This window comes from Echeneis naucrates, unplaced genomic scaffold (assembly GCF_900963305.1).
Source record: "Echeneis naucrates unplaced genomic scaffold, fEcheNa1.1, whole genome shotgun sequence".
Classification (NCBI taxonomy): domain Eukaryota; kingdom Metazoa; phylum Chordata; class Actinopteri; order Carangiformes; family Echeneidae; genus Echeneis; species Echeneis naucrates.
Window position 1 is genome coordinate 314,115 of NW_021780167.1, and position 72,089 is coordinate 386,203.

The 72,089-nt window shown below is 41.6% G+C and overlaps 1 protein-coding gene across 1 annotated transcript; it reads right to left on the reverse strand.

The window, feature by feature from the left end:
* Window positions 1–24,455: 24,455 nt before the first annotated feature.
* LOC115038352 (homeodomain-interacting protein kinase 1-like) lies at window positions 24,456–31,104 on the reverse strand. Its single transcript, XM_029497212.1, has 9 exons — window positions 30,973–31,104; window positions 30,600–30,692; window positions 29,140–29,189; window positions 27,901–28,051; window positions 27,577–27,768; window positions 27,293–27,474; window positions 27,003–27,126; window positions 26,848–26,852; window positions 24,456–24,636 (listed from the first exon to the last, which is right to left on the reverse strand). Exons 1-9 carry the CDS (start codon window positions 31,102–31,104, stop codon window positions 24,456–24,458), a joined length of 1,110 nt encoding a protein of 369 aa, XP_029353072.1.
* Between the last annotated feature and the right edge of the window lie 40,985 nt (window positions 31,105–72,089).

Below are 72,089 nucleotides of genomic sequence, written 5' to 3' on the forward strand. Positions count from 1 at the left end.
CATTCTGAAGGCTTTGCGAATTCCTCTGCTTCCCCAGCTCTCTTTCTCTCGAGACGTTCTGTTTTTCTTTTAAATCTTGGAGCATTTGTCTCATTATTTAGGGTTAGGGTATAGGGATGATTACCACGATTAGACATTTGAGGATTAGACATTCTTGAATAACTTTTGATAGGAGGGTGAGGTTGGGGAACTGAAGCTCTTCCCCAGTAGGGGAAGAAGGGTGCACGGTCCTTCCCCCCATAGGACCTCCCCCACCCCTGGTCCCAGTTGGGTTGGCGGGTGCGCTGGCGCCTCCTGCCACGCTGCACCACGGTCCAACCGTCCATTATGTGTTTGTTTTGTTTGTCTTTGTGTTTTGTACTTTTTTTTGTTTATTTTGTGTTTTGTACTTTTTATATTTTTTTTGTGTTTTATGCTTTTGGTCTTTGTTATTTGTTTATTTGTGTAAAATAAAAATATATATATATATATATATATATATATAAACAACTGAGGACGCTTTCCCAAAAGGTGGGGAAAGGAAAAAGCCTAAAAAGTAATTTTCTTAAATAAAATAAATTATTTTTTTAGAAAAAAATAAAAAAATAAAAAAAATGTTGTTGTATTTATCTATTTATTTATTAACTAATGTATTTATTTATTTCTGAATTTTTTAACCAAAAAAATGCGTGCCAACGACGTTTCGGTCCGTTCGGACCTTCTTCAGGTTAGGCACACGAAAAAAGAAAAAAACTGGCTTGTTAGGTCTGGCTGGAGAGAGTGATGTGAACTCATCCACAGTCTAAACGCAAATGAGCTCTGTGGATGAGTTCTCCCTTTTATAGCGTCTGTTTTTAGAAGGTTTTTGTTTTCACCGAATCTGTTTTTAGTTTCGTTCGCTTTTTTAACCAGATCTTGTTTTTAACCCTATAACAATCAATTAAATGAAATTCCCCTTAACTCTATTTTATATATTTATTTATTATTCCAAATTTTTAACCCCTTATATACCAAATTAATTTTAATCGCTTATTTATATATATATATATATATATATATATTTATTTATTTATTTATCTATATATCTATATATTTATTTTTATCAATATATGGAAAAGGCCAAGAGCTTGGACACGCCCCCCCACCCGACTGGATGAGAGGGCACGTCCAAATCCCAGCCCACACCAAATTTTTTAACCCTTTATAGTCCTTTTAAAATTTTGAAAATGTTATACTGTGTTTTAATTATTTTTAACCCGTTATATAAATTTTTTATCTTGTAGAATGTTAATTTTATATAGTCCTTATTTATTTATTTATCCACCCATGGAATAAGATAGAAAAGGGTTAGGGTTAGTTGATTACGATTAGGGTTAGGGTTGGAAACACAGTTTAGGGTTAGGAACACAGGTTAGGGTTAGAGGGTTAGGGTTAGGGGTTAGGTGCTTTGAAAAAATAAGATCTCCACCCCCCTTGGGAGGGGGTGGAATTGGCACCGTACGTCCACCTGGTGGCTCCTCCCCACTGGACCCGGTTAGGCTGTTGGCGGCGGCGACCATATCGGACTTCAGTCCAACCGCCTTGTCCCATTGTTATTGTCTTCTTTTTTTTCTTTTTTTGTTGTATTTGTTGTCTTTTTTTTTAAATAAATTCCAAAATGAAAAAACTGTGTCCTTTTATTTCCAAAATTTGTCTTTTTAATGAAAATCAAAAATGAAATTACAACTTTTTATATATTTTTTTATAAAAAAGAAAAAAGTATGCCTAAACGCGACGTTTCGACCCTCGCAGGGGTCTTCTTCAGGCGAGGCACACTTAAATTAAAAGATAATTAGCAAAAAAGCTAATAATTATCATAAAATAAGAAAAAAGAATGGCTGGTTTTAATTGCTGGAATGTTGTCCCTCCGAAAACCAACAGTGAAATGAGCTCTCTGTGGTTTGTCCTATTTATACTCTTCCGAGTTGGTTTCTTATTCGGTTATTTTTTAAAGTTCGTCAATCGTCTTTTTTAATGTTTTAACCTTTTTTAACCCTATAAACACCATTTTTTATATATTTTTTTAGGAAAATTATTAGGAATAAACCCATATATCATTTTTATTGTTTCATATTGAAAAATTCTTTTATTTATTTTTTTTATAATTTTTTTGTATATATACATTTTAATCAAATTTCTTGGGTATAAATTTGCATTTTAACAATTAAATGTAGTAATAGTATAATTCAATTAAATCATGTATTTATTTATATAATTATTTAATGAATTTTTTAATAAAATACTACCAATTAGGGTTAGATTTAGAGCCAAATTTTAAATCATGATTAGGGTTAGGGTCAGATTAAGATTATGGTTAAGATTAGGGCCAAATTAGGATTATGGTTAGGTTTAGGGTTAGGGGGTTAGGGTTAGGGGGTTAGGGTTGGGTTAGGGTTAGGGAACGGCCATAGAGAATGCATGAAAAGTGGAATGGGGTTTCGACATTAGATCTACTAGACAGGATGTTGAACTTGTGGAAGTGGGAATTGTGGAATTTCAGTAGGGGGCAGTGTTGCACCAGTTTTGCACCACCCAAAAAAGATGTAGATCAGAATTTGGATGATAAATGCTATTATGGACTTTTATACTTATAAAGCCCATAATGACATTTGATTGGGAATTTTAGCCTATATTGAGCTGTGTGATTTTATACCTAAATTAACAGATTTTTTCCTTTTTTTTTTTTTTTTTTCTTGATTTCAATCCTACATGCCAGGCAAGGTGAGGACGCGCCAGCCATCTGAGACAGGCCAGACACGGCGACCGTCCCAACACTGTGAGACAAAAAAAATTCACAACTACCTTGTTTCAACATTTATTTTTCCATGATCATGTAGAATTCTCATGTTGAAATAGTGTTGAATTGAATATTTGTTTGCACTTCTCATCCCAAAGATGTCCGTCCGGGACATGCCAGTCATCCTTCCGGGAAACGCCAGACATGCCAGCCTGCCGTCCGTCCGAGATACACTGGCCGTCCCAAAACTGAGACAACAAAAAATTCACAACTACATTGTTTCAACATTTATTTTTCCATGATCATGTTGAAATAGTGTTGAATTGAATATTTGTTTACATTTCTCATCCCAAAGCCATCCTTCCGGGACACGCCAGACATGCCAGCCATCCGTCCGGGACACGCTGGCCGTCCGGGACACGCCAGACATGCCGGCCGTCCCAAAACTGTGAGACAAAAACAATTCACAACTAGAAAATTCAAAGAAATTTTGAAGTGCCACGGGTCGGCGTCCCCTCGCCCGTTGCCCCGTCGTCCCCTCGCCCGTCGTCCCCTCGCCCGTCGCCCCCTCGCCTGGACGAGCAACCCACGTCCGTCATGCTGTCGAAAACCTTCCTGCTGAAATTTCCGTTCGGAGAACCGATTGAGATTGATTCAATGAGTGTGTCTTTATATCTGTCTCTTTGTATGTTTGTGTATATGTGTGAGTGCATCTGTCTATCTGACTGTGTGTCTGTGTACATGTGTGAGTGCTTCTGTCTATCTGACTGTGTGTCTGTGTATATGTGTGTGTACATCTGTCTATCTGACTGTGTGTGTATGTGTGTGTACATCTGTCTATCTGACTGTGTGTCTGTGTATATGTGTGTGTACATCTGTCTATCTGACTGTGTGTCTGTGTATATGTGTGTGTACATCTGTCTATCTGACTGTGTGTCTGTGTATATGTGTGTGTACATCTGTCTATCTGACTGTGTGTCTGTATATGTGTGAGTGCATCTGTCTATCTGACTGTGTGTCTGTGTATATGTGTGTGTACATCTGTCTATCTGACTGTGTGTCTGTGTATATGTGTGTGTACATCTGTCTATCTGACTGTGTGTCTGTATATGTGTGAGTACGTTTGATCTGCACCAACAGCTGCACACAGACCTGAGCTGAGGGACCTGCGGTTGTCATGGTGATTTGAGAATTCAGTCTGGTCAGAGCTCAGACTCTCCCCAAAACTCTCCCAAAAGTGGCTTTTGACCACCTCCTGAACTACTTCAAATTGCGAGCAAACCGTAGCTCCGGTCCGAAAAGCGAAAACACTGTGAGAGACAGAAGAGTCTGCAGATTCCGACAGTCTTTATTTGATTTGAAAAGTCCTTAAAATGAGCGTGTAGGGACAGTGCGAAGTCAGAGTGAAGTTGTTTTTAGGAAAACCTTAGGCCAAACCTCGGCCCTCTGTGCTTATAGCCCGTGGCACTAAATAATAAGTATGGACAAGATTAAGTAGTGCCTCGTGCTATGCTTATAGCCCGTGGCACTAAACTGAACATTGAACATTTATTTTTCCATGATCATGTAGAATTCTCATGTTGAAATAGTGTTGAATTGAATACTTGTTTACATTTCTCATCCCAAAGCCGGCCGTCCGGGACACGGCAGCCGTCCCAGAACTGTGATTGAATATTTTACATTTCTAATCCCAAAGCCACGTTAGTTTGAGGCACTCAGTTTTGCACGTTTACATTTTAAATGCATTTTCTGGAAATGTTGAAAGAAAAAATAAATAAACGTTTGCTTAAAATCATGTAATTTGGATGTCCTTCTTTGACACATCCAAGCACTCATTCATGTATATTATAACCAATAGAAGGCATGACTGTTTGGAATGTTCCAAACAGTCATGCCTTCTAAAATATGGGTTTTTCTCCAACTTCAAATCTATGGCAGAGTTAAGTTTAGTAGATTATAATATGGTATATCCAGCATTCTCACCTACATATAAGATTAGATTAGATTTCCTTTATTGTCCCACAATGGGGAAATTCACATTGTTACAGCAGCGAGATTTTTAACTTAAGAGATAGAGAGAACACCAAGCAAACAACAGAGACACACAACAGCAGGTAGTATATTACCCATAGCAGCAGTTGTAACTGGGCAGTTAGAAAAATATTGCACAGTATTATTTATTTTCACAGTATCATTCTTAGTTTGTGTGTGGTAGCAGCAGGAATGAAGGACCTTCACACACTTGGGGTGAAGGAGTCTGTGACTGAAGGAGCTGCACAGTGCTCGGATGGTGTCCAAGCCGAGTGTCCTGCATCGGGTGGGAGACATTGTCCATTATTGATTATAGCTTTGCTATCATCCTCCTCTCTCCCTCCACCTGCATTGACTCAATGGGGCAACCCAAGACAGAGCTGGCCTTGATCAGTTTATCGAGTCTCTTCCTGTCAGCTGTAGAGATGCTGCTGCTCCAGCAGACCACTCCAGAGAAGATGGCTGATGCCACAACAGAGTCAAAGAAGGTCTTCAGGAAGGCTCCCTGCACTCCAAAGGACCTGAGTTTCCCGTGTTTATCTGGAGGCGGTTCCACTGACACCAGTCCACAAAGTCCTTGATCGGGTCTCTGTATTCCCTGTTATCGTCGTCAGCGATCACGCCGACGATGGCAGAGTCGTCAGAGAGCTTCTGCATGTAGTGGTACAGCCTTCAGGCTTTTTGGCCAATGAGACCCTGAGGGGAGGGTTGTCCTCCTTGTCTCCCGCTGATCCTTGGCACCGAGCCCCTCCCACTTCCTGGTTGCAGTCTCCGCTCTCCATACAGGTAAGGTGCATGGCTGCAGGCTGCTGCTCATGTCTGGCTCTCGTTGGATGGTGCTAACTGCTTTTATTTGTTACTGTTTCCACTCCAGTGCGCACGCATCATTGGAGGAGTAAGCTTCTGGACTCTCATCCGTGGACCTCAGACGCTCCAGCTCTCTCAAGGCAGCACGTTCTCCCTCCTTTGGTCAGAAGGACGCCTACAAATCAGGGCCGACCACCGTCTGGACACATAAGATAAGTTGCTTGTGAGGCCACTGCTGCTTCGCCGGGCCGGAGTTGAGCCGGACTCCAGCCTGTGCTGTACACTGACTTTATGCTGATGCTGACAGAGCTCACTGCCGCTCTACATCTGCGCCCCTCGGCGCGTCTCCTACTCGGCGTCACGTCCTGGCGCATGGACTGTGGCACCTGTTCCAAAACGCTCCCTCTGCCGCGTCCTTGGTGGGCCGCGACGGGCAGAGCGGCCGAATCAGAGGGAGGGAGGGTGTGTGTGTGTGTGTGTGTGTGTGACTTCGGGGATTATGGGACCTTGAGACCATCCCTTATAGAATTTCTGTTATTCATTTATTTATTTTTTTGGTTTATTAATTGAGTAATTAAGTATGGTCTCTTTGGCCAGAGGTTATTTTCTTTGTTTTTTTTTTATTCTTGTTTGGTTCTTATCTAGAACCAATAATCTATTGATTGCGTGTAATTCTTTATTTTGTCTTCTAATTATCTACTTTGTCAAGTTAAGAATCAGTTATATTTAGTTTTTTTCCCCAAAAGAGCTTAATTGTTTATTTGGTTAATTTGTGTTTTTGTTTTTCTGAAACTGATATTTGTTATTTGATTGTGTTTATTGTGTGTGGTGGTTCCCTTATTAATTGTCCCTCTGTTTGGTTTCCCTTCTAGTGGCTGGGAGCCAGCGGTGGAGGTGGTGTCCCGGGTGACGGTTTCCCTCTGTGTGTTGTGTGCCCTTTTTTTTGGTTTGTTTTTCCTACACCATTTGACTTGAGTTTCACGTGTGAGTGGGGTGCCCTTTAACCCTCCTGCCCCTCCCTGCTGTGTGTCTTGTTATACAGGAACCAGTCATCCCCGCCTTTCCCCCGTAGATTTTAATTTGCCAGTTTTAATTATCTGCCGTGAAAATAAACATTATATTTTTGTACATCATTGAAACACGTCTCCTGCCAGTCCAATTACTCACCTGTGTGTCTTTTCTTTTCTTTTTGCTTTGGTTTGGTTATTGATTTTTTTATTTATTTTTTTTAAAGGTCCCGGGGTGAAACCCCCGGGTGGCGTTGTTGGTTTTCTTTGGTAACAATAACAAGGTTATTTCAAATTATCTCAAGTAATATACAACCCCTCATAACGCCACATGCAGATGGCAGTGTGCAGAACTGGGCCTGAAGTCTGCCGTGTACAGGGTGAACAGGAAAGGAGCCAAGGCTGTTCCCTGTGGAGCCCCCGCACTGCAGACCACCATGTCTGAGACACAGTCCTTATTCCTCACATACTGTGGGCGGTTGGTGAAGTAGTCTTTAATCCATGCTGTGAGGTGGTGATCCACGCCTGACAGCTCCAGCTTGTCCCTCAGAAGCAGAGGCTGGATGGTGATGAAAGCACGGGAGAAGTCGAAGAACGTGACTCTCGCAGTGCTTCCGGGCCTTTCAAGGTGGGAGAGGGCTCTGTGCATGAGGAAGATGACAGCGTCTTCCACACCGATGCTGGGCAGGTAGGCGAACTGCAGCGGATCCATTGATGGTCCCATCAGCGGGCGAAGATGGACGAGGACCAGCCGTTCCAGTCATCAGTCTTCATCAGGTGTGATGTCAGCGCCACTGGCCTGTAGCTGTTGAGCTCCTTCGGGTGCTGCATCTTTGGCACCGGCACCACGCAGGATGTTTTCCACAGTTGTGGAGCTCTCCCCAGCTGCAGGCTCGGGTCGAAGACGTGCTCCACAATCCGGGACACGCCGGCAGTCCGAGACACGGCAAACACACCAGCCGTCCCAGAAAATTCACAACTACCTTGTTTCAACATTTATTTTCCCATGATCATGTAGAATTCTCATGTTGAAAAGTGTTGGATTGAATATTTTACATTTCACATCCCAAAGCCACGTTAGTTTGAGCCACTCAGTTTTGCACGTTTACATTTTAAATGCATTTTCTCAAATTTTGAAAGAAAAAATAAATAAATGTTTGCTTAAAATCATGTAATTTGGATGTCCTTCTTTGACACATCCAAGCACTCATTCACTCAACATTTATTTATTTTTTCTTTCAACATTTCGAAAAAATGCATTTAAAATGTAAACGTGCAAAACTGAGTGCCTCAAACTAACGTGGCTTTGGGATTAGAAATGTAAAATATTCAATCACAGTTCTGGGACGGCTGCCGTGTCCCGGACGGCCGGCGTGTCTGCTGTGTCCCGGACGGCCGGCTTTGGGATGAGAAATGTAAACAAGTATTCAATTCAACACTATTTCAACATGAGAATTGTACATGATCATGGAAAAATAAATGTTCAATGTTCAGTTTAGTGCCACGGGCTATAAGCAGAGCACGAGGCACTACTTAATCTTGTCCATACTTATTATTTAGTGCCACGGGCTATAAGCATAGAGGGCCGAGGTTTGGCCTAAGGTTTTCCTAAAAACAACTTCACTCTGACTTCGCACTGTCCCTACACGCTCATTTTAAGGACTTTTCAAATCAAATAAAGACTGTCGGAATCTGCAGACTCTTCTGTCTCTCACGGTGTTTTCGCTTTTCGGACCGGAGCTACGGTTTGCTCGCAATTTGAAGTAGTTCGGGAGGTGGTCAAAAGCCACTTTTGGGAGAGTTTTGGGGAGAGTCTGAGCTCTGACCAGACTGAATTCTCAAATCACCATGACAACCGCAGGTCCCTCAGCTCAGGTCTGTGTGCAGCTGTTGGTGTAGATCAAACGTACTCACACATATACAGACACACAGTCAGATAGACAGATGTACACACACATATACACAGACACACAGTCAGATAGACAGACGTACACACACATATACACAGACACGCAGTCAGATAGACAGATGCACTCACACATATACACAGACACGCAGTCAGATAGACAGATGCACTCACACATATACACAGACACACAGTCAGATAGACAGATGTACACACACATATACACAGACACGCAGTCAGATAGACAGATGTACTCACACATATACACAGACACACAGTCAGATAGACAGATGCACTCACACATATACACAGACACACAGTCAGATAGACAGAAGCACTCACACATGTACACAGACAGAAATAGAGGCAGATGTTGACACGCACACACACACATATACACAGACATACAAAGAGACAGATATAAAGACACACTCATTGAATCAATCTCAATTGGTTCTCAGAACGGAAATTTCAGCAGGAAGGTTTTCGACAGCATGACGGTACGTGGGTTGCTCGTCCAGGCGAGGGGCAACGGGCGAGGGGACGCCGACCTGTGGCACTTCAAAATTTCTTTGAATTTTCTAGTGGTGAATTGTTTTTGTCTCACAGTTTTGGGACGGCCGGCATGTCTGGCGTGTCCCGGATGGCCAGCGTGTCCCGGACGGAAGGCTGGCATGTCTGGCGTGTCCCGGACGGACATCTTTGGGATGAGAAGTGCAAACAAATATTCAATTCAACACTATTTCAACATGAGAATTCTACATGATCATGGAAAAATAAATGTTGAAACAAGGTAGTTGTGAATTTTTTTTGTCTCACAGTGTTGGGACGGTCGCCGTGTCTGGCCTGTCTCGGATGGCTGGCGCGTCCTCACCTTGCCTGGCATGTAGGATTGAAATCAAGAAAAAAAAAAAAAAAAAAAAGTAAAACATCTGTTAATTTAGGTATAAAATCACACAGCTCAATATAGGCTAAAATTCCCAATCAAATGTCATTATGGGCTTTATAAGTATAAAAGTCCATAATAGCATTTATCATCCAAATTCTGATCTACAGCTTTTTTGGGTGGTGCAAAACTGGTGCAACACTGCCCCTTACTGAAATTCCACAATTCCCACTTCCACAAGTTCAACATCCTGTCTAGTAGATCTAATGTCGAAACCCCATTCCACTCTTCATGCATTCTCTATGGCCGTCCCCTAACCCAACCCAACCCTAACCCCCTAACCCTAACCCTAACCCGAAACAAAGTGGGAGGAGTCAGGGAGAGTATAAAAGGAGAAGCGCTCCAGCTCCCTCATTTCTTTTTTGTTTTCTGGGGAGAGCACACACCTGAAGCCTGAGGAAGACCTGAACCAGGTCAAAATGTTGCAGTGGTGTGTGTTGGGAAGGCCTATTATGGGGAATTATTTCTTTTTTGATTATTTTATTTGTTTTTTATTATGATTTAATTTAAGTTAAAATAAATATAATAAAAAAAACAAAAACAAAACACAACTCAGTATAGGGGACCAGGGGGTCCCTGGGAAGTGCGAGTGCACCAAGGGACCATCCCCTAGGGGATGATGCCCTTTTCCTTTCCCAAACCTAACCCTAACTCTAACCCTGCACCAACAGCACACTTTTTTGGAAAATGATCATCTGTACGAACCAGGGGAAGAGCTTCAGTCCCCCAACCTAACCCAGACTCCATGTCTTACCTCTTCGGTAACATCGGAGTGGATGACCCTAACCCTATGCTTCACGGGGCTGGATGGAGTGTGCACAGTTCATGCCACCGCCCCCTTGGTGGCATATCCTCTTTTCTTTCCCTGACCCTAACCCATCCTACTTCAATGCAAAGAAGAAGAACAACAAAAAGACAACAACGATGGGACAGGGCGGTTGGACTGAGGCGCAGTATGGATGCCGCTGCCAACAGTCCAACCAATGGAGGGTCCAGGGGGGAGGAACCACCAGGTGGATGGACAGCGCCATTTCCACCCCCTCACAAAGGGGGTGGAAATTTAATAATAATATAACCCTAACCGTAACCACATTCAAGAATGTCTAATCCTCAAATGTCTAATTGTGGTAATCATCCCTATTCCCTAACCCTAACCCTAATCCTAACCATAACCATGGCCCTAACCCTAACCCTAACCCTAATCTGGCCCTGATCCTAACCATAACCCTAATCTGGCCCTAACCCTAACCCTAACCCTAATCTGGCCCTAGCCCTAACCCTAATCTGGCCCTACTCCTAACCATAACCCTAATCTGGCCCTTGCCCTAACCCTAATCTGGCCCTAATCCTAACCATAATCCTAATTTGGCCCTAATCTTAACCATAATCTTAATCTGACCCTAACCCTAATCATGATTTAAAATTTGGCTCTAAATTCATTTCATAATTATATAAATAAATACATGATTTAATTGAATACATTTAATTGTTAAAATGCAAATTTATACCCAAGAAATTTGATTAAAATGTATATATATAAAAAAAATTATAAAAATAAAAAATATTTTTTCAATATGAAACAATAATTATATTAAAAATGATATATTGGTTAATTCCTAATAATTTTCCTAAAAAAATATATAAAAAATGGTGTTTATAGGGTTAAAAAAGGTTAAAACATTAAAAAAGACGATTGACGAACTTTAAAAAATAACCGAATAAGAAACCAACTGGAAGAGTATAAATAGGACAAACCACAGAGAGCTCATTTCACTGTTGGTTTTCGGAGGGACAACATTCCAGCAATTAAAACCAGCCATTCTTTTTTCTTATTTTATGATAATTATTAGCTTTTTTGCTAATTGTGAGGGTCGAAATGTCGCGTTTAGGCAAACTTTTTTCTTTTTCTTTTTCTTTTTTTAAAAAAAATATATAAAAAGTTGTAATTTCATTTTTGATTTTTTCATTAAAAAGACAATTTTTTAAAAAATAAAAAGGACAGTTTTTTTTTCAATTTGAATTTTATAAAAAAAAAAAAAAGACAACAAATACAACAAAAAAAGAAAAAAAAGAAGACAATAACAATGGGACAAGGCGGTTGGACTGAAGTCCGATATGGTCGCCGCCGCCAACAGCCCAACCGGGTCCAGTGGGGAGGAGCCACCAGGTGGACGGACGGTGCCACTTCCACCCCCTCCCAGGGGGGGTGGAGATCTCATTTCTTCAAAGCACCTAACCACTAACCCTAACCCTCTAACCCTAACCCTAACCCGAACGCGCTGGTCTTGGTCCCGTGTCTCTACGACCTTCCGTTCCCGAGATATGGACCCTAACCGTTAGTTAGTTAGCTAGCTGGGGAAGCACCAAGAAACGACAAGACCCGCCTTCATGCAACAGCACACTTTTTTGGAAAATGATCATCTGTACGAACCAGGGGAAGAACTTCAGTCCCCCAACCTAACCCAGACTCCATGTCTTACTTCTCCTGTAACATCGGAGTGGATGACTAAATAACCTGACAGACACAGACTCGAAACGTTACCCTGTTAATGAGTTTTATGTTGATTATTATTTCAGTTTTTATTTTTATTTAATTTAATTTTAAATATAAAAATAAAAACACTAAATATCTATTTGGGGAGGGGGTCCGGGGGCCCCTGGGAAGTGCGAGCGCCTCCCTACACAAAACCTAACCCTAACCCTTCCATGACCACGACATTGACTTAGTGTTCTGTCAGTTTGAGGACGTTTTAAGACATTGTGTCAGTGACAGACATGCCCCCTAAAGAAGACACCACGTGGTGGAGGGGAAAGCACGGCTTTCAGGTTGGCTTCTTTCCCAGCGAGTGCGTGGAACTCATAAACGATAAAGTGCCACAGTCCATGACCAACTCTGTGCCAAACCCAGCCTCCCCCTGCTCTGGCCTGCAGCCTGCTTCTTGGAGTCTCTTCCCCCCATACTAACAGTAACCTAACCCCTAACCCAACCGAGACCTGGCTGCCCGCAACATCCTAATCAACAGTAACCTGATCTGCAACCCTAACCCTTACCAACCTCACGGGGTTGTCTCTGCCGGCCTAAAACCCCCACCTAACCCTTACCCTAACCCCAGTTTGTGGTGTACCAGCTGAAAGTCAAGATTCACACTTCTAAACCCGCAACCACACGGTGGGAAGACAAATTGATGCTATTTGTCTTCCCAACCCAAAATCACGCTGCTGAGATTTGGGAAGTCCAGAAATGGAGGTATCAAGGAGAAGAATCCTACAAAAACATCTGGAGCAAGGTGGTGCATGATAAGGTCTATTATACATTTTTTTCATTTTAAGGGGAATCAGTTGATTTTTATGTTACTATTTATTTAATTATTTATTATTAACTATTATTATTTATGTATTTATTATTATTAATTATTTATGTATTATTATTAATTATTATTAACTTATTTATTATTTATTTATTATTTAATTTCAAATAAGAAATAGTAAAACCTCGCCAGGTTTCTTGCGGGGCTGCAGAGCTTCAGAGGGAGGTGGAGAGGCTTTGTTATTGAGAACGACGGACCCTCAGTATCCAGGCCACAGTTACAATTGTTACCTACAGCTGCAGAGGAGAGGAGCATCGGTCTCTGTTTTGGAGGGGTTAGAGCTCGGTTTCATGTCTCTACCACCTTCCTATCAGAAGTTATTCAAGAATGTCTAATCGTGGTAATCATCCCTATTCCCCTTAATCCTAAATCAGAGGGGTGCAGGTCTTCCATGACATGATCAGGACAGGGTTTGGGGTGGAGCAAAGCAAGATGAAGAGGAATGCAACATTTGGGATGCCTCTAATAAAGAAAAACCTCCTGTCCTCAACCGAGGACAGGCTCAGTTCTCCCGCCCTAACCCTATCCTCAAATGTCTAATCGTGGTAATCATCCCTATACCCTAACCCTAAATAAGGAGGCAAATGCTCCAAGATTTAAAAGAAAAACAGAACGTCTCGAGAGAAAGAGAGCTGGGGAAGCAGAGGAATTTGCAAAGCCTTCAGAATGACATCCTCCATCCATCCTGCAATTGTCAATAGATTGTAAAGATGCCCTTGAAATGATCCCTCATAACTTTTTTCAGTCTGTCCTTCTCTCCTTTCCCTCTCTCTTAAATTCCTGTTGATTAAAGTGGTAATTAACATGTTGTAATGTAGGCAACAATTATTTAGTTTTTTTCTTTTTCACTGCCAATTGCTAATAGGTTTTTTACTGCCAGTTATTTAAAAAAAATTACCTTGTCATGGTTGTAGTTTTGTTGTGGGTTTCTTTTTCTGTTCTCTCTTCCTACCCCTCCTCTTTCTGTTTTTCAGGCACAGTGAGTGTGCTGTGGAGGGCGTGGCTGGTTGTGTGGCTCTGCAATGAGGCTCACCGGTTGGTTGTGCAGCTCTGTGACGAGGCTCACCTGTTTCACATCCACTAATCAGTCCTGCCATAAAAGCCTGGTCAAGTCTCCGCTCCTGTGCCGGATTATTCCTGTTGGTAACGCTGAGCTTAGCTCCTAAACTATCTTTTGTGAGTTCTGAGGCAGACCTCCTTTTTCCTGTACTCCCCTGGTCCTCTGGTTTTTTGCAGTTCTCCTGGGGACCTCCAGTACTTCTGTGTCCTCCAGTGCAGCCTCTGTTTGCCAGCCATCTACAGCCACCACCAGCCCTGTTCTTCTTTTTTTGGTCTGCAATAAACCAACTTGGACTAAACTCCCTGTCTCTGCACCTTCTTGGGGTCCAATTTAAAACACCTTTGACGACTTGGGAAGAGTGTCGTGCTCTGTATTTTCTATTCTATTCAAGCTGATTCTTGAGTGTTAGAAGTTTAGGTTTCAGATCTGATTTACCCAAGTTCATAAGTATCTGTTGAAAAAGACCAAAGTGTTCTTCATGCACTTTGGGTAATTGAGATGCAGTGCATAGGTAAGTCCAAAGACAATGTATATGGCCTGGAGCAGACTGTCAACATCCATTACAATGTTTCCCTCCAAGATGATTCCCACTCAGGATGCTTTGTGGTGAAGGGACTGTGTGTGTGGAGTGATGTTTTCCTCCTAATCTGCTAAGGAAATGAACTTCTACTCTCTTTGGCTTCTTGATTCTCTTTTTAGGTGGCTCTCCACAAGGACAGTGCTTCCCATGTGTGTCATTGAATAATCAGACTATAACAGCCATTTATCCAGAGTGATGCTATTTTGAGTAATTATTGCTGTGAATAAATTCTGTTATGTTTTAAACCGTTGTTTGTGATTATTGTGGCCATAATTGTGACAATTGCTGGATTCATAAGTCAGTCGAGTTCGAGTTCACTCCATGTAGATTATGTGTTTATTATTTTAATTATAGATTTTATGTTGTTCCACTTTTCATTATTTTTATTATATTACATGATGTAGGTACCGCCTGCCTGATAATACAGACACCAGAGAGTTCTGGCTCTGCCCTCGTGCACGTTGCTTCGTCGGTGAACTTGACCTGTAAGTGAAGTAAAATAAAGTCTTCCTGTCCTGCCGTAACGGTGCATTTTTCATTGAAGAATTATTTACAACCTTGTAACCCGCAACACCGCAACACCCCTGGCGCTACCCATCCAGAAACCAGGGTTACACCTGGGAACAGGGTGGTGCCCCGAAGTGTACTACTGATAGTAAATATTTTTAGACATCAATAATCACTTTCATAATCATTCATATTGATTGCCAATCTCCAAATTACTCCCACTGGTGCCCGACAAAGTCGACTGTTGTTTTTACAGCAAATTAGCGTAAACAGGTTGACATTATTTGGTTTTATTTGGTATTATTAGTTTCATATTATTCATACATGTTATCATATTAGTTTATATTATTCTAGCGTAAATTGTACGGAATTAGTTTTACGGTGTAGGAGAGCTCGAGCTCAGGACAGGAGGCAAAGGTGGAGGGAGGGGTTGGGAGAGTGAGACGGAGAGAGAGGACGGACATAAAAATATTCAGACAAAGAAAAATACTTTTGGAGAGAAAGGTGAGTAATATTTGTCATGAATCTGTTTTAGTCCAAATAGGACTTTTAAAAGTCCTCGTGGCCATTTAACTGTGTAATTGTCCTTAATTGTATATATGAGATGATAAAGAATGGCTGTAGGCGGCAGTGTCCCCTTTATGAGTTTTCCCGTCAGCCGACTATCGCGTGCAGTCCTTTTCTATGTACAGCTTCACTTCCGGTTAACACGTTCAGCAGACACACATGAACACAAACAGACTCCAGTTGTCACAAACGAGTCCCAAGTTCTGTCCTGAAAAGCTGTGAAGGCGGGGAAGATAACCCCCATCCCCCTTTATGTGAAGCTACTGACTGAACCTCCGGTGAGTTAGCACATTGTTAGCCAGCTGTTCGCTAGCTGCTCAAAAGGAAAACATTATATATTTGGTTATTATCTTGATATAACCTGCTCCATGTTGCTCACCGGATGTCCTACGTTGTATTCCAATGCATTTATATTACTTTTGTGCACGTTAAGTTTTAGTTTAATGCTTTAGAAAGATCGCTAGCTCTTATGCTAATGCTAACGCGGTATGCTAATGCTAGCGCGGTTTGTTATATGTAGCTCATGCTAATAGCTAAGCTAAAGCTAAGAGTACACATGTATTGTTTAAAGATGCATTTATTTTATCTTTTATGTCATATGAAGTCTTCATTTGTCATTAAGGTGTGGTATATTTTATTTTTTGATTAGAATTATAAAAGTTGTAATTGGTTTGATAAAGTATAATTCTAAAAATATTATTACATATAAATAATAAATCTTACAAAATATGGATTAAATTAGTTGAATAATGATGATTTAGTTAAAAAATGAGTCTTAAATGATGTATTTGTTAAAAATCGTACTGTTTAAAATGGTAATTCATGAGTAATTGATTAAACTAATTGTTATTCAATTTGATGTATTTGAATGTATTTCCTTGAATTGAGATGTCATGAGAAACATGATTAGATGAAGAACCTTACAACTCTGCACTTTCTGTGTAGGTTGTGTTTTTGTTACTCTGACGTTCCACCAGAGAAATAGAGGAATGACTTATTTGGTGAATCCAGCCCATTGATTCTGCAAAAGAGACGACACAGATGGCGAGCCAGCCCTGCGATTCTGAGAGAGAGTCAGAGAGTTGGAGACGCGGTGTGGACAGCCACAAACATTAAGAAAGGATGTTTGTTATAGTTGTTCAGGTTTTTACTGAGGGTTGGCTTTTCTTTAGCGTTAAGAAAGGTAACACATCGATCACTTTAAGATTTGTTTGTTGTTCATACTTGTTCAGGTAAATAATGTGTAAAAAACTAAGAAAGAAAAAAATGCAGGGATTATGTTATGATGGGATGAGGGTCTGTTAGATAAAGTCACTCTGGAGAAGATTCAGCACCTGCTGGATGACGACAGCAAGAATGTACGAAGACAGAGTTCATTAGCTGGAGGTTTATTTGTTGTTCATACTTGTTAAGGTTTTTATACTGTAAAATAATCAGTAAAAAACCAAAGAAGAGCAAAAAAAAGCAGTCTCCACATGGTATATATAATATATAATATATATATAATAATATATTTCTTCTTTTTTATTTATGTACTTATTTTTATTTATTTATTTTTTACATGTTTTCTATATGAAGGATTAGGGATTCAGGGTTATATATATATATAAACCCAACCCGATGTAAATAGTTGCCCGTATATTGTACACTCTGTATATAGTTACCTAAAACAATAAAAACTACCTCCACATGGGACCCTGCCTTGACGTGCCGTGGGGGTTTGTGTTTCTCTGGGATCCTGGGGGGACTCCAGAGTGGGTCTGTCCAGCGGAGCTTACTCCAGCTCCCTAACTCCCTCCTCCCTAACCCTACTCCTGCTTGGAGAGGGAAGGAGTATGTTCTGCTGGACAGAACCACTCCTGAGACCCCCCAGGATCCAAGAGGTGAGTCCAAAGGGTAATAAAACTACAGAGTATCTGTCATACAGATACTAGGTAGTGTATACACTTTGTTTTCAATGCAAGCACATATGAGAACTCTGCTGCTAAGACATATTTAGAACGTCACACCAAGATTGGGGTCCACATCACAGATCCAGCCTGGAAGATACGGTATAAAATTATCTCTGTAGACAGTGAGAGTTTATGCAACACTTATTCCAGTCCTGTGTCTCTATACAGAGTGTGTTTGCGAGAGGCAGGACGGCTGAGAGTGTGGCTCCTCCATCCCCAGCCAGGCAGTCATGTCAGGGGTAGGGAAGGAGGAAGGCTGGGTGTGTGGCTCCTCCATCCCCCCATAATTAAGGTTGGGAAAAAAATAGTAAGTGGTGCACACAGTCCCATCCCTCTGTGACCAGGAAACAAAAGCTCTGGTCTGGACTAGCTGACCTGAGTCCATGGATCTAAAGAGTCCTGCCAGGTTTATATTCTCTAAACACGGGTTAAGGGGTAAAAACCACCAGGGGACGGGTTTTGGGGACATAACTTCTGAAGGGAAGGTTAGGGTTAGAGTTAGAGTAGGCTATGACAGTGTGGGTGTGTCACATCTTGCAAAAATGGAGGACTTTAGCAGGATGTGATAGCTGCACAAGCTTCCTTCCCGCAAATACCTCACTTCCTTTTTTTTTGTTTTGTTAAAGAAAAATTGGTGTATCTCCAGAACGGAAGGCCGTAGAGGCAGTTTTTTGCAATTTCTGCCTCTTTTTGTGTCACTGAAATTGTCGTAATGGCAAATGGCCTTCAGTTTGCACAATGAAAACATTAATCAGTCATACCTGAAAGAAATGGAGAAACAAACAAAGGAAAGTCTTCAAATTGGGACAGATGGACGGTAGTTGTCATTCCTTAGTGTTGCAGCTGTAAATTGGTGTTAAATAATTCTTATTCAAGGGCTTAAGGCAAGACTAAAGCCGAATGCACCAACACGGATAGTCGTAGAAAGACTTTTATTCATTTATATTTGCATGTAGTGGACTGCACGACGGTTATACTGGCCTTTGTGTTGACAGGTATTAGATGGCTCAAAAACAGAAATCAGAGTTTATGATTCCCTTGAAAAGTACACCTTGATTTCTCCACCTGATATGGACATTCTAAGTAGCTATGTAAACAAAATGACTTTCTATGAAAAATATAACACAAATTCATATGTCAGCTGTTTTTAGCCTTGCATTTCAGAACATATGGAGGTTGAAGGAATGGTCTATTTCATATCCAGACCAGTGGAGGCAGAAAGATGGCGTCAACTGTGGTGTATTTGTCTGCACGGTGAGCACCGTTTTGTTAAAGGAACAAAAAAGTACCATTATATAGCCTACAAAATGACATGAAATACATCCCCGTCTAGGAATTGTCAAATTATTTCAAGTATTGCTATTCTTTCGCTGCATGAACTTAATGTTGTACAAACATTAGTAGTCTTTTATTTCATTCACTTCAGGCAGCCGAGCTTGATATGAAAGGGACAGACATGACGAATGAACCTTTGAACCAGGTCCAGTTGGGCCATCTCAGGATGTATCACGCAGCCTGCGTAATTGTTCCGGTTCCGGTTCCTAAGGTGATGTAAAACTCATAAGATACTAGTCGACTGATAATATAGGCATGTTCTGAAAAAAGTGAACTGTTTTTCCTAGGGGAAGAAAGTGCATAAGTTTTTCATGGCAGAGACAATCCATGCCTGCAGTTACTACGACAGCCCTGGAAAGGGGCAGTGAAGGTACACTTGTTAAAACTACACACTAAGTAGCAGATTCACAGCTTGGAGCTGACGTGCACTGTCAGCTGCACATAGTTTACAGGCAGTATTACATCAGGAAGAGAAATATCTGCAAATCTGAGGCTTTGTACAGTTCAACCAAATTGAAAGTGGAGGTTCAATGTAGCATCTGGATCTCAATTGGCATCAGCACACTGCAGCCTGAATCGGGCCCGATGACTGTAGCTGCTGTAGCTGCTCCTTAATTTAGGCCCGTCATGTCCTTTGAAACTGTAGGCCGTTGTATCCACATGTGCAGAAGGAGGACTGGGTGAAGTGCGAGACATGACAGACAATGGCTGGCTGCACAAAGACTGAGCCTGTTATGAGCCCAGTCAGTCAGGCATTTTCACATGTGGGTGTGACCTGCCCGAGCCACGTGACTTCACCAGGTTGACCAACCTTCACCATTCTCTTACTGCTTCAATCAATTGAATTCCTTATTGTACTGCGCTGTATTGCTGCTTTTTCTTTATGTACTTTCCTGTACTTTGACATGCCTCAAGAACAAAAGGGGTTGAAGGCCTAATTTCCAAAGAAAGAATAAAGGTTTGCATTGTTCTCATTATTTATAAACAATAAATGTTGAACCCTTTTAAAGGAACTGAAAGACATGCTGGGCAGTGGGCAGAGGAAATCCAGCAGGATGTTCCTTTGGCAAAACCCCGGGGAAACTGTGCCCTTAAAACAATTTTAAGATTTCTCTTTTTAAGTCTTCATTTTGTCAAAATGTATAAATACACCCGTACTATGTCCAACACATGAATGACCTCATGAACTGAATAAAGCCAATGTTGTCACTGGACTACAGCCTCTTCCCAAACCTTGACTTCATAATTGATGTCATGGCACCAGAGGTATGCTCCAATTTCAGTTAACAAAGACATAATGGTATCCATTCATGTCACAGTTCTGCCAATCCAACAGAATCTGGCTTGCTGTTACTTGATCACCCATAAATATCTGCTAATTTAACATGAATAAATGTGGTGATGTGTCTTCTTCCTTTTTATCTTTTCCTATGATGTCCTGACCTAAAATGTTTTCATTTATGCAGGTGACCATTGACATCCTTATGAAATATGAGGGATTTTTCAAGATTATACGCAGAGAAAATCCTGGGAACCCTCATTGAGTGATCAGGTGCAAGATAAACAAAGAAGATACGTCTGTTACTGCACTCAAGGTTAATTCTGTTGAATATGCAATTCAAATTTGCAGTTTTGTTTCCATTTCCATTCACTGTCGCTTTATTACTCATCTGTATATTTTTTCCTTCACCACTTTTATCTCACATCACTTTCTAGATCAAGATTTGATATAAAGGGCAATGTGACAAGCTACACATCGGTAAAGTTTTAACCAGTCAGGAAGACAAGACCTGCGTAATCAATTGTACAACTACGACTAATAATAATAATAATAATAACTTCAACATTTTTATTATGATCTCGATCAGTAATAGTAATAACATTGGCTAGACAAACATCAGACAGTGTTGCAGTGAGAAAAGGGAAAGGGTCTATTAAAAATAAACACAAACACTCCACAGATTACTAAACTGGTCCAGACAACAGAACAGCTCAGAGGTGCCCTTTGTGTCAAGACTGCCGCCAAAACTGCCGGAAAAGGGAGAAGGTGTATTTAAATGACAAGAGCCGCTTCACAGACCACTTACGAAGTGATCCAGACCACAGGGACCACAGGGACCACAGGACAGACCAGTGAGGAGCTGGTAGGGACCATGGTCTCAGGACAGACCACGGAATCGGCTACAACCCCCTCTCAGAAATGGTGAGTGAGCACACTAAACTTCTGTTCCACACTGAAGCGCGCTGGTCCTGTCTCGTTTCTTTGAACTGCGCAATGAAGTCAAATTATTTCTGCACCAAGCTGATGGACTGTATGATCGACTTCATGACTTCTTGTGGCTCTCCAAATTCGCCTATCTTGCAGATATTTTCACCACGCTCAATGTGATCAACTTAGCACTGCAAGGAAAAGCGGTCACAGTCTTCACTGTACAGGACAAAATTAAAGGGGCAGCTCTGCGCACGTATCGATGGCCATGAATTTGACTGTTTCCCCACTCTAGTGGACTTTCTTCTCCAAACTGAAGAGACCCTGGGTGACAACACCGTCACAGCCACAAAGGAACATCTGCAAGACCTTCACATGCAGCTTGGAAAATACTTTCCAGAGCTAGATGTGGACTTTGAGTGGATCAGAAATCCGTTTGTAGCAAGCTCTCACTACTCAAAGGCAATAGTCTTGTGGACATTGAATCAGATGGAGATCTCAAAATGTCATTGAAACAACAGCCCTTAACAGACTTCTGGGCTCATCTCCTTCCTGAACATCCAAAGCTTGCTGCCCTCAAAGTGCTCATGCCCTTCCCAGCTACATATAACTGTGAGGTTGGCTTTTCCACACTTGGTTTGAAAACAAAACATCGCAACAGATTAGATGTGGAGCCAAGTGTGAGACTGAAACTCTCCTCTTTGGAGCCAGACATTCAGAAACTGATGTGTGATAAGCAGCACCGCTCGTCTCACTAACATTCACATTGAGTTTTTGACGGAAAGATCAAAATATAAAAGTCACAGATCTATTAGTTTTGTATTGTCCTAGTTTTTGTTTCATATGTAAAATCCCAGTCATTTCAGTGATATTGGACATTAAGGGGAACATTTTTTTCAGCATTTTATTGTTACCATAATTACAAACATAGACTTCCTATACCCACCACCTTAGTTTCAAACTATTGGCTCTTTAGAATGACATGAAGTGGGACCTATAGGCTGTTAGAGTATAAGTGCAGTTTGTTGTTAATAAGCTGCAGCTCATTTCACATTTACTTTTTCAAATAAAATGAAATTCATATAAGAATTTCTGATCATATCATGGCATTTGTTTGAATAATTATTATTATTATTATTTCTTTTTTTTTTACTTTAAACTGTTGTATATTAAACCTAAATTTAGCTTATTCTTCATATGTTGTTGTGTTTTGGGAGCGTGTTAGAGTGGGATTCTGTTTGGTTGTACTCTGGAAGATAAAGTGGTCCTTGGGCTAAAAAAGTTTGACAAACACTGATCTATGCACAGAACCATGCAATATATCTATAAATCCATCCTTGGTCTGCCGCCATGTTATCTGTCAACTTATATGACACGTTCACTGTCTACACATTCTACGGTCGCTTTAATAGTTTCCAAAAAGCAAAACCACTGTGGACTGTTCATCGGTGGACAATTTTCCCATACCTGCAAACTAGTCGCTTTTCACCGAAATTTGCTGATTTTCAAACAAAATATGTCATTTCCGTCATTCAGTAAGATCCGAAGAGTTGTTTTTTTGGGGGACATCAAGGACGGATGGGACGGCTATCTTAACAAAACCAACAGAGCTTGGCAACCGACGACAACCGACGGCGGTCGATTGCTTACAAGTGTGCATACATATTCCAATATGTTGGAATACACATTGATAATGAAGTGGACTGGGCTAAAAACACTGACGCCCCCTCTACAGGAAGGGCCAGAGTCGCCTCTATTTTCTGAGGTCCTTCAACATCTGCAGGACTGTACTGTGGTAGCCAGTGCTATCCTGTATGCTGTGGTGTGCTGGGGCAGCAGGCTTAGGGCAGCTGACACCAACAGACTGAACAGACTGATGCACTGAGCCAGTGAAGCTGGACCATCTGACGGAGGTGAGACAGGAGCCAATGAAGGACACAGAGAAGAGTGGTGAAGGGACAACAAAATGAGATACAGGAGCCGCAGGAAATGTTTCTATGACTTTAACTGAGCTGTCGGTCTTCATGAAGAAACACGAGTTGGAGCTTCAGCTGAGAACAGAGAAGGAGAAGGAAGAGGCTGCCATCACTGAGGAGCTGCTGAAGATCACTGAGGACACACACGAGCTGCCAGGCCTGCGTGGCTTTGATTCCCCTTTCCATCACACCACTGGTTGTCACGCACAAGACAAGATGCTCTTTAACACCCAGCCCGGAGGCCCTGTCCGGGACCATGTTATATCAACAGCACAACAGCACAAGCAGAGAACACTGCGAGCACCAGCGGTGTTGGCAGTGAACGAGGAGGTGGGGGAGTGGGAGGGGACAGCAGGAGTTCGGTCCTCGGCCTGGAAGAGCCCTGGTCCTTCCAGTCCAATTGATCCCCACCTGCACCGGAGCCCCTCTGTCCCAGATGATGAGGTCGCCGAGTTGGGGGTCTTCTTCCCAAGGCCTTGCAGCAAGAATCCAGCCCCTGTACCCTACGAGTCCTTTTTCAAGCTGCTTCTGCCCAGGGCAGCCTCACTCTTTGTGGGGCAGAAGACTTCAGAGGCAGTGCACAAGGCATTAAGCTGTTGTAGCGAGAAGAGCGGTTGGAGGATGGAGAAGAGGAAGGGGTAGTGTCAGATCACCTGGTTCAGCAGGGGAGCGAGTTCTGAAGAGGTTACCTTTGCCAAGTAAGTCAGCTGACGCACTTTGGAGGGTTATATATATATTATATATTATTATATACAGTATATAAACATATATACATGAATGAATAAATCATGTTCAGCATCAAAATCTCCATCGATGCCTGTTAGTCTTTCATATATGATTTTAATAATGTCACGGGTTACTGCCGACATCTAACAGCATGGCGGTGGATGCTCAAGCTCTTACTGTTGTGAGAGACTGGTGAGAACCAGCCTCAGAGCACAATATTGGCTCTGACGGAGTTTACAGCTTTTTGCATGATCATTTTACAACCTAGATGATTAGCTGTCATAAAGAAAAAAACGGAAGAAATAGGAGCAAACAACATGTAAACAAGTGAATATTCACCTGAGAGACAACGAGTATTACATCAAATATTCAATGTGCCAGTCAAATGTGAGTGACATTAACTGAGCCAAGTCACTGGCTTTGATTTGTGATATTTACCAAACGCAGGTAGAACTCCAGCGATTCCACCAAGATCTGGCCCCCATTTTACAGGTTCTCCTGAGAGAAAAGCAAGAACGCCAGGTGAATGGACACCATGTAATGTGGAGTTGTGATACTTAAGAAATTGGTTACGAACAAACACACAAACACACTGTGAGGTATGTCACAGCAGAGAAAAAGGAAAGGAAAAAGGGGACACATACTTTAGAGGAGGCCTTTATCGTCAGTAGACAGATGGATCTTTGATGAGTTCCCATAACCAAAATCATTGGTGACCACGCATTAATAAACTTCTCCATATGTGGCCCTGAAACTGTAAAGGTGCCCTTCAGATACATTCATAGGTCCATCTGTGCTCTCCTTGTACCAGGTGAAGTGGCTGACGGGGGGCTTGGCTCTGCTGGAGCAGCTCAGGTTCCTGACGCTGATGGACTGATGCACACTGAGGAGTTGTTGGGAGCATCTGGTGAAAATGGAACAAAGATAAGAGGAGAGAGAAGAGAAGCATCTGCATAACATCATGGAGGAAAAAAAGCTGACACCTCACAAATCCTTGTGTGCTGACAAGAAGCACCAAGAGAAAAATTGGCCAGAGTCCTTACCAAGGTTTGCATCACAGCAATTTCAACTTGAGAAGAAATTGCAACTGTTGCTGCTGATAAACCAACAGTGATTATTTAGTTTGACAGTAAAGAAGACGATCACTGAGTTTGTTGTCTGGGCTGAATCTCAGATGATGCAGAAAATGATAAGCCTTTCTTAAAACAAAAACCCTGTGCACATGTAAATGAAGTGTCATGGTTAACAACATGTGAGTAAAATAACCATCATGTGTCATGCTGGACTCAGAGCTGTTCTCTGTCTTTGAAAAGGGAATGTGGAACTGTCACTGACTAATCTCTTTTTGCATGTCACTAGTTTTCTCATGAGAAAGTATTCAGAGTACAGGAACTTCCTTCCTTTCAGATAGAACACACAAGAAGTGGCTTTTTTTTTTCCTTCCTAATCGCACAAGCCAAAAACATATCAACTAAAACTAAACTAAAACTTTTTTACAAGCACAAGCTCCTGTTTGTTTTTGTGCTTGGTTGTTGTTGGTTGTTTTTCTGCATGCAACTGGCCTAAAATCCAGGAGCAGAGAATTCCACCTGGATGGAGGCAGGCAGCAGAGAGAACTAAGGAGTGAAATGAGAAAGATGAGGGGTTTTTTTTCCATTTCTTGACTAGCTTTGTTAATGAACACCAATGGGACGCCACTGTGATGCGGCAGGGGGAGGCCTCAGAACGGGAGAGAATTACCCATCTAACACGGGGAAATGCTTAAAATGGTTTGCAGACCCTGATTTCTCTGCTTTGTGTTCCAGTAGATGAGTGCAGAAAGGCAGTGTACGTTAGGGCTGGATGTCATGGTAAAGGAAACAGAGAGAAATCATGAGCGAGGAGGGACTGCAGCATTATGAATATTTCAGGCTACTTCTCAGCACCCGGCTGTGCTCTCATTGCACGCCGCTATTATCAGTTCCAGCCTGCTATAGTGTATTTTTCTCTGCCATTGTAAGAGATTTATTATGTAGTTAGAGGTATTTGATGATTCAGCTTTAGCAGCAGTAAATTGGACTCTCTACTACTAAAGTTATATTTCAATCTGGCAGTGAAGTGCTTTGTAGGGATGCCTCCCTGCTGAGTGGTTATTACCGGACTGAACGAGTGGAGCTTTTTTGTTTTATTCTTTTTTTATTTTTTGCAATGCAACAGGTTCATAATGTATGCATATGAATTCATATCCATGAACCGTACAATCAGTGCAATTCAAACGTGTTAACGTCGGGCCTTCATTTCCTTCTCTCGGCCTCTTTTTCTAGACTGCCAATGGTCGTCAGGCGTTTTTCTTGGCAAGTGTGACTGAGCTTGCCTCTTGGTCTCGGTGCTGTAAGACGGAGGTGTAATGTGGCGTTGGCGTTTGTGTGGCCTTCCGTAGGGAGCAGAATAATGGCGGTCAAAGGCAGACTTGATATTTTTGGATGGATGAGATGTTTTGTTTACATCCTCATCTTTATGATGGAGCTTTCTTTTTGCCCCTGACCTATCTGAATGTGTCGTCTGGTTAGCGGAGCAGGGGTGTTGGCTGACGTGTTTGAGCCGGACAAGGCCAGCGGTGCTACAGCGGGGCTGCCGTGGTGATGGACGCACAGATTTACCTGTTTTGTTGCAGAAGGCCTCCATCGTTTTAAAGCAAGACCTGTAATCCGTTTAGCAGCGTGGAGATGTAACACACAACAATGGACTGAGGTTTTCCTCAGGACCGAGGGTAACTTCTCTGAGCTGAAGAAATAAGTTCAAGCTCAAAGTGTACATAGAAAAAGACGAAAAAGAACACCTACATGCAGGATGCTATCCAGAGAGGTCAGCTTTAACCTTCTGCTATCCTGGGACTGAATCTTTGTGTCTTTGTATACCTGTTCTTGTGTCTAATAGTATATTTGTTAGCAATGACATTCTGAGCACATCAGGCTTGGACAAACACCAACACAGAGCATAAACATGAGAACAAGAAGGAAGCACATTTTGAGTAGGTACCTTAAGTTTCCAAAGAGAAGAGGCACATTGACGGCTTCTTTGGAAAAAGCGTGTGAGCAGATGATCCGGCGGCTGACCCTGCGTCTCCACGATGTACCTCATCTGTAAATACAACACATAAAGTAAGGGCTGGGAGCTTTTGATGAATTCTTTATGGATTCTTTTTCTATCCTATCTTCAGGCACATTAACTCTTATCATGTGTCCATGTTAAAAAAAACAGATTTTTAAGAATCGCTGAAGTGCTGCTTACTACATCATATGATGAATTGCCAGGATAGAGCAGAGTGCCGATGTACAGAGCAGCAGCGATGCAGCCCAGAGACCACATATCTATGGCCTCTGTAAATGGGAGCCCCAAAATAATCTCTGGAGATCTGAGAGAGGACAAGAACCCAGAATCATACAGTTATGAAAGCTACTGCCAATATTTTGGAGCACAATGAATTCTGCTGGCTTAACACCCTCATAAAGACATTGACAGTTAGTGTTAATGGATAGTGGGACAACGCTAAGAGATCAGCTATGATTGCAGTTACTCACCGGTATGGACGGCTCTGAATGTATGAGCACACCTTGGCTTTTGAAACCTCGCATGCCAGGCCAAAGTCAATCACTTTGACTCTGTATGGCTGCTGAATATGGTTGACCAACATCACATTTTCCAACTTGAGGTCTGCGTGTATTAATCTAATACTCTTCAAGTGTTCAAGTGCGTTGGCAAGCTGAAAAGTCATGAATATCACACATTTAACATTTATTTCAACTATTTATCAGCATTTTTCAATGTTTATACTGTTTACATCATAACACATTAGGGTTCTTGCCTGCTTTATGATGGGTCTGATCTCACTCAGAAAAAGGGGTCGAAAGAACCTTTCTTTCATGAAATCAAAGAGGCTTTTGTCCAGGAGTTCAAACTCAAGGCAAATGTAGCCATTGTTATTGAAAACCTGGTACCATTGAACAATGTCGCATTTGTCCGCGTTCAGTGATTTCAGCTTCTCAAGTATGACCACCTGTGGAGGTACGTCTGGTCAGGCAGATTCTAAATGAGCTTTGCAGCTAAGAACACAGCTGAATGAACCAAAATCTAAAGGATGACCATACAGCACAAGTCTAACTTTGATCGTCACGTAGAGCTTACGTACCTCCGCATTTGCCTTCTCAGCTTGGTCGTTCCTTTTCTTGACCATTTTGATGGCGACCGTCTTCGAGTCATCCATCCTTGTGCATTTTGCCACTTTTCCAAAGGTGCCCTCTCCCAAAATGGACTGCACCTGGTATCGGCAGGATTTGGAGCTGAGCCAGCCCCCTTCAACTCATTACTATCTGGATGTCCAAACAAATCTCTAAAAGGCCTTCAGTTAATTCAGAACGCTGCTGCACGAATATTAACAGGAACTAGGAAAAGAGATCACATCTCTCCCGTGTTAGCTGCTCTTCATTGGCTGCCAGTAAAATATAGAGTAGAATTCAAAATCCTTCTTTTAACGTATAAAGCTCTTAATGGCCAAACTCCATCGTATCTCAGAGAGCTCATAGTTCCTTACTGTCCTAGCAGGCCACTCCACTCTCTAGATGGAGGTTTACTTGTGGTTCCGAGAGTCTCCAAGAGTAAATCTGGAGGCAGATCGTTCAGTTATCAGGCTCCTCTTCTATGGAACCAACTCCCAGTATCGGTCCGGGGGGCGGACTCTTTAGTAAGACCAGGCTTAAAACTTTCCTGTATGACAGAGCGTACAGTTAAAAAGTCCTCTACTCTTTAGGTATGCTGCTATAGGCCGAGGCTGCTGGAGGAAGGACTGAGCTTCTCTCTCTCTCTCTCTCCCTCTTTCTCTCTAACTCCCTCCTTGCATGCGCTGATAAGAACCATCCTTCTTAAAAAAAACACAGTTTCACACATTTATACTGCATTTACTAACCATGTTCTGCCAAAGTCTCTGTCTCTCCCAGTTCCTCTCCTCTCTCTCCCTGTCCTCATCCTGCAGGTGGTGACTCATCTCCATCCCATGTTCCTGCAACACCTGCTGGTCCCATATTTCATGAATTCTGTATTACAGCTCAACTCCATGAGCTTCATGCAGCAACATGTTCCTGCCTACACCCCCCCAATGCCTGTCTCACTGTCTCTCTTCTCGCTCTCAACCCAACCGGTCGAGGCAGATGCCCCCCCTGAGCCTGGTTCTGCTCGAGGTTTCTGCCTCTTAAAGGAAGTTTGCCACTGTTGCCAAGTGCTTGCTCATCGGGAGATCTGTTGGGTCTCTTTAAATAAATTTATAGAGAGTTTGGTCTAGACCTGCTCTATATGTAAAGTGCCTTGATGTAACTTTGTTATGATTTGGCGCTATACAAATAAATCTGATTTGATTTGATTTGATTCAACTAACTTGCCCTCCTGGACACATGGAGTGGGGGACGTCTTTGATGCCATCACAAGCTGAAAACAGGATGGATGTGGACACAATATTGTGTCACAATGTAAGAAATAGCATTCCCGTCAGAGGAATACTGTATAGGCATAGGAATACTCTACTGTCTAACTCTAAACTGTCTAACCCTAACCCTACGTTGAATCAAATGTTGTGAGGAAAAGTATCAATTCTAAGATAAGTTGGCAAACTGAACATACTTACCAATCACAGGATTTGATGTTCGAGGAAAATTCCAGTGCTGTCAAAAAAAACGTCCAACGTAGAAAGATGGGTTAAAATGGAAAGGCAATCCAAAATCCAAATATGAAACGCTGGCTGTTGAAATGTGTCGTCACTGTCTGATGCACACACCGACTGTGGAGCTTGTTATTGTGCCTTGAAGTTGGTCATTCTGCTCTATGACATCATTTGCCTTTGATGTAACATTCCGAACAAAGATTCTGATGAAAACTAAACTGTGGAGTAAAGATCAACATGGTACATATGACATAAAATATGTGCACTAATAACACAAAAATGTAAACACTTTGATGAAACCTATTACAAACTGCTACTTACATACTGTACATATGCTTACAGCGGGGACATACGGCGTATGCATCCAAGTCCATGTTATCTACAATATTGTCCAAAGTTTGTGTGACCACCTTCCCTCTCTGTGACAGGAAACATTAGATTGAATAAGAAAAATAGAATTGTAGATATTTTTAAGAGTATATAGAGCCATACAAACCTTATTATGGATATCTCATTCTGATTAAAGTCATATCTTCCCACAGAGGACATGTCATGATCACTCTCGACACAGCAGCATGCGATACAGAGCGGAAACTTTTACCTGCAATGTTATTGGATTTAAAACTTTGTCCAAAAGACAGCAAATGACAGTAACAAAAAAAAAAAAGGATATTTATTTAACCTCTTTTGTATAACAACTGCCAGTTGGCTAAAAAAAGTTACGAGGGATCATTTCAAGGGCATCTTTACAATCTATTGACAATCTTTTCCATTTGCTGATCTTCACTTTTCATCATGCAGATGCAGAGCAAGTAGGTTGGTTTGCAGTTCCCTTTTCCTTCATATCCCAGATACTCTGAGCACATCTTTGCAACGACAGCAGCCTTATCAACACTGTTCACTTTGATTAGGTGCTTTATTCTCATGTTAAGAAGTGTGGGACCTTCTAACTCAAGATACTAGTGGACTTGCTCAATTTGAGGAATTTGATTGGACAGGATGCTGCTTAGTGTGGTGTTGGACCAGATGCCGTCCCGCTGCGCCACAACTGCCCAGTGCAGCGACCAATACAGAAAGCCACTCAGGACAGGTGCAAAAGGGTAGAGAACAAGTGAGCAAGGGAGGGGAGGTGGTAAATGGGAGGAGCTAGGGAGGGCAGAATAATCTAGGTTTCTTACAAAGCAGGCCTTGAGGAAGGTGGATGGATCATCACCGACAACGACAGAAAGCCCCCTGAGGATGAGGCATCTGACTTCTGTCACACCCGAAGCCTGGTGGATTGAGGGAGCAAAGAGGATATCACACACTTAAAATAGGGTCCATGTGTTACCCTGAACAATATGTGCACAGACAGAATCAATAACTCCAACTCCATTGCACATAGGACACTCAAAGTTACACAAGCAGGATAGCTCACATTACCAGTACATTTATTTACACCACATGTGGCTTTTATCAAGCTCAACCAAGTATCAGACTGTTCTAAGTGGTAAATGTAGAATTGATAATCAATTAACCTTTGTTTGTTGCATTAGGTCAGCCAAAACCTGCCCTGTGAGGCCCCTCTTTGCCTTGAAGATTTCCATGAGCCTGTATCGGTCTGTATCGGTCAAGGGCCTCGTAGAACTCCTGTCTCAGGCTCTTACCAACCACCCTGCTGAACTCCAGACACATCTGAAACATACTGACGACGTCTTTCATGAGAGGAGTCAGAGAGGATGTCCGTGTCTGCCTGGCTGAGCGTGTGGCTTCATTCTTTACTTGATGTCGGGACAGGCACCTCCACAAGAGAAAACAAAGGAATGATTTTAAGGGAAGGTCGCTCAGGCAGCTCTGATATCTCTGTCAGACTGCACAGTTCGTTGTCCAAGTTAGGATCTTTAAACTGAAAGCTGAAGTCATAGTTTATCTGAAGAACAGCTTTAAGGGAGTCAATCAAAAGGTCAACTGCATCAGGCTCACTTTCTTTAAGTCTGCTTCAGCGATGGGAACTCTAACTAACCCACCGCTGCCAAACTACTGACTGAACACCCAGATGCATTCATGTTATATATTTTATTCCCTATGTGTAATGCTGCTGTTACACTGCAATTTCCCAGTCTGGGATAAATAAAGTATCTATCTATCTATCTATCTATCTATCTATCTATCTATCTATCTATCTATATACACATATACACGGACTGATCTGTGGCAACTTACCGTTCAGTTTAATAATTAGATGTTTACTGTAAAATGTAACAGTATCCATAACTAAATCTACTTAAGAAAACAGAGTTTGTACTTGGTTACATTCCACCACAGCTTTTCCAAGGGTCCATGAATGCAACAACCCAGTGGATTAAGGCTGCACACCCTGTGGTGTAGCAGCAATTAAGCCTTGCAGTCCCTCTGGTAAGTGCACCATATTATTTTTTAGGAATTACCTTCATGTAACAATTCATGAGCAGTTTTTGTTACTCTTAATGAGAAATGTAGCTCCTTTATATGTACACTTTATTGTGTTTTATGAAGTGAGCTAACCTGCACTCTTTGATTTTCTGCTTTAAGTGTGAGACAGATGACTGACTGTGTTTTATCAACCCGTGTACAAGATGCAGAGAATTATTGGCGGCTTTTGCCAAAGTTTAATTACACAAAGCAAGAGAGTGAGAGCTAGCTGAGTTTATTCCTCAATGCTGTGGAGCCCATTAAAGTACACTCAAATGTAATAAGGTAATGGTCAGACAGGAGAGAATTTTGGGGAAGAAGTGTTAACTTGTCAATTTCAGTGCCAAATGTTAGAACAAGATCAAGGATATGATTCTAGAGGTGAGTTCACATTCACATGCTGGGAAAAGCCAATTGAGTCTAGTAGGGAAAGAAACCCAGAACTAAGGCTGTCGCTTTCTACATCAACATGTATATTGAAATCTCCCAGAATAATGATTTTATCTGTACTGAGTACTAACTCTGATATAAACTCAGAAAACTCTGATAGGAATTCTGAGTACGGACCAGGTGGACGGTATACTGTAACTAACAGAACTGGTTTTTCACCTTTCCAGTCTGAGTGGGAAAGACTAAGAGTGAGGCTTTCAAAAGACCTGCAGCCAGATTTTGGTCTGGGGTTGATTAATAGGCTTGACTGAAATATTGCAGCCACCCCCCCTCCTCGACCTGTGGTACAGGGATATGAAAGTTAACATGAGTTGGGGGTGTAGCTTCATTAATGCTAACATACTCATCCTGCTGCAGCCACATTTCAGTTATACAAAATAAATCAATATGGTGATCAGCTATGAGATCGTTAACTAGTAGAGATTTTGATGATAATGATCAAATGTTCAACAGTCCACATTTGATCGCAGTGTTATTTGAGACTGAATTTGTGGCTGTTTTAATTTCAGTTAGGTTTTTGTTTTTAGCTGCTCTTCTGTTTAATTTGGGTTTATTAACTTTTCTAAATTTAGGTGTTCGGGGGACAGACACAGTTTCTATAGACCTAAACATAGACAGAGACTTTATTCTATTCTCGGCAGGTGACCGCTCTGACTGAGGCGCAGAGGAGCGTGTTAAACTGCGGCTCTGCCTCCTGGTCTCTTCTCAGGGTTTTGGCTTTCTAATAAAATCGGCCATATTCCTAGATATAAGAGTGGCTCCACCCACGGTGGGATGGACACAATCTCTCCTAATCAGACCAGGTCTCGCCCAGAAAGTCCTCTAGTTATCGTCAGTAAACCCCTTGTTGATGATAGCTGGGTCAGAGTGTATCTGACTCGCTGCCCCGCCCCCTTTTTTTTTTTACCTCTCTTTTGGGGGACCCCGGTCACTGGCTACCCAAATTGGCAGTGAAGCACTCCCGTGTTATGTTCTGGCATTGGTTTGTCAAAAAAAGAGAATTTCCAAATACGCTCGGAGGCCTGTCAGCTGCCATGCTGTACTCCCCTGAACCTGAGTTCAGTTTTAATCCATTTCTGCTTTAAATGAATTCACAGGAACTTGTTTTTTCCCTTTTCTTCTTTATGCACAGGTCACTATTCCTCACATCTTCCTCACCGTGTGACGTCACCTGAAATACACCTCCATCACAAGGGTCGGCTCGCCCACGTAATGTTGCTAACAATGAATTAACTTTAATGTAAAGCCTCATATGGCAGATGGACTTAAAACACTTAATAGGTTTGTAACTTTGGAGACAGACAGTGTGAAGACTGTTTGTTTGTATGTGTGGTATTTCTAAATAAGCTTGGAGGCCTCTCAACTGCCACGCTGTACTGCCCTGAACCTGAACAGGTTCTTTAGTCCGTTTCTGCCTGCCTCTCCTGCAGAGTAGCCTGTAGCTCTGTCATGCCACCATCACCACCCTCTTGTGGTGGTTGTGTGTTATTCTGTAGCTCTTGAATGAGTTTGTCCTTCTCTGCTTGGCTGGAGAGAAGTCCTGCAGCTGGACTTCCAAATCTACCAGAGTGTCTCTCTCCTTCCTCCACTTCTCCATAGTCTGCTCCTTCTCAGTCAACTGGGCTGACAGACATTCCTTCAACATCTCGTTTGGCCTGTTTGTGGTCATCTGACTGCCAACTGGACGGTGGATGTTGTTGATGCGGTCCTGAGAGGATCTTCTCTCTGGAGGACAGTTGCATTCAGGCGACGCTTGTCTAGCAGTCTGAATCTTGAGGAAACGTTCATAGGAGCGCTGTGAAGTATAAACCATGGTGGTTTATACCGAACATGATTTTGTGTGATTGTCTCTATCTGTTGTGACTGAGACTTTAGACTTGAACCAGCAGGCTGAAATTTGAGTATGTCTGTCATGACTGTGTGTGCTACAAGTGTACTGACTTTCAGACCGGACCCACCTTCCCCAGTGACAAAGGTCGGCCTTCACACCTCCAAACTATGCATTTGGGAAAATAAGTGCTCAATGGGAGAGAAAGTGTCTTATCTCTAATATTTCAGAGATCCTTTAACCTGTTCACTCAGTCCCTCTAGGTTTCATGAAAATTTCAATGCGGCGTTGTCAGGTTCAAACAACCTAAAACATTCTCAATTGCATTAGGAAAGAAAGACAACTGGAACTGATGTTATTTTACTCGCGAGGAGAACGGTCAGAGACGTACTCAGTTACAATCTCCAACACGCTCTGAGTTCGTCCTTCCGTTTCCTCTCTTTTTATTTCTTTGGGTTATCCTTGTTACATAGGAGTGGTTACCTCTTATTTTGAATACACAGAGGACGACACATTCTGTCTCAAGGTCTGCGTGACCTGGTTAATCTTATCTGTGCAGAATGAGTTGTGTATCTTCTTCTTCTTCACACTACAGCACGCCAGTAATTTTCCACACTTTAATACATGTAACTTTAAGCAAACGTGGGATAACTTATATACATTATTCTGACAGGCGTAACGTCAACAACAAAGTTAGTGTAAACATATGTGTACCATCTTTACACCGTTTCTTTCACCACCAAAAATTGTATACTGTCATAGAAAACAAAAACGAAGAACAAAAATGGAGTTTATTTCATTTTCAACAAGCCTGCTCACAAAAAAGGAAAAAAGTCTGAAGTCATTACTGAATAAATTAACAAGCTTGTCCTCATTTTAAAGCTGAAGATGTGCCCAACAATAATCTGTGGTTCAGTTTTATCCATCGTGTCCGGTCAATCTGACGTTTTGTCATCTTTCCCCTCTGTGCTAATGCTAATTTAAAGGTCTGTCAGACTGCTCATCTTTTTGTGATGCATAACTGTCTCTGATTGGGAAAACTTTTCACCCCAAATAAGCGCTGTGTAACCGGAGTTGAGCCGCATGAGACACACACAGTGACGCACACAGGCAATGCTGTCGGCCTGGAGTTCTCTTTTACTCTGTTTTTCATTGATTTTTATCATCATTTTTGTCATTGTCATCTTTTTATACCAACATGGTGAATTAATAATTTAAGCCATCACTAATAGTTGTGGGTTTACTTCTGGTTTTGGACACCGAATATTCTCCCCATAAATGAAATGTTCATATGGCATTTTACTTATGTAACTGGTGCTTCTAAAAGTAACCATGTTTGTGATTGGCCCCAAAAGGTTATCTGTTGAAAAGAAAAAAAGGAAAGGTTGCAGTGTGCATTTTAGCCAAATTGGACCATTTTGGATCGGTTTGGCAGACTGGAGATGGCCAAAGGACACTGTTTGGTAAAAACTCAAAAGTGCCTCAGTGGTGTCACATATTAACATAAAATTTGGTACACATGTGGACAGGGAGTGTTTGATCCATATATGTAAAATTCAGCCTGTTTTATAACTAAGATTTTGAAATGTCACTTTGTTTTTTTTTAATTTCTCAATTCAATATTTGAAGTCAATTGATGTAAAGGGACAAATGTTTTCTTTCATTTCATTCATTAATACTTTTGTAGTCCAGACCAGAGCTTTTGTTTCCTGGTCACAGAGGGATGGGACTGTGTGCACCACTTACTATTTTTTTCCCAACCTTAATTATGGGGGGATGGAGGAGCCACACACCCAGCCTTCCTCCTTCCCTACCCCTGACATGACTGCCTGGCTGGGGATGGAGGAGCCACACTCTCAGCCGTCCTGCCTCTCGCAAACACACTCTGTATAGAGACACAGGACTGGAATAAGTGTTGCATAACTCTCACTGTCTACAGAGATAATTTTATACCGTATCTTCCAGGCTGGATCTGTGATGTGGACCCCAATCTTGGTGTGACGTTCTAAATATGTCTTAGCAGCAGAGTTCTCATATGTGCTTGCATTGAAAACAAAGTGTATACACTACCTAGTATCTGTATGACAGATACTCTGTAGTTTTATTACCCTTTGGACTCACCTCTTGGATCCTGGGGGGTCTCAGGAGTGGTTCTGTCCAGCAGAACATACTCCTGCCCTCCCCAAGCAGGAGTAGGGTTTGGGAGGAGGGAGTTAGGGTTTAAATGAAAAATATAATATTATAAAATCCTCAGGAAACTATATAAATCTAAACATGTCTCAGTTACTAACCTAAAAAACTTGTGCAGTCTTTCACCTTCATTTACTTTGGAGAGGAACTGGGTTAGGCTTGGGGTTGGGGGCGAAGGTCCATTCCCGTGAGGGGAGAGCAGTGCACGGGCCATTACCGGGCGTCCCTCGGTCCTGGCACCGACTTTTTTTTTTTTTTTTTTTCATTGGCGGGGGGGTCTGGAGTCTTAACATTGTATGACAGCGGTGACTCTGGAGGACATGTCCAGTCCTTCGCCCTCATGGATGCGGGAGAAGGTTGCTGGAATGTTTTTTAGAGTATGTGTGAGAGCATCTGCATATTTTACTGTAATGACGATATAATCATGATTTGGTATGAATCAACAAAACACTTGAATGACCACACAGACTTTTCTCAACTTTAATTGCTGTCATGGGATTGAAACAGTGCCAGTGCTTCAGTCGTGCGCTTTACAGGTTGCTATGGCTTCAGTTGTCCACCAGATGTCACCGTCACTGAAGTCTTGACGCTTTGAATCTTTTTCGGCACAAGCAAAAGACCTCCAATCTGGATTCAAACCAGGAGCCACGACATGAGAGGCCTGCATGCTAACCACTCAGCTACCTGCATACACATACTGCTGCTGGTTCAGCAGGTCCCATTGCCTATTCCTCATCCTCAGTGGCCTCAGCAACTAAAGTACACAATTCTGCTACGCATTCTGTTTCTGTATGACATTACTACGTAAGTTTAACTGGCTACCGTAAAAGCTGTGGATTTTTTCTCTCCCATTCAAATCAAACTGCTTATTAAAGTAAGAAAGAGTTCAAATTTACACATTACCTGTTGATTGTCCTCAAATTTCTTCCGAACACGCTTGATCATTTGCCGCACGTTGAAGATGTAAAATAGGCCTTCTGCCACACGAGCCCCCTCTGCTGGGCAAGATCTGCCTGTTTTTTCCCTGACAATGTTTTGTCTGAGGCCGTTTGGTCTGAAACCTGACTTGGTATTTCATAAAGTTGACATAGGTTTTTCTGAGACTGAATACTTTTGGTCGGAGGCCGTTTTCAGGAAATGTGATGCATTTTTGTCTGATGATAACAGAGGTTTTTTTTAGCTTACTCCGATGTCTTCTCACCTGAGACCTGATTCTCTTTTTGTCTGATGTGTGTTGGCAGCCTAAACCTGAACAGAGCCAGGGCTGAACAAAAAAGAGCTGTTGTTTTTAAGATGATGGCGATTAAGAGGTTGAGCGTTTTGTTAGTGCAGGAGACACACAGCAGTGCAGACAACGAGAGCGACTGGAGGAGGGCTTTTAATGGGGGTGTCATTTTAAGTCACAAATCCAGCTGCAGTGGAGGAGTCATACCAGGGGTTTTACTGAAGGTCAGAGCTTTGTATGAAAACATGAATTTAGTATTTTTAAACATCTATGCACCGACCAGTGGGGTGGACAGGATGGGCCTTTTAAATGTTTCATGTGATGTTCTGAGAGCCAGCAGGAGTGAGGAGTATTTGTTTTAACTGTACAGAAAACCCAGATCTGGACAGGAATCACCCAGAGCCTCACCCCGGATCATCACACAGGCTCAGACAGCTGGTACAGACTCATGAGCTCCAGGATGTATGGAGAGTCCTCCACGGAAATAACAGGCAGTACACCTGGACTCACTCCAGAGAAAGGTTTGTATCCCTGGCCAGACTAGACCGAATCTACTCTTTTACACATCATTTTAGTGTTTTTAAAGACTGTCACATTCAGCCAGTAGGTTTTTCTGACCACTGCTTCATCTTGTGTTCTATTTCCATTAGAAACATTTGCACACGCAGCGCCTCCTGGCATTTTAACAGTACCCTGCTCAGTGACTTAAAAAAAGGTTGTAAAAACGCTTTTACCTTCTTTTGGGGCCTTCACAGAGAGAGCAAACCTGAGTTTGCCTCCATCCAGCAGTGGTGGGATGTTGCCAAAGCCAAGATTAAACAGCTTTGCCAGCAGTTCACTCGCAAAGTCACAAGAGACACAACCCAATCTTTGAGGGATCTGGAGACTCAGGTGGTAGAACTGCAGACTTTAGCAGATTCTACCGGAGATCGGGGGACTTCAAATACCCTCAAGTCTAAAAAGTCTGCTGCTGCTGGGTGTCACAGCACAGGGAACTCTGGTCAGGTCAGGTTTCCTGAACATCTCGCAGATGGACTCCCCCTCATGTTTCTTTTTTGGGCTGGAGCAGAAAGATGGACAGAGGATGATCATCCACTTTCTGCGCTCCAGCAGCAGCTCCGAGATCTCTGGAGAGTCGAACATCAGCAAGTTTGCTGCTGACTACTACAGAAATCTGTACAGGAGCGAGTGGAACGACCATCTGGATGTGCACAGCAGCTTCCTCACCGGTCTTCCCCAAGTTGAAGCAGAAAAACATTCATCATTGGAGGCTGAGCTGACTCTAACAGAACTGCACACAGCCTTGATGAGTCTACAGAGTGGCAGAGCTCCAGGCATCGACGGTCTTCCTGCCCAAGAAAGAAGACCTGCAGGAGCTGAGGAACTGGAGGCCGGTGTCGCTGCTGTGCACGGACTACAAGATCCTGTCCAAATTATCTATTTATATTATATTATTATATTATATATTATTATATATTATATTACTATTTATATTTATATTATTATTATTATTATTATTATTAATTTAATTAAAATGAAAACTTCAAGTGAGAAAAAAAAAAAAAAAAACTCTGAATGAACAACATGCAACCCTATGCCCCCCAGAAAACCCCTCAGGCAACTATATATAAATATAAATAAATAAAAAACCCTCAGGCCACTATATATAAATATAAATAAAAAAATCCTCAGGAAACTATGTATAAATATAAATTAAAGTCTGTTTTGCTGTGTTTGAACTCCTTCACACTTTGAGCTACAGAAAGAACAGGAGCTGTCGCACCACACAAGCATTTCAAAGTAAAAGCTGATTTAGATTATTTTGTATGTATCTTTAGCTCAGATGTAGGCAAAGCCCAACACTGTTGTCCATCTTTTCCACTTCAGTAAATGGAAGTGACGGTGGCCACTGGAGCACAACTTGGTTCATAACAGTTTTAGATTGAATTAAACAATTCAATGTTGCACCACAGAGTGCAAAGGTTCAGCACCTGACAGTGGTGGGATTCAAACACACGACTCTGAAGAGACTGGAGCCTAAATCCAGAGCCTTGGACCGCTCAGCCACACTACCACATACCTCTGCCAGCTTCACTGCAAGAATACCACGTCTCACATTTTGTGACTCCTCAAAGCTGTCCAAAGGTTTGGAGGAGAGAATGGCAGAAAGATGTCCTTGAAGCATCCTGGACACACAACCAGTCAGCGTGCAGCATCCAACCTCACAAACTCTCAAACAATATTTAACTGTACTGGTTAAACCAATGTAGAGGGAAGGGACAGCACAACTGTGCTAACATGAACATGTAGTGTGAGGATGAAGTCAACTGTAAATCTCACTTTGAACATGGTTTCTTATTTGCATCACTGCCTTAGCAGAGGATGGTTTCCATCATCCACCTCTGGGTTTTGGGCCCAGCACTCTTCCACTGCTCCACTCTGCTCACAGGTGATGTTACCAACCTGTGATCTTGATGATGATGATGATTTGTTTACTTTGATTCATTTACAGTGTGAATAACGTTCGGTCATAAATCCAGCCACACGTGAGTTCCCATAACCAGTTTGATGAAAAAGGACTGTGATTTTGAGGCTTTGCATGTGATGGTGGTATAGTGGTAAGCAGAGGTTGGGCCACACTTTTTCATTGTCCCTCATTTTGACAGACAGGTTAAAAAGAATCATAATGTATTATTCTTTCATTTTCATTTCCATTTTTTAATTATGATAAAGACAGTCAATAGCATTTGGTTTCCATTCATTCGTTTGTAATGCAAGTTCAATTAGAACAAACTAAATGATGCACTGATAAAGGCATGAGAGAAAACATTCATCATGTCAACACCACATTTCCCCACAGTGACATCCGTGGCCACGAAAAACACCAGCTGTGGCCATATGTGGAAATGAACAACGCAGTTTCACAAAATGAAATAGCTGCAATTAAAATATGAACTAACTTCACAAGAAATCAGCTGAATTTAACTCAGTTCACCTGCTGCGGCCTGAACTCAGTCTCAGTCTCACTCCTCACTCCTGTTGGAAACAGGAAACAGAGTGAAACAGGGTGCATCAAGTGAGGTTGCTGCAGAGGCCATTGTCATCACATTTTGTACCTTTGCCTCGGACAGACGGCTTCTCATGGCTGCTTCCATATTTTTCTGAAGTAATTGCAACCCGTCTGATTCAGCGTTCAGATTTGTGCGTCAAATCTTCACAAAATCCGTCAATGACGGAGAATTCTCGGTTAACGCAACCGCCTGGTGGTAAGCATGGCTGTCCTTCCAAGCAGTTAGCCAGGGTTTGATTCCCGGCCATCGCAGCTTACCTTTTGTGTCTTACTTTTGTTATCCTTCCTGAAATCTGAGGCATTGTCCCAAAAAGATCATCTTTTCTCTGCATTATTCAGAGTAATGGAACTTTGTCTGCATCCATCCATCCATCCATCTGTCTTCAACCTAAGCCACAGACTTCCATCACTCGTCAACAAGACCTGAGATACTTGAACTCCTTCACTCGGGGCAAGGACTCATTCCCCACCTGCAGCAGGCAATCCATCGGTTTCCTCCTGAGAACCACGGCCTCAGATTTAGAGGTGCTGATCCTCGTCCCTGCTGCTTCACACTCAGCTGTGACCCCATCAAATGAGCGCTGTAGATCTCAGGCCGATGATGCCAAAAAGACCACATCGTCCGCAAAGGCCTCCGGATAGTGACCTGGAAGCCCTCCTCACCACGGCTGTGCCTCCAAATGCTGTCCATGAATATCACTAACAGAATGGGACAGAAAGCACAGCCCTGCTGGATGCCAACAGCCACAGCGTAGCCACAAAGCCCCCTCAGGGAATGGAAATCCCAGTCTTCCACATGACAGGCAAAAAGCCTGTCCACAAGGGGTTAAAACAAAGTAGGTCCCTGGGTGGGCTCCAACCTCCATCCTTTCAGTTTCCAGGCGAACGCTGAAACACTCACCATCACAAGACAGCTCATTCTCACAGCAAGGAACTACTCACTGTATGAAAATAAGGACATGGACAGATGGAGACTATTCACAAATACATTCATGTATCATGTAAGAACAACATACACAGCGTGCAAACCCAGATTCCAAAGATCTTTCTTGAACAAATCAACATTGATAAAAACTAACAAGGGAAAATGAATTGGAATTTGCACTGTAAGTACTGAGGGTGTACACAAGGGTTTGTCTTTTTTGTCTGCTCTGGTTGAATGCTTTAAAAGTGTGTGACTTTTCTTCCTCGAGTAGTACATAATGTCCAATGTTGTGTCTATTTATTTCTGTTTGTAAATATACCACATGGTCTAAACATGTAATTCAATGATTTTTTTAAGAATAAAAGAGAAAAAAAACCTGATCTCAGAAGCTCAGCAGGGTCGGGCCTGGTTAGTACTTGGATGGGAGACCGCCTGGGAATAAGCTTTTTCACTTTGAGGACAGTGTTGCTCTCATGTGACAAACAAAAACAACATTTTATCATTTATTTTCAGCATGTTTGCACTTTTGGACACAGCACTGATCAGAAATTATCTTCGACTATCTTATAATTTTGATAATGTGAGAGGAAACGAAGAGGTAATACAGTTTAAAGAAAGACAAATGAGAGACTGAACAAACTGAAGCAGGTAGCAAGTCAACTTGAAAGTAATCCAGAAGCAAAGCAGATGGAAAGAAAGCCTTGTTGAAATAAACACGTGGGTGCCATCCTGTATAAAGATGGTTCTGGTCCCTTTTACTGTTCCTTACGGCCATACCGCCCTGAACGCGCAGAGCAGGTACGCCTCAACCAGCACCTGTGTGAGAGAGAGGAGACAGGCAGAGGTCGGAGGAGCGACACCGGAGGAGCAGTGAGGGAGAGCAGAGAAGGAGATCGGACCAAGCCTGGACTCCATGGAGACCTGACAAGATGAAGCAGGCGGCTGGGATCACCTACGATCGGAACCTAACAGCGAGCCTGGAAGTGACCGGACAGGACGAGGTCCCGGTCCTGGAGCTGATGAGAGCTATTCGTGCTCTGTGTGGGGGGCTTATTGCCTGCAGAGCCACCGGTGCCAGGAAGTATGAGATAACTATGTCTCATGCCAAGGGGAAGGAGCGGCTCCTAGACGGGTTCAAAACAGGTAACACTAGTGTTCTAGTTAATGATGAACTGATGCTCTCTTTTCTAAATCTACCTGCTAAATCTCAGACGAGGAAATCATGCAGAAGCTTGAGGGATGGGGTGTAGCAGACGGGACGAGATTTTTAAAAGTCAAATTTAATCCTTACCATATTCAGTAAGGTTTGAAACAGCAATACTTTACAGTCATTCATGACAGACAGCCGGCCTTAACCTCCTCCCAGGTTCTCTGTCAGCAGGGGAAATCAGACAGTGACTCGGAGATGGACGTCGCCACTATTCAGAGCATCAGGAAGCAGCACACCTCTAACACAACCTCTAGAACAAAGAAAAAGAACAATGAATAAACTCCTTTTTTTATATCAATGTTGCTGCTGCACTCCTAAACATCAATGGTCTCCGCACTGGTGGCAGGATGAATAATATATTAAGCAATCCAGCCTGCGGTGTGCTATGTCTCCAAGAGACTAGATGGGATGAGGACATCTTAAAAGCAGCAGCAAAGATATATAAAGGGAAAATGCATTATAATAATGGCACTAATAAATCATGTGGAATAGCCACTCTAATAAATACCAATACTATAGAAAAAAGCATATTAATATATAAGGATAATAAAGGCAGAATACTAATTATAGATATCATAGTAAACAATAGTACCTTTAGAATAATTCATATTTATGCCAATAGCTGTGAAAAGGAGAGGAAAGAACTGTTTAACAAATTAGGGAGATGGATAAATACTAGAACAATAATCATAGAAGATTTTAATCATTTTAATTAATTTTATCAAAATCTGATGTTTCGATAAACAACGTATATAAAAATGATATAAGTAGAACCACATTATATGATCTAATGAATAAGTATAAGCTATTAGATGTATGGTGAATACAAAATCAACTAAAAAGACAATTCTCCAGGAGGCAGGTGGTCAAAGGAAAACTCAGACAGTCTAGAATAGACCTTTGTCTGGCTGCAGCTGATATGATTAAAGAAATGAATAAAGTAACATATACTTTTAATTCTTGGAGTGACCACGCCACAGTAGTGTGTCAGCTGGGGACAGTGGGTGAGATCAGGGGAGGAGGCACCTGGTGTCTCATAGCTGAACCAGCATATATCAAAAAAATTAAAAAACTACTAAATTATGCAAGAACAGAAATGCAACTAGATAATAATCATATAGAAAAATGGGATAGTATAAAGGGAAGAATTAAAAGAGCAAGTATTAATTTTAGCAAAGAGAAAAGATGGAAAGAAAAACAGGAAGAACAAAACATCAGAAAGAACCTAGAAGAAGAACTGATATTACTAGATAACCAAAGAAACAGAGACTGTGGAAAGTATGAATTATATAAAAAACTATTAAATAATATAGAAAGGAAAAAGTGCAAAGGGGCAGCAATTACATGTAGATTCCAAAATGTAGTTGAAGGGGAAAAATGTACAGCGTTTTTCTTGGGGCTGGAAAAACAACAACAGAATAAAACCATAATAGAAGAGCTGAAAGACAAAGACAATAGCATCCATAAAGACAAGATAAAAATAGTTGAAATCATAACAGAATACTACGAGAACCTGTTCAAAGAAGAAGGCAGCGATAAAAGGAAAACTGAAGAAATAATCATAAATGAGATGGAGTTGGTAGCAGTCCGGGGAAGTTGTGGAAAAGCCAGTGTTGAAGGAAAAGTTGTGAGTGGACCAGGATGAGGACCAAACGTAGAATCAGCAGTTGGAGCAGGAAGAGGAGAAACAAGGTAAGTATCAGATGAGGAGGGGGCTTGCTGTTCTTAAGACTCGGTGCTGATATTGCTGGAGGAGGTCGTGGAGGAGGAGTGGAGGTGCCAACCGATCTATTGCAGACGGATGGAGGTGCAGGAGGTCTGGGAGGTGGAGTGGAGGTTGAGACGGATTTGGTCTCCACCTGTTACACAGGTAAGTTTTGGTTCTGGGTTGTGGGGGGAGTTTTTTTTATTATTTTTGTATGTTGTGCTTGTGGAACGTGGTATGGGATTTTTGTCTGAGAGTTTGACCAGAATGATGGCCTCAGTCTGTTCAATGGTGTCTGTTTTTAAACAATGGCCAAGTCTCCTCTTGGCCCAGGTAGAAGCAATCTGAAAGGGGCCATGCCAGTCAGGCTCCCTAAAGATAATCACTTTATTGATTTCATTTTCAATAACCTCAGTGTAGTGATTTTGGAGGATTAGTAGTGTGGTGTGTTGCCAGTTTCTGGCATTGCCTTCAACGAAAAGGTAAGTGTTGTCATTACACACTGCTGGTTTTATGAATGAAGCCAGTATGTGTGTCATGCGGCTTATTGTGGGCGGGGCTTCATCCGCCTATACATTCATCAAATGATGGACCGCCGTAATAATTTTATTTAATATGCGGACCTTCATACAAAAATCGTGGTCATTTGACTGTACACTGTGTGTAGGTGGTGCAGCACCCTCCCTCCGCTGGAGCCTCGGTCTGCTGGATCTGGTGACGGTGCCACGATCGATGATTCGGCGATCCTGTCCGGTAGGATTCGGTCCGGGGATGCGGCGGAGTCCGCGGCTGGAGTCCTGCCAGCTCGGGCGAGTTCCACGGACTGCATCTGCATAGCTCCGGTGGAAAGTTTGGCGGTGCGTTGAGGTGCCGCGGCGGTCTGAGGGAGCCGGTGTGTCACCCGATTTGGTTCCCCCCAGGTTCCTGTTCCCCTTTACGCTGATTCACGACCGAGTCGTGCGTGGTTGCTATGTTACCGTGCGTACTTACGGAAGAAACGCAAATGAAAACACAGCTGGATGTACTGAAAGCGAAATGGGAAAAAAGTCACACCGGGCTAACTGCAGTAGCCCAGGCTACGTTAATTTCACCGTCATAATAAAACTATCAGTGTGTTGGCTGATCTCTGTTTCTGTGCTTGATGTTCCCTTTACTGATGTATCTGGCTCACCAGTTGGCAAAGTATGCTTCAACCCATATGGCTGTAAAAAGAACCGTAAGATCTGTTCTCTTTTCCAATGTAATATTGTTTCTGTTCCTCCTGGAATATCTTCCTGGATTAATAGTGTGAAAAAAATCTGGTCCCTGCTTCAAAAACTCTGCGTGGTTATAGATAAAAGAGGTGTCATTTATAATTATAATTATTAGATCCATTAAAATATTAGACATAGATTGATTATTTAGATTTTTAGATTATTAGACATTAAAATATGATGATATAGATGGACATTATGCTTACTATATATATATATTTTACTGTATAACTTTGACTGTTATACTGAGACTGTTGTCTCTCTCTTCTGGAAATGTAAAAAATACCCGTACATTGTGGCAAGGTATTTGTAGGTTTATTATTTTCGGTTTTATAAAGAGTGATATTTTACGAATTATTATTCCGTCAGATTTTCGGCAGCTAATGCGGGTCGTACTGCTGAAACCCAACAATATATATATCAAAACGTGCGGCTCGATCGGGAATAGTGTGCTAAGTTCTGGCGAGAAGATTTTCCGATTTTTCCCAAAGTTATTCCCAAAAAACCAGCCGAAATTTTCCATAGAGAATGCATGGGAGCCGACGAAACATCGCCTCAAACTGTCACATATTTTCTCAGTCGAGTAGCTCTGTCATACTTCCACGTAGAAATGCTATTTAAACTTTAAATCGGAGGAAATCTTGTGCTCTTCCCAGAACATCAAACCGTTTTCTCCTAAATCGTAAACTTTTCACGCTATGAGCCCTCAAAGGAGCAGTACAAATGACTTTTTCCTCAAAGTTAGAGTGGAGCCGCTCGTTAACTAGAGTGAGAGCGCTGTGAAAAACACCCACATTTTCATTTTTAACTCGAGCTCACGGCCAAACCGTGAAAAGGAGACACGCGTCTCTTTTAAGGAGTTTTTCATTCAAATAAAGACTTTCGGAATCTCCAGACTTTTCTGTCTCTCACGGTGTTTTCGTTTTTTGGACCGGAGCTACGGTTTGTAGTCTTTCGATGGCAGGACGGTACGTGGGTTGCTCGTCCGGGCGACGGGCGACGGACGACGGGCCCCGGGTCCCGTGGCACTTCAACATTTCCCTGGAATTTCCTAGTTTGCCTTTATTGCCTTTATTGACAGGATAGGAACCATTTCTCTTATAGTTGACCAGCTCGTCAAACATACGCTTGTCCATTTTGAACGCACATGAAACGCCCATGCTGGCCACCTCAATTTATTGCCTCTGAACACCTGAGATATGGCCTCGGTAATGAAGTTATGCCCATGCCCAGGTGGCGATTGTGTTGTCTTTAACAGACAACACAGACAGGAGCAGAATAATTAGTCATAATAGTTAATCATAATAACTTCTGATTTAGAAGATTTCAAAGGATCTAAGCAGCACAGAAGGCGACATGAGTCACTTGTTCCTGGTATCACTCCAGCAGTAACATGACTTGTATCTATATTCCTATTGTCATTTTTTTCCTGCTTGTATGTCCGATGTTGATATTACAGAGGGCCTACACCCCCTTCCGTTATCTTGGACCTCAATATGAAGCTTATTCATTTATGGTCACCCAAATCAATGATCCATTCACTGAACATTTTTTTCTGAAAGCCTAACCATTATCTGTGATAGGACGTGCCCATAAAAAGGATATAGGCCTACGTAAATGTCATTGAGATGATCAAAATTAAACTGTCGCATTGACAAAATATCAATTCAACACAAAAGCATGGTATTTATGTATTCATTCAAAAGTTTAAACCAATCAACAGGCGCGAAAATCATGAATCGAAATCATGATTTTGCAATTACCTCTTTTTCATTACAATCAATGACTGGTAGTACCAAATTAAATAACATATATTCAAACCAACATGGAAATCTTGTTTTCGCTGCAATCTCACTCAAGTCTTCAAAATTTTTGTACCACTTCGCTTTCCGTATATCCAGTTGTTCTGGTTTGGTCCTGTGGGCGGCGTCAGTTAACATGGCTTTTCGAGGGGGAACACGAATTCCAATGGGGAACCAAATCGGTTGACACACCGTCCGCGGCGTCGGTAGCGGACTACAGTCCAATCTTCGTCCCTGCAGTGTTGGTACATTTTGTATGTGTGTGAAATAGAGAATTAATGAAAAAAAAAGAAAAAAATACCTCAAATTGAGGCAAGGTGAGTGATGTTTATGTTCAAAAAAGGAAGCCGGTTGTTAGCTTTAGCCTTTTATGAATAAACGATAACTAATGAGGAAAAAGATAAAAATAATAATGACACTACATACAAAATGACGCGCAACGTTTCGGTCTTTATTTAGACCTTTTTCAGGCGTACAACACAAAACGAATGTACCAAATGATATTAACCTGTTATGGGTTGTTCTCCGTTGAATCGCTGTGGACAGGCAGGGAAATACAAAAGTCCAATGACATTTAAATTTCAAAAGTCGCGGACAGGAAATTAGTAACTGCCGACTGCCCCCAGGGGGAGGGAGGAGATAACAACAACATCCGGGTTCAGAGTGTACATTCACCGAGGGACAGTAAGATTATTTACAGGTGGGTAAAAACATTCAAAAATGTACAATAATCAGGTAAGTATTTTTCCATACAACATATATACATATGGTTTATGCAAGATTTTATTACAGAAACCTTGAACAAATAAAACAAATACTGCAGATCACCCTGTGTGTCATACAAATTGAGGTAAGATAATTGAGAAAAAATGTTTTTATGATAAATGAATCCATAAATCAACAAGAAATGATATTAATCCAAACATACATATATATACATAAATTTAAACAAACGTAACTCAAAATGAGGATAGGTTTTAAAGGTAATTCAGGTTATGGAAGGGTGATCTGGAGTAAAGGGATCAAACGAGACCCGATTTCTTGTCATAAACAAATATAAAAGATCGCATTTTGGGATTCTTTGTTGTATTTGGGGTGGAATTTCCACATTTAGGGTTGAAAGGTTAAATTTGGGTTAGGGTTAGGCATCATCCCCTAGGGGATGGTCCCTTGGTGCACTCGCACTTCCCAGGGACCCCCTGGTCCCCTATACTGAGTTGTGTTTTGTTTTTTGTTTTTTTATTATATTTATTTTAACTTAAATTAAATCATAATAAAAAACGAATAAAATAATCAAAAAAGAAATAATTCCCCATAATAGGCCTTCCCAACACACACCACTGCGACGTTTTGACCTGGTTCAGGTCTTCCTCAGGCTTCAGGTGTGTGCTCTCCCCAGAAAACAAAAAAGAAATGAGGGAGCTGGAGCACTTCTCCTTTTATACTCTCCCTGACTCCTCCCACTTTGGCTGTTCCTAAGTTTTGTTTTTACCGAACGTAGTTTTTAGGTTTCCAATTTGCGGTTTTTAGTTTTTTTCTTTTTTTCTTTAGTAATCCAATGGTTTTAATAGATTTAGGGTTAGGGTTAGGGTTTAGGGTTAGGGTTAGGAATAGGGATGATTACTGTCTCCCTTGCCCCACAAAAAATGGACCACCAGGGGGGCGGAGTTTGTGCCTCCCGTAGTGGACCTTTGTTCTTTTTAAAAACACACGACAAGGAAGAACCCTTTTGCTTGAGCTAACCTGACAAGACGCAGGAAATGAGATGTAGGTGTAAGACACCCTTAAGGAGGTAGACTTTGTCAGGTTTCAGATTGGTTTAGTTCAGTTGGTCAGTGGAGGGAATACGAGGAGGATGACGGGGACAGTGACGAAGTTTGGTGTGTCCAAAACAGAGATCGATGCTCCTCTCCTCTGCAGCTGTCGTTCCCTATAACAGAGCCTCTCCACCTCCCTCTGAAGCTCCGCAGCCCCGCAAGAAACCTGGCAAGGTTTTACTATTTATTATTTGAAATTAAATAATAAATAATAATAAATAAGTAAATAATAATAATTAATACATAAATAATAATAATTAATAATAATACATAAATAATTAATAATAATAAATACATAAATAATAATAGTTAATAATAAATAATTAAATAAATAGTAACATAAAAATCAACTGATTCCCCTTAAAAAGAAAAAAATGTATAATAGGCCTTATCATGCACCACCTTGCTCCAGATGTTTTTGTAGGATTCTTCTCCTTGATACCTCCATTTCTGGACTTCCCAAATATCAGCAGCGTGATTTTCCGTCTGCTGGCTTCACCGGTGTCATGCTAATCAGGTAAAGGGTTAGGGTAGTGGCTGCGGGAAGACAAATAGCATCAATTTGTCTTCCCGCCGAGTGGTTGCGGGTTTAGAAGTGTGAATCTTGACTTTCAGCTGGTACACCACAAACTGGGGTTAGGGTAAGGGTTAGGTGGGGGTTTTAGGCCGGCAGAGACAATCCCCGTGAGGTTGGTAAGGGTTAGGGTTGCAGACCAGGTTACTGTTGATTAGGATGTTGCGGGCAGCCAGGTCTCGGTTGGGTTTGGGGTTAGGTTACGTCCTCAAATTGACAGAACACTAAGTCAATGTCGCGGTCATGGAAGGGTTAGGGTTAGGGTTAGGGAATAGGGATGATTACCACGATTAGACATTTGAGGATTAGACATTCTTGAATGTGGTTACGGTTAGGGTTATATTATTATTAAATTTCCACCCCCTTTGTGAGGGGGTGGAAATGGCGCTGTCCATCCACCTGGTGGTTCCTCCCCCCTGGACCCTCCATTGGTTGGACTGTTGGCAGCGGCATCCATACTGCGCCTCAGTCCAACCGCCCTGTCCCATCGTTGTTGTCTTTTTGTTGTTCTTCTTCTTTGCATTGAAGTAGGATGGGTTAGGGTTAGGGAAAGAAAAGAGGACATGCCACCAAGGGGGCGGTGGCATGAACTGTGCACACTCCATCCAGCCCCGTGAAGCATAGGGTTAGGGTCATCCACTCCGATGTTACCGAAGAGGTAAGACATGGAGTCTGGGTTAGGTTGGGGGACTGAAGCTCTTCCCCTGGTTCGTACAGATGATCATTTTCCAAAAAAGTGTGCTGTTGGTGCATGGTTAGGGTTAGGGTTAGGTTTGGGAAAGGAAAAGGGCATCATCCCCTAGGGGATGGTCCCTTGGTGCACTCGCACTTCCCAGGGACCCCCTGGTCCCCTATACTGAGTTGTGTTTTGTTTTTTGTTTTTTTATTATATTAATTTAACTTAAATTAAATCATAATAAAAAACGAATAAAATAATCAAAAAAGAAATAATTCCCCATAATAGGCCTTCCCAACACACACCACTGCGACGTTATTCAGGTGTGTGCTCTCCCCAGAAAACAAAAAAGAAATGAGGGAGCTGGAGCGCTTCTCCTTTTATACTCTCCCTGACTCCTCCCACTTTGGCTGCTCCTAAGTTTTGTTTTTACCGAACGTAGTTTGTAGGTTTCGGGTTAGGGTTAGGGGGTTAGGGTTAGGGTTAGGAATAGGGATGATTACCACGATTAGACGGGTTAGGGTTAGGGTTAGGGGTTAGGGTTAAGTAGGGGATTAGGAACCGTTGTCCTCCTAGGAGGACCCGGAAATGCACGGTCCATCCCCCAACTTTCCTGTCTCCCTTGCCCCACAAAAAATGGACCACCAGGGGGGCGGAGTTTGTGCCTCCCGTAGTGGACCTTTGTTCTTTTTAAAAACACGCGACAAGCAAGAACCCTTTTGCTTGAGCTAACCTGACAAGACGCAGGAAATGAGATGTAGGTGTAAGACACCCTTCAGGAGGTAGACTTTCTCAGGTTTCAGATTGGTTTAGTTCAGTTGGTCAGTGGAGGGAATACGAGGAGGATGACGGGGACAGTGACGAAGTTTGGTGTGTCCAAAACAGAGATCGATGCTCCTCTCCTCTGCAGCTGTCGTTCCCAATAACAAAGCCTCTCCACCTCCCTCTGAAGCTCCGCAGCCCCGCAAGAAACCTGGCTCACCTCTACACTCTTGGCGCTGTCCATCCATCTGGTGGTTCGTCCCCCCTGGACCCTCCATTGGTCGGACTGTCGGCGGTGGCATCCATACTGCGCCTCAGTCCAACCGCCCTGTCCCATCGTTATTGTCTTCTTGTTGTTTTTCTTCTTTGCATTGAAGTAGGATGGGTAAGGGTTAGGGTCATCCACTCCGATGTTACGGAAGAGGTAAGACATGGAGTCTCCATTGTGGATGCGTCGGATGGCCTCCGACAGGATCATGCTGATATTGGCTGTTTTGTTCTTTGGACACTGCGCACTACCCGGGGGCCCCCCAGTCTCCTCCCCAAAGAAAGAGTTTTTAGTAGTTTTACTACTACTTTATTATTTGAAATTAAATAATAAATAAAAATAAATAAATAAATAATAAGTAATAATAATAATAAATAAATAATGAATAATAATCAATAACTAATAATAGATACATAAATAATAATAATAATAATAATAATAATAATAATAATAATAATAATAATAATAATTAATAATAAAATACATAAATACATAAATAAATAATAAAACAATAAAACACACCAGTGTGCCACTCCTGTTGTATTCCCCAGGATAGTCTGTTGTAACCGGGACAGTGGATGCTGGCGGAGTAACACCATCTCTAGCCTCAGGTTCTGGGGGCAGAAGCGCCGCTGAAAACGTTTCAAGCCAATTTGCTCTTCTTCATCTCTGGCACACATCCTTCCCCCCAGAAAACAAAAACAAAAATGAGAGAGCTGCTGGTGTTCGAGCTTTTATACTCTCTCTGACTCCGCCTACTTCGGCTTTGGTAATTTTAAGTTAAGTCTTTTAATGTTCGTCTTTTTAGATTCAAATTTGTTCTTGTGTTTTTTTTTAGATTACCACGATTAGACATTCTTGAATAACTTTTGATAGGAAGGTGATAGAGACATGGAACCAAGCTCTATCCCCACTAATTCGGGTACGCCCTTTCCAACGGTACCTAACCTACCCTACCCAGACCAGTTTACTGTTGATTAGGATGTTGCGGGCAGCCAGGTCTCGGTTGGGTTAGGGGTTAGGTTACTGTTAGTATGGGGGGAAGAGACTCTAAGAAGCAGGCTGCAGGCCAGAGCAGGGGGAGGCTGGGTTTGGCACAGAGTTGGTCATGGACTGTGGCACTTTATCGTTTATGAGTTCCACGCACTCGCTGGGAAAGAAGCCAACCTGAAAGCCGTGCTTTCCCCTCCACCACGTGGTGTCTTCTTTAGGGGGCATGTCTGTCACTGACACAATGTCTTAAAACGTCCTCAAACTGACAGAACACTAAGTCAATGTCGTGGTCATGGAAGGGTTAGGGTTAGGTTTTGTGTAGGGAGGCGCTCGCAATTCCCAGGGGCCCCCGGACCCCCTCCCCAAATAGATATTTAGTGTTTTTATTTTTATATTTAAAATTAAATTAAATAAAAATAAAAACTGAAATAATAATCAACATAAAACTCATTAACAGGGTAACGTTTCGAGTCTGTGTCTGTCAGGTCATTTAGTCATCCACTCCGATGTTACGGGAGAGGTAAGACATGGAGTCTGGGTTAGGTTGGGGGACTGAAGTTCTTCCCCTGGTTCGTACAGATGATCATTTTCCAAAAAAGTGTGCTGTTGCATGAAGGCGGGTCTTGTCGTTTCTTGGTGCTTCCCCAGCTAGCTAACTAACTAACGGTTAGGGTCCATATCTCAGGAACGGAAGGTCGTAGAGACACGGGACCAGCGCGTTCGGGTTAGGGTTAGGGTTAGAGGGTTAGGGTTAGGGGTTAGGTGCTTTGAAGAAATGAGATCTCCACCTCCCCTGGGAGGGGGTGGAAGTGGCACCGTCCGTCCACCTGGTGGCTCCTCCCCACTGGACCCGATTAGGCTGTTGGCGGCGGCGACCATATCGGACTTCAGTCCAACCGCCTTGTCCCATTGTTATTGTCTTCTTTTTTTTCTTTTTTTGTTGTATTTGTTGTCTTTTTTTAAAATAAAATTCAAAATGAAAAAAAACTGTCCTTTTTATTTTTTCAAAAATTGTCTTTTTAATGAAAATCAAAAATGAAATTACAACTTTTTATATATTTTTTTTTAAAAAAGAAAAAGAAAAAGAAAAAAGTGTGCCTAAACGCGACATTTCGACCCTCGCAGGGGTCTTCTTCAGGCGAGGCACACTTAAATTAAAAGATAATTAGCAAAAAAGCTAATAATTATCATAAAATAAGAAAAAAGAATGGCTGGTTTTAATTGCTGGAATGTTGTCCCTCCGAAAACCAACAATGAAATGAGCTCTCTGTGGTTTGTCCTATTTATACTCTTCCAGTTGGTTTCTTATTCGGTTATTTTTTAAAGTTCGTCAATCGTCTTTTTTAATGTTTTAACCTTTTTTAACCCTATAAACACCATTTTTTATATATTTTTTTAGGAAAATAATTAGGAATTAACCAATATATCATTTTTAATATAATTATTGTTTCATATTGAAAAATTCTTTTATTTATTTTTTTATAATTTTTTTGTATATATACATTTTAATCAAATTTCTTGGGTATAAATTTGCATTTTAACAATTAAATGTATTAATAGTATAATTCAATTAAATCATGTATTTATTTATATAATTATTTAATGAATTTTTTAATAAAATACTACCAATTAGGGTTAGATTTAGAGCCAAATTTTAATTCATGATTAGGGTTAGGGTCAGATTAAGATTATGGTTAAGGCTAGGGCCAAATTAGGATTATGGTTAGGGTTAGGGGATTAGGGTTAGGAATAGGGATGATTACCACGATTAGACATTTGAGGGTTAGGGTTAGATTTGAGGTAAGAAAGGGGCATATCCCGGTAAAGGGATGTCCCCTGAGGCACTCGCACTTCCCAGGGGTCCCCGGACCCCCTCTCCAAGTAAGATTTTGTTTTTTTATTTTATATTTTAAATTAAATTATAATTAAAATAAAAAACGATAAATTAAAACCCTCAAAAACAGGCCTTTAGATGGTGTGCCGCGCATTTTTGATTAATTATGATTCCCGTGTGACTTAATTGTATTTTAATGAATTTTTCTTCCTTATCCCACTCCAGATTGGTTTTTAATAAAGATTTTAATCCTCCCCTTGTGTCAATTTGTTTTTATTCCATATTTTAGGTTCTAATTTATATTATCAATTCCCATATTTCTCTTCCCTTCATTTCCCATTCTTTTCCCTTTTCATTTTTCCTTCCTTCCTCCTTTCCTCACTCTCCTTCCTTAACTTCCCCCCTCGCCATCAGCTTCACATCATCCTTCCTAGTCAACTTTACCTCGGCACTGCCACCTCCCTATTATTTCTCTTGGCCTCTATTTGGGGTATTTCTCTTCCCGGGCATTTTTACTTATTCACTTGGGTTTAGGTTGGTCAGCGGGCAAACGACTAACTTAGGTTCTCATTAGCTAGGCATATTTGGGTTAGGGTTAGGCGTCAAAATTTCAGGGTTAGGGTTAGGGTTAGGGTTGGGTTAGGGTTTGGGTTTGTAAATCATGATATGATTAAAATTGCACGGGCCTACCAAGGAATTTTTTTCATAATCAGCAATGGGAAAGGGAAGGAAAGGAGAGAAAAAAAAAATTACATATAAACATATCGATAATTTAACAATTAAACTAAATAAATAAATAATAAATAGGACTATGAATTATTTAATAAACTACAAGGAAACTTATTATTAAATTAAGATGTGTATAAGTGCTATGTAATAGAAAATGTAGCAATAAAGATAGAGTAGAATGTTAAAAAGGGAAAAAAAACACATCAAAATCATACAAATTATTGGTAAAACATGCAAAAGTTCCAGGATATATTAACTGGAAAATATAAGATCATAAAATGCAAGCGCAAGCAAAAAAAAATTAACAAATATTCCAACCTTCCTTTGATAAGAGAAAAACTTTAAAACACACAATCATAAGGTACAGAAAAGGAAAAAGGAACACACCATGTGCATCAACTTAATTGGTTCTATATACAGTGAATATCTAGTGTGTGTATATATATAAATATAAAAATATGTATATATAAAGGAAGAAATTCCCCTGTACCTATGTGTGAAATATAAGTATAGATGAAGGAATGGGAATAAAATACATTTGTTGATTAGTATAAATACAGTAAAACAAAAGTAAATCTGATATAGAATTAATATAAATAAAGAGGTTAATATAAAATCATTCAGAATTGAGGAGGATAAAAGAACTTTAATAATGCTGGAAGAAGCTCAGAGGAACTTAATATTCAACCATGAAATATCAGCAGTCACAAAGGGCATAAGCGAAGGCAAAAGCCTGATCAAGGAACTTTATTGAATTATCAATCCCGTTAAGATCCCATTTTCAATGCAAGTGTAGTTGGGTCCTAATAGAATTGCCTGTGTTCATTTTGGGAGGGGGAGGAAAAAAAAAAAAAAAAAAAGAAAGAAAGGGGGGGGTTTTAAGGTTAGGATTATGAGGGGGAGACGGTTAAGGTTAGAAAGAGGAAAGGGTTGAGGATAGGGGTATTGAAAGAATTAAGGTTAGGGAAAAAGGAAGGGGGTTAAGGTTAGGAGAGGGAGGGGGGGTGGGGGTGAGGGTGGCGGGTAGTGGGGAGGGGGTTTATGGTTAGGGTTTGGATTAAGAGGGGGAGACAGTTAAGGTTAGGAGGAAGAAAGGGTTAAGGTTAGGGGAAGAGGAAGGAGGTTAAGGTTAGGAGAGGGAGAGGGAGAGGGGGTGGGGATGAGGGTGGCGGGTAGTGGGGGGGGGGGTTTATGGTTAGGGTTTGGATTAAGAGGGGGAGACGGTTAAGGAGGAGGAAAGGGTTAAGGTTAAGAGTATGGAAGGGATGTAGGTTAGGGGAAAAGGAAGGAGGTTAAGGTTAGGAGGGGGAGAGGGGGTGGGGGTGAGGATGGCGGGTAGTGGGGGAGGGGGGGGAAGGTTAAGGTTAGGGGAGGAAGGGGTTGAGGGTTAAGGTTAGGGGTGTAGTAAAGGTTGAATTAAAATTCATCAGAAAGGTAAAGGTTAGGGCTGGGAAGTTAGGTCTAGTTATTAAAAAAGAAAAAAAAAATGAGGGGGGGGGGGGGGGGGGTTTGTTGTTAGATGGTCTGTGGAATCAAGGCAGAATTAGACCATTAGCGAGTTTAGCAGGTTTCATTCAGGCCATAGGTTGTCAAAGTTCCCAGCCTCTGGATCCAGGAGCGTCCGGCGTACTTCCTCTGTCCAGGAGTCCAAAGGGGACCGGTCTCCAGACCCGAAATGATCAGGTTCTCTAGCTGGTGGGTTTGAAAATGTAAAACCAGTTGTGTTTTGATATTGTTGAGCCGGATATTACGGAGGTGCTGTTGTAGTCGATAAATTAATGCATTCTGAGTTTCCCCTATGTAATGTTTCTGACAGATAGTACAGGTAATAATGTAAATAATGTTGGCATCCTGCAATGAAAAGGAGCCGTAAGATGGAGAGGATTTATTGTTGTGAGGATTATTAATGAATTTTCGATTCTTATAGTAATGAAGTTCTGGAGGTGTATAAGGTTTCCTATGTGAACTGTAGAGAGATTTAACTAAAGGTTTTGAAGATTAGGATTTTTTTTGAAGGCAGAAATTGCTTTATGATTGTGGAAAAGTACATGATCTTGCTGTATATTCCTGAAATTCTGTTTAATCTGTTTATGAAGACCCATTATTCTATGGGAGAAGGTTGAAGTGAGAGGAAGGATTTTTTGTAATCCATTAACCAGAGGGTTTAGGGGGCCCTGAACCGAGAGAGAGGAGGAGGGAGAGAGATACGGATGTGAAATCTGTTTCCGGTAGGGAGGTTGAGCTTGTGAGCCAGCGGCGGGTATTAAAGTGATAGAGGATTGACGAGTGGAGTTCAGGATCTCAATGGAATTATTCATACTAGAGCGAGTGGGAGCGAGGGAGGCCAAGGTGGAGTTTTTTATTTTTCTCAGGAATCTTTTTGAGTAATGTCTTTTTCTCAAAGCTGTAAATAAGGTGTGAACTGCTAGTTGAAAATCCTGTGGACGAGAAGAGATCCGGTAAAATCTGATTATTTGGGATTTTATAATCCCTGAAAAAGTGTGTTTGGGGTGATAACTTGTTTTATGTAAAAGTGCGTGTGTATCTGTAGCTTTGAAATATACTTTAGTCATCAATCTTTTAAAATTTGAATTATTATCTGATGAAAAAAAGACTGTTATGTCTAAGAAGTTTATCTGATGTAAATCTATTGTGGATTTGATTTTGATGGTAGGATGGTGGTTATTAAGAATGTAAATGAATTCAGAAAAGGAATCTAGGTCATATGGCCAGGCGCCTATGATATCATCCAGATAACGGAAAAAAAATAGAGGTTTTAAAGGGCATTTGGCCAAAGCTCCACGCTCCCACTCGCTCATGTAAATATTGGCATAGGAAGGAGCAAAGCGTTGTCCCATTGCTGTACCATGCACCTGTAAATAATGTTGATCATTGAAGATGAAGTCGTTATTTTTGAGACAGATGGTTAGTAATTCTAAGATTTCTGCGTCAGGTCTTTTAGGATCTGGATATTTTTGAAAAATTGATTGAATGGTTTGAATGCCCAGGTCTGTATTGATATTTGTATAAAGACTGTCGATGTCTATTGTAAATAAATAGGTAGTCTTAGGGACAGTGAGGGGTCTAATTAATTCCAAAAAATGATACGTATCTTTGATGTAAGTTGGATGTTTAATGGAAAGTGGGAAGAGGAAATGCTCGATGTACCGGGCTACATTGTAAGTAGTGCTGTTGCAGTCTGATACAATTGGTCTACCGGGAGGAACCTCGTAGGGACTAGTCCAAGTGTCGGGATCTTTATGTATTTTAGGTAAAAGGTAAAAATATCTGAGTCTAGGAGCATTGGGACCAGACAGAAAATTCCGTTGCTTGGCGGAAATAATTTTTTTAACGTATAAAGTGTGGATAATTTTACGTACCTGTAGTTGAGTATTATTTTGAATGGTGTCTGAGATAGGTTTATAGTGTAGGGTATTGGATAGTTGTCTATTAGCTTCAGTTAAATACTGATGTGTATCCATTAATACTACCTTAGAGCCTTCATCGGCTGGTTTTATTATTATATTAGGGTTCTTAATTAAATTTTTTAGAGCTACACGTTCCGATCTAGTCAAGTTATCCCTGATGTCTGGTGGTGGTCGATAGCGATTTAAAGCTTTCTGGTCCTGTGTGATTAAATTTTGGATTTGTGGATGAATTTGTAGTGATAGAGGTTCCCAATTGGAAGGATCAGTGAAAGCTTGAGAATTATGAACTGGTTTATTATGAAAATAATCCAAAATTTTAATGCGTCTGTGATAGTTGTGGATGTCCCTACGGAGTTCCTCCCAGTCGTATTTATGAGGACGAGGAATAAAAGAAAGTCCGCGTTCAAGTAGATTCTTTTCAGAGATTGACAATGTTAAGAGGGAGGATAAATTAAGAACATTAGAGTCTGTAGCTAGTTGATTTTTAACGCGTTCTATCCGAGTGAGGGATTGCGTAATAGTACTAGGAGGAATAATAAAAGATGCAGAAATCTTAGTGGTTGGAGTTATTGTCTTTACAGTAAGGGGAAACTGAGAATGCTCTGCTTTATCCGGATTAGGTTTTATTGAGATTTTAAATTTAACTGCGTGCACCAATATGTAAAGATGGTTTTAGCAGTTGCAGAGGTCCAGTGAATATTGTCAGATTCGGTTGTGAGACAAAAACAATTCACAACTAGAAAATTCAAAGAAATTTTGAAGTGCCACAGGTCGGCTTCCCCTCGCCCGTCGTCCCCTCGCCCGTCGTCCCCTCGCCCGTCGCCCCCTCGCCTGGACGAGCAACCCACGTCCGTCATGCTGTCGAAAACCTTCCTGCTGAAATTTCCGTTCGGAGAACCGATTGAGATTGATTCAATGAGTGTGTCTTTATATCTGTCTCTTTGTATGTTTGTGTATATGTGTGAGTGCGTGTCAACATCTGCCTCTATTTCTGTCTGTGTACATGTGTGAGTGCTTCTGTCTATCTGACTGTGTGTCTGTGTATATGTGTGTGTACATCTGTCTATCTGACTGTGTGTCTGTGTATATGTGTGAGTGCATCTGTCTATCTGACTGTGTGTCTGTGTATATGTGTGTGTACATCTGTCTATCTGACTGTGTGTCTGTGTATATGTGTGTGTACATCTGTCTATCTGACTGTGTGTCTGTATATGTGTGTGTACATCTGTCTATCTGACTGTGTGTCTGTGTATATGCGTGTGTACATCTGTCTATCTGACTGTGTGTCTGTGTATATGCGTGTGTACATCTGTCTATCTGACTGTGTGTCTGTGTATATGCGTGTGTACATCTGTCTATCTGACTGTGTGTCTGTGTATATGTGTGTGTACATCTGTCTATCTGACTGTGTGTCTGTGTATATGTGTGTGTACATCTGTCTATCTGACTGTGTGTCTGTGTATATGCGTGTGTACATCTGTCTATCTGACTGTGTGTCTGTGTATATGTGTGTGTACATCTTTCTATCTGACTGTGTGTCTGTGTATATGTGTGTGTACATCTGTCTATCTGACTGTGTGTCTGTGTATATGTGTGTGTACATCTGTCTATCTGACTGTGTGTCTGTGTATATGTGTGTGTACATCTGTCTATCTGACTGTGTGTCTGTGTATATGTGTGAGTGCATCTGTCTATCTGACTGTGTGTCTGTGTATATGTGTGTGTACATCTGTCTATCTGACTGTGTGTCTGTGTATATGTGTGTGTACATCTGTCTATCTGACTGTGTGTCTGTGTATATGTGTGAGTGCATCTGTCTATCTGACTGTGTGTCTGTGTATATGTGTGTGTACATCTGTCTATCTGACTGTGTGTCTGTGTATATGTGTGTGTACATCTGTCTATCTGACTGTGTGTCTGTGTATATGTGTGTGTACATCTGTCTATCTGACTGTGTGTCTGTATATGTGTGAGTACGTTTGATCTACACCAACAGCTGCACACAGACCTGAGCTGAGGGACCTGCGGTTGTCATGGTGATTTGAGAATTCAGTCTGGTCAGAGCTCAGACTCTCCCCAAAACTCTCCCAAAAGTGGCTTTTGACCACCTCCCGAACTACTTCAAATTGCGAGCAAACCGTAGCTCCGGTCCGAAAAGCGAAAACACCGTGAGAGACAGAAGAGTCTGCAGATTCCGACAGTCTTTATTTGATTTGAAAAGTCCTTAAAATGAGCGTGTAGGGACACTGCGAAGTCAGAGTGAAGTTGTTTTTAGGAAAACCTTCGGCCAAACCTCGGCCCTCTGTGCTTATAGCCCGTGGCACTAAATAATAAGTATGGACAAGATTAAGTAGTGCCTCGTGCTCTGCTTATAGCCCGTGGCACTAAACTGAACATTGAACATTTATTTTTCCATGATCATGTAGAATTCTCATGTTGAAATAGTGTTGAATTGAATACTTGTTTACATTTCTCATCCCAAAGCCAGCCGTCCGGGACACAGCAGACACGCCGGCCGTCCGGGACACGGCAGCCGTCCCAGAACTGTGATTGAATATTTTACATTTCTAATCCCAAAGCCACGTTAGTTTGAGGCACTCAGTTTTGCACGTTTACATTTTAAATGCATTTTCTGGAAATGTTGAAAGAAAAAATAAATAAATGTTTGCTTAAAATCATGTAATTTGGATGTCCTTCTTTGACACATCCAAGCACTCATTCATGTATATTATAACCAATAGAAGACATGACTGTTTGGAATGTTCCAAACAGTCATGCCTTCTAAAATATGGGTTTTTCTCCAACTTCAAATCTATGGCAGAGTTAAGTTTAGTAGATTATAATATGGTATATCCAGCATTCTCACCTACATATAAGATTAGATTAGATTTCCTTTATTGTCCCACAATGGGGAAATTCACATTGTTACAGCAGCGAGATTTTTAACTTAAGAGATAGAGAGAACACCAAGCAAACAACAGAGACACACAACAGCAGGTAGTATATTACCCATAGCAGCAGTTGTAACTGGGCAGTTAGAAAAATATTGCACAGTATTATTTATTTTCACAGTATCATTCTTAGTTTGTGTGTGGTAGCAGCAGGAATGAAGGACCTTCACACACTTGGGGTGAAGGAGTCTGTGACTGAAGGAGCTGCACAGTGCTCGGATGGTGTCCAAGCCGAGTGTCCTGCATCGGGTGGGAGACATTGTCCATTATTGATTATAGCTTTGCTATCATCCTCCTCTCTCCCTCCACCTGCATTGACTCAATGGGGCAACCCAAGACAGAGCTGGCCTTGATCAGTTTATCGAGTCTCTTCCTGTCAGCTGTAGAGATGCTGCTGCTCCAGCAGACCACTCCAGAGAAGATGGCTGATGCCACAACAGAGTCAAAGAAGGTCTTCAGGAACGCTCCCTGCACTCCAAAGGACCTGAGTTTCCCGTGTTTATCTGGAGGCGGTTCCACTGACACCAGTCCACAAAGTCCTTGATCGGGTCTCTGTATTCCCTGTTATCGTCGTCAGCGATCACGCCGACGATGGCGAGTCGTCAGAGAGCTTCTGCATGTAGTGGTACAGCCTTCAGGCTTTTTGGCCAATGAGACCCTGAGGGGAGGGTTGTCCTCCTTGTCTCCCGCTGATCCTTGGCACCGAGCCCCTCCCACTTCCTGGTTGCAGTCTCCGCTCTCCATACAGGTAAGGTGCATGGCTGCAGGCTGCTGCTCATGTCTGGCTCTCGTTGGATGGTGCTAACTGCTTTTATTTGTTACTGTTTCCACTCCAGTGCGCACGCATCATTGGAGGAGTAAGCTTCTGGACTCTCATCCGTGGACCTCAGACGCTCCAGCTCTCTCAAGGCAGCACGTTCTCCCTCCTTTGGTCAGAAGGACGCCTACAAATCAGGGCCGACCACCGTCTGGACACATAAGATAAGTTGCTTGTGAGGCCACTGCTGCTTCGCCGGGCCGGAGTTGAGCCGGACTCCAGCCTGTGCTGTACACTGACTTTATGCTGATGCTGACAGAGCTCACTGCCGCTCTACATCTGCGCCCCTCGGCGCGTCTCCTACTCGGCGTCACGTCCTGGCGCATGGACTGTGGCACCTGTTCCAAAACGCTCCCTCTGCCGCGTCCTTGGTGGGCCGCGACGGGCAGAGCGGCCGAATCAGAGGGAGGGAGGGTGTGTGTGTGTGTGTGTGTGTGTGTGTGTGTGTGTGAAACGGAAAGACGTGTGTGTGTGTGTGTGTGTGTGTGTGTGTGTGTGTGTGTATGAGTGTGTGACTTCGGGGATTATGGGACCTTGAGACCATCCCTTATAGAATTTCTGTTATTCATTTATTTATTTTTTTTGGTTTATTAATTGAGTAATTAAGTATGGTCTCTTTGGCCAGAGGTTATTTTCTTTGGGTTTTTTTATTTTTGTTTGGTTCTTATCTAGAACAAATAATCTATTGATTACGTGTAATTCTTTATTTTGTCTTCTAATTATCTACTTTGTCAAGTTAAGAATCAGTTATATTTAGTTTTTTTCCCCAAAAGAGCTTAATTGTTTATTTGGTTAATTTGTGTTTTTGTTTTTCTGAAACTGATATTTGTTATTTGATTGTGTTTATTGTGTATGGTGGTTCCCTTATTAATTGTCCCTCTGTTTGGTTTCCCTTCTAGTGGCTGGGAGCCAGCGGTGGAGGTGGTGTCCCGGGTGACGGTTTCCCTCTGTGTGTTGTGTGCCCTTTTTTTTTTGGTTTGTTTTTCCTACACCATTTGACTTGAGTTTCACGTGTGAGTGGGGTGCCCTTTAACCCTCCTGCCCCTCCCTGCTGTGTGTCTTGTTATACAGGAACCAGTCATCCCCGCCTTTCCCCCGTAGATTTTAATTTGCCAGTTTTAATTATCTGCCGTGAAAATAAACATTATATTTTTGTACATCATTGAAACACGTCTCCTGCCAGTGGAATTACTCACCTGTGTCTTTTCTTTTCTTTTCTTTTTGCTTTGGTTTGGTTATTGATTTTTTTTATTTATTTTTTTTAAAGGTCCCGGGGTGAAACCCCCCCGGGTGGCGTTGTTGGTTTTCTTTGGTAACAATAACAAGGTTATTTCAAATTATCTCAAGTAATATACAACCCCTCATAACGCCACATGCAGATGGCAGTGTGCAGAACTGGGCCTGAAGTCTGCCGTGTACAGGGTGAACAGGAAAGGAGCCAAGGCTGTTCCCTGTGGAGCCCCCGCACTGCAGACCACCATGTCTGAGACACAGTCCTTATTCCTCACATACTGTGGGCGGTTGGTGAAGTAGTCTTTAATCCATGCTGTGAGGTGGTGATCCACGCCTGACAGCTCCAGCTTGTCCCTCAGAAGCAGAGGCTGGATGGTGATGAAAGCACGGGAGAAGTCGAAGAACGTGACTCTCGCAGTGCTTCCGGGCCTTTCAAGGTGGGAGAGGGCTCTGTGCATGAGGAAGATGACAGCGTCTTCCACACCGATGCTGGGCAGGTAGGCGAACTGCAGCGGATCCATTGATGGTCCCATCAGCGGGCGAAGATGGACGAGGACCAGCCGTTCCAGTCATCAGTCTTCATCAGGTGTGATGTCAGCGCCACTGGCCTGTAGCTGTTGAGCTCCTTCGGGTGCTGCATCTTTGGCACCGGCACCACGCAGGATGTTTTCCACAGTTGTGGAGCTCTCCCCAGCTGCAGGCTCGGGTCGAAGACGTGCTCCACAATCCGGGACACGCCGGCAGTCCGAGACACGGCAAACACACCAGCCGTCCCAGAAAATTCACAACTACCTTGTTTCAACATTTATTTTTCCATGATCATGTAGAATTCACATGTTGAAATAGTGTTGAATTGAATATTTGTTTACATTTCTCATCCCAAAGCCGGCCGTCCGGGACACAGCAGACAGGCCAGACTCGCCGTCCGTCCCAAAACTGTGAGACAAAAAAAAAATTCACAACTACCTTGTTTCAACATTTATTTTCCCATGATCATGTAGAATTCTCATGTTGAAAAGTGTTGGATTGAATATTTTACATTTCACATCCCAAAGCCACTTTAGTTTGAGGCACTCAGTTTTGCATGTTTGCATTTGAAATACATATTATCAAAATGTTGTAAGAAAAAATAAATAAATGTTTGCTTAAAATCATGTAATTTGGATGTCCTTCTTTGACACATCCAAGCACTCATTCACTCAACATTTATTTATTTTTTCTTTCAACATTTCCAGAAAATGGATTTAAAATGTAAACGTGCAAAACTGAGTGCCTCAAACTAACGTGGCTTTGGGATTAGAAATGTAAAATATTCAATCACAGTTCTGGGACGGCTGCCGTGTCCCGGACGGCCGGCGTGTCTGCTGTGTCCCGGACGGCCGGCTTTGGGATGAGAAATGTAAACAAGTATTCAATTCAACACTATTTCAACATGAGAATTGTACATGATCATGGAAAAATAAATGTTCAATGTTCAGTTTAGTGCCACGGGCTATAAGCATAGCACGAGGCACTACTTAATCTTGTCCATACTTATTATTTAGTGCCACGGGCTATAAGCACAGAGGGCCGAGGTTTGGCCTAAGGTTTTCCTAAAAACAACTTCACTCTGACTTCGCACTGTCCCTACACGCTCATTTTAAGGACTTTTCAAATCAAATAAAGACTGTCGGAATCTGCAGACTCTTCTGTCTCTCACGGTGTTTTCGCTTTTCGGACCGGAGCTACGGTTTGCTCGCAATTTGAAGTAGTTCGGGAGGTGGTCAAAAGCCACTTTTGGGAGAGTTTTGGGGAGAGTCTGAGCTCTGACCAGACTGAATTCTCAAATCACCATGACAACCGCAGGTCCCTCAGCTCAGGTCTGTGTGCAGCTGTTGGTGTAGATCAAACGTACTCACACATATACAGACACACAGTCAGATAGACAGATGTACACACACATATACACAGACACACAGTCAGATAGACAGATGTACACACACATATACACAGACACACAGTCAGATAGACAGATGTACACACACATATACACAGACACACAGTCAGATAGACAGATGTACACACACATATACACAGACACACAGTCAGATAGACAGATGTACACACACATATACACAGACACACAGTCAGATAGACAGATGTACACACACATATACACAGACACACAGTCAGATAGACAGATGTACACACACATATACACAGACACACAGTCAGATAGACAGATGTACACACACATATACACAGACACACAGTCAGATAGACAGATGTACACACACATATACACAGACACACAGTCAGATAGACAAATGCACTCACACATGTACACAGACAGAAATAGAGGCAGATGTTGACACGCACTCACACATTTACACAAACATGCAAAGAGACAGATATAAAGACACACTCATTGAATCAATCTCAATCGGTTCTCCGAATGGAAATTTCAGCAGGAAGGTTTTCGACAGCATGACGGTACGTGGGTTGCTCGTCCAGGTGAGGGGCAACGGGCGAGGGGACGACGGGCGAGGGGACGCCGACCTGTGGCACTTCAAAATTTCTTTGAATTTTCTAGTTGTGAATTGTTTTTGTCTCACAGTTTTGGGACGGCCGGCATGTCTGGCGTGTCTCGGACGGCCAGCGTGTCCCGGACGGATGGCTTTGGGATGAGAAATGTAAACAAATATTCAATTCAACACTATTTCAACATGAGAATTCTACATGATCATGGAAAAATAAATGTTGAAACAAGGTAGTTGTGAATTTTTTTTGTCTCACAGTGTTGGGACGGTCGCCGTGTCTGGCCTGTCTCGGATGGCTGGCGCGTCCTCACCTTGCCTGGCATGTAGGATTGAAATCAAGAAAAAAAAAAAAAAAAAAAAAGTAAAAAATCTGTTAATTTAGGTATAAAATCACACAGCTCAATATAGGCTAAAATTCCCAATCAAATGTCATTATGGGCTTTATAAGTATAAAAGTCCATAATAGCATTTATCATCCAAAGTCTGATCTACAGCTTTTTTGGGTGGTGCAAAACTGGTGCAACACTGCCCCCTACTGAAATTCCACAATTTCCACTTCCACAAGTTCAACATCCTGTCTAGTAGATCTGATGTCGAAACCCCATTCCACTTTTCAGGCATTCTCTATGGCCGTCCCCTAACCACAACCCAACCCTAACCCCCTAACCCTAACCACTAACCCCTAACCCTAACCCGAAACCTAAAAACTATGTTCGGTAAAAACAAAACTTAGGAACAGCCAAAGTGGGAGGAGTCAGGGAGAGTATAAAAGGAGAAGCGCTCCAGCTCCCTCATTTCTTTTTTGTTTTCTGGGGAGAGCACACACCTGAAGCCTGAGGAAGACCTGAACCAGGTCAAAACGTCGCAGTGGTGTGTGTTGGGAAGGCCTATTATGGGGAATTATTTCTTTTTTGATTATTTTATTTGTTTTTTATTATGATTTAATTTAAATTAAAATAAATATAATAAAAAAACAAAAAACAAAACACAACTCAGTATAGGGGACCAGGGGGTCCCTGGGAAGTGCGAGTGCACCAAGGGACCATCCCCTAGGGGATGATGCCCTTTTCCTTTCCCAAACCTAACCCTAACCCTAACCCTGCACCAACAGCACACTTTTTTGGAAAATGATCATCTGTACGAACCAGGGGAAGAGCTTCAGTCCCCCAACCTAACCCAGACTCCATGTCTTACCTCTTCGGTAACATCGGAGTGGATGACCCTAACCCTATGCTTCACGGGGCTGGATGGAGTGTGCACAGTTCATGCCACCGCCCCCTTGGTGGCATGTCCTCTTTTCTTTCCCTAACCCTAACCCATCCTACTTCAATGCAAAGAAGAAGAACAACAAAAAGACAACAACGATGGGACAGGGCGGTTGGACTGAGGCGCAGTATGGATGCCACTGCCAACAGTCCAACCAATGGAGGGTCCAGGGGGGAGGAACCACCAGGTGGATGGACAGCGCCATTTCCACCCCCTCACAAAGGGGGTGGAAATTTAATAATAATATAACCCTAACCCTAACCACATTCAAGAATGTCTAATCCTCAAATGTCTAATTGTGGTAATCATCCCTATTCCCTAACCACAACCCTAATCCTAACCATAACCATGGCCCTAACCCTAACCTAATCTGGCCCTGATCCTAACCATAACCCTAATCATAACCCTAATCTTAAACATAATCTTAATCTGACCCTAACCCTAATCATGATTTAAAATTTGGCTCTAAATCTAACCCTAATTGGTAGTATTTTATTAAAAAATGTAATAATTATATAAATAAATACATGATTTAATTGAATTATATTATTAATACATTTAATTGTTAAAATGCAAATTTATACCCAAGAAATTTGATTAAAATGTATATATATAAAAAAATTATAAAAATAAAAAAATAATTTTTCAATATGAAACAATAAAATGATATATTGGTTAATTCCTAATAATTTTCCTAAAAAAATATATAAAAAATTGTGTTTATAGGGTTAAAAAAGGTTAAAACATTAAAAAAGACGATTGACGAACTTTAAAAAATAACCGAATAAGAAACCAACTCGGAAGAGTATAAATAGGACAAACCACAGAGAGCTCATTTCACTGTTGGTTTTCGGAGGGACAACATTCCAGCAATTAAAACCAGCCATTCTTTTTTCTTATTTTATGATAATTATTAGCTTTTTTGCTAATTGTCTTTTAATTTAAGTGTGCCTCGCCTGAAGAAGACCCCTGCGAGGGTCGAAATGTCGCGTTTAGGCACACTTTTTTCTTTTTCTTTTTCTTTTTTTAAAAAAAATATATTAAAAGTTGTAATTTCATTTTTGCTTTTTTCATTAAAAAGACAATTTTTGAAATAATAAAAAGGACACAGTTTTTTTTCAATTTGAATTTTATTTAAAAAAAAAAGACAACAAATACAACAAAAAAAGAAAAAAAAGAAGACAATAACAATGGGACAAGGCGGTTGGACTGAAGTCCGATATGGTCGCCGCCGCCAACAGCCCAACCGGGTCCAGTGGGGAGGAGCCACCAGGTGGACGGACGGTGCCACTTCCACCCCCTCCCAGGGGGGGTGGAGATCTCATTTCTTCAAAGCACCTAACCCCTAACCCTAACCCTAAACCTAACCCCTAATTTTAACCTTAATTTCATTCTTAACCCTAATTTTTATTTTTTTATTTTTTTTATTTTAAGTAAAATAAACTAGTAATTTAATAATTTAGGGATTAAAAATATTTTTAGGAAAAATAAATAAATAAATAGGAAATATCATAATTAAAATACAAATAAATAAATAAGTTATATAATAAATAAGAGTTAAAAATAATAATTTCATTTTATTTGGAGATTATTGGGTTAATATTAAAAAGAAAGGGAAGAAAAGAAAAAAGTACTAAGGATAAAACCAAAAAATAAAATAAAGCGAAAAGACGAAAAGACAAAATAACTCAAAAAACAGAGGATATAAAAGGGAGACGCTCAAGAGAAAAACCTCATTATCGGTTAGACTTTTGAGTGGAACACAGCATCCAGCCATTCTTTCCAAAGAGTTTTTTGTGTGCTTTTCTTTTTGGACCTGAGGAAGACCCATACAGATCGAAACGTTGTCCTTTTTTTGTTTATTATTATTTTCAAGAAGCACACCTTCCTTATTTCATTAAAAATATTTAAATAATTTAATATTTCATTTTTAAATAAATAAATAAATAAATAAATAAATAAATAAATAAATAAATAAATTAAAAATCACAAATAAAAAAAGAAAGGTACCCTCTACAAATGGGTCCTTTCTTTGAGGATGGTTGGACGCTGGTCCAGCGGGACAGACGCCACCAGCGGACCCGCGAGCCTGCACGGGACCGGGATGAGGGTTTGTCTAGGGGGTGGATGGAGAGTGCATCTCCCGCCTCCAGATGGAGACGGGTTGCGTACCCCTATCCTAACCCTAACCCTAAACCCTAACCCTAACCCTAATCGTGGTAATCATCCCTTTTCCTAACCCTAACCCTAATGAGCCTTTTGTCCCCCAAACCTAACCCTAACATGCAACATGTTGGTAGCCAAACCCATTTCTATCTTGTGGTAGAGTGAGGACCCTCAGAAAATCCCCAGAAAGATGTGTTGCAAAGAGTCTGCACTTTGAATCCGTTGTCACACAAATACAGACACATAATAAATTGCCGCTGCCTCCAAGATTGAGGTTAACCTAAAACACAGTTTCAAAACAAACTTACATTCTAAAAACAGTTTCAACAGAGTGGGCGGAGCTCGGCAGAGTATATAAGGCCAAGCAAGGCTTAGACACTCACTTCTTCTCTTTTGCTTTTGGGGAAACATCACTGTGCACTTAGCCTGAGGAAGACAAAGTCAAAACATTTCAACCCTGCGCACAGGCCTATTTTGTTCTTTTTGTTTGGGGTTTTACTATTTGATTAGTTTTAAAAAGAAATACGAAAAAACAAAGTTGTACTTCAACAAATAAGTACTTCTTTTCCTGTAGTTGTTCCCTAACCTTGACAGTGAATCTGGACATACCAATGGATGTTACAGATGAACTTTGGGATGTGGGCGTTGAAAACACAAGTCTTCTTGATGCATTTGAGAAGTTCAGCTGTGTGGAAGATTTCATGCACAGTGATTTGTATGTGGGACTGCATTCAACAACAGTGTCCTATCCCCATCATTTTCTGAAATACATGTTTGATGTGGATGGAATTGTTATAGAGTTTGAAAAACTGCAAGGGCTGCTAGGTGGGCTGCACCATATCTTTCTTCCACGTTTCAAAGCACCTTTGCTAAAGCCACATTACCACATCATAAAGAAACATGAAGACTTGACTAAATACAGTCCAGATGGCATCCGTGCCCTCAAAAATGCTGTGGGACACAAACTTGGATATGTAGATGGTGGATACAACCTACTGTTAACTGTATTCCCATCTGACAAAACAGCACCAGACACAAGGCTGTTCAGAAAAGACCTCTACAACATTTTGGCCACAGAGTTGCTCAATACAGTGACTGGAAACTTCAGACAGTTACTTGCCAACCTATCCCCAAAGGATATGAGCAGACCCACTATCCAAAAGCAGGTCTGTGATGACCAGTGATGACTTGATAGGTGTCCTTGGAAAAGAAAGCAAGGTTACATTTCTGCAGCTCTACGCAGACTCCCCACATGCATATGTTCAGATGCCATTCAAGCACCCAGTAAGTGGTGCAATTGTTACATGTGGCTTGTAACATCGGAGTGGATGACTAAATAACCTGACAGACACAGACTCGAAACGTTACCCTGTTAATGAGTTTTATGTTGATTATTATTTCAGTTTTTATTTTTATTTAATTTAATTTTAAATATAAAAATAAAAACACTTAATATCTATTTGGGGAGGGGGTCCGGGGGCCCCTGGGAAGTGCGAGCGCCTCCCTACACAAAACCTAACCCTAACCCTTCCATGAACACGACATTGACTTAGTGTTTTTTCAATTTGAGGACGTAACCTAACCCTAACCCAACCGAGACCTGGCTGCCCGCAACATCCTAATCAACAGTAACCTGATCTGCAACCCTAACCCTTACCAACCTCACGGGGGTTGTCTCTGCCGGCCTAAAACCCCCACCTAACCCTTACCCTAACCCCAGTTTGTGGTGTACCAGCTGAAAGTCAAGATTCACACTTCTAAACCCGCAACCACACGGCGGGAAGACAAATTGATGCTATTTGTCTTCCCGCAGCCACTACCCTAACCCTTTACCTGATTAGCATGACACCGGTGAAGCCAGCAGACGGAAAATCACGCTGCTGAGATTTGGGAAGTCCAGAAATGGAGGTATCAAGGAGAAGAATCCTACAAAAACATCTGGAGCAAGGTGGTGCATGATAAGGCCTATTATACATTTTTTTCTTTTTAAGGGGAATCAGTTGATTTTTATGTTTCTATGTATTTAATTATTTATTATTAACTATTATTATTTATGTATTTATTATTATTAATTATTTATGTATTATTATTATTAATTATTATTAACTTATTTATTATTTATTTATTATTTAATTTCAAATAATAAATAGTAAAACCTCGCCAGGTTTCTTGCGGGGCTGCGGAGCTTCAGAGGGAGGTGGAGAGGCTTTGTTATAGAGAACGACGGACCCTCAGTATCCAGGCCACAGTTACAATTGTTACCTACAGCTGCAGAGGAGAGGAGCATCGGTCTCTGTTTTGGAGGGGTTAGAGCTCGGTTTCATGTCTCTACCACCTTCCTATCAGAAGTTATTCAAGAATGTCTAATCCTCCAATGTCTAATCGTGGTAATCATCCCTATTCCCCTTAATCCTAAATCAGAGGGGTGCAGGTCTTCCATGACATGATCAGGACAGGGTTTGGGGTGGAGCAAAGCAAGATGAAGAGGAATGCAACATTTGGGATGCCTCTAATAAAGAAAAACCTCCTGTCCTCAACCGAGGACAG

Excerpts from the sequence above, each read along its gene's own strand:
- LOC115038352 (XM_029497212.1), bottom strand. The coding sequence starts at position 31,104 with ATGTTTCAGATGTGTCTGGAGTTCAGCAGGGTGGTTGGTAAGAGCCTG. Across the intron at positions 29,190-30,599 it reads CCTTCCTCAAGGCCTGCTTT|CTTGTGATGGCATCAAAGAC; the intron begins GTAAGAAACCTA and ends TCCTGTTTTCAG. Across the intron at positions 27,475-27,576 it reads TCAGACCCATCATAAAGCAG|CTTGCCAACGCACTTGAACA; the intron begins GCAAGAACCCTA and ends ATGACTTTTCAG.